Genomic DNA, 72,089 nt, shown 5'->3' with positions numbered 1-72,089 from the left:
AATATTCCAGTGGTGTGTGATTATCCGGAAGTATTTACCGAAGATCTTCCTGGATTACCACCTGATAGACAAGTAGAGTTCAGAATAGACTTGTTACCAGGAACCATGCCAATAGCAAAAGCACCTTATCGATTAGCACCGATGGAGATGAAGGAGCTAATGATGCAACTTCAGGAGTTGTTGGACAAAGGTTTCATTAGACCTAGTTCATAACCCTGGGGAGCTCCGGTGTTATTCGTGAAGAAGAAAGATGGAAGTATGAGAATGTGCATTGATTACAGAGAGCTGAACAAGGCAACAATAAAGAATAGATATCCGTTGCCGAGGATTGATGACCTATTTGATCAATTGCAAGGTTCGAGCTATTTCTCGAAGATCGATCTAAGGTCAGGATATCATCAGCTGAAAGTAAGAGAGCAGGATATAGAGAAGACTGCATTCAGAACTAGATATAGACACTACGAGTTATTGGTTATGTCGTTTGGACTAACCAATGCTCCAGCAGCGTTCATGGATTTGATGAATAGGGTTTGTAATCCTTTCCTTGATAAATCCGTGATAGTGTTCATAGACGACATTCTGATTTACTCGAAAAGCCAGGAGGAGCATGGCAGACACTTGCGAGAAGTGTTAGAAGTCTTGAAAAAGGAGAAGCTGTATGCTAAGTTCTCCAAATGTGATTTTTGGATTCGTGAAGTCCAATTCTTGGGTCACGTGGTCAACCAAGAAGGGATAATGGTTGATCCAGCAAAGATTGAAGCTGTAACGAAGTGGGGAACAACCGAAAAGTCCCACGGAGATTTGAAGCTTCTTAGGATTAGCCGGATATTACCGAAGGTTTATCTAGGGCTTTTCTTCGATCGCTAGTCCATTGACGGCTTTGACCCACAAAGGAGCTACTTATGCTTAGAGTGATAAGCATATAGAAGCATTCGAGAAGTTAAAGAAGAAACTATGCGAGGCACCGATACTTTCTCTACCCGATGGAGTTGAAGACTTCGCTGTCTATAGCGATGCGTCTGGGGTTGGATTGGGTTGTGTTTTAACCCAGAGAGAAAAAGTGATAGCATATGCGTCTCGACAACTGAAAGAGCATGAAAAGAACTACCCGACTCATGATTTGGATTTGGCAGCGGTAGTTTTCGCTCTGAAAATATGGAGGCATTACCTCTATGGCACGAAGTGCAAACTTTCACTGATCATAAGAGTCTCCAATATCTCTTTAATCAGAAAGAGTTAAATATGAGGCAACGACACTGGCTAGAGTTACTCAAGGACTACGACTGTGAGATACTTTACCATCCCGGTAAAGCTAATGTTGTTGCTGATGCCCTCAGTCGGAAAGTCAATCTTGAAAGGAAAAGGCCAAGAGCGTTGAGAATTGAAGTTGTCTCGACTATTTTAGAAAGTATAAAGAAAGCTCAAAGCGAAGCTTCTGAAAAGAATGACTGAAAGGAGGAACGTTTGGGCAAAACGTTGGTGTTCGGTGTGAACAATCATGGACTGAAGGTGTTCCATAATCGGATTTGGATACCGAAGTCAGGGGGAATCAGAGATCTTCTGATGGAAGAAGCTCACAAGACCATGTACTCGATTCATCCGGGTAGCACTAAAATGTATAGGGACCTGAAACCCTGCTACTGGTGGCCGACGATGAAGCTTGATGTTGCAAAGTATGTGGCCGAGTGTGTGACTTGTGCGAGAGTCAAGACACAACATCAGAAACCGTATGGGAGTTTAGAGCCTTTACCTGTGCCTATGGGTAAGTGGGAAGACATTGCTATGGATTTTGTCACTAAACTGCCCAGAACAAAGAATGGTCACGACATGATTTGGGTGGTCGTTGATCGATTCACTAAGAGTGCGCATTTCATAGCGGCCAAGGAGAAATGGTCTATGGAAAAGCTTGTGAATTCTTATGTGAAGGAAATTGTGAGGCTTCACGGTGTTCCGTTAACGATTGTATCGGATCGTGATAGCCGTTTCACCTCAAGGTTTTGGAAAAGTCTACAAGAGGAAATGGGTACCAAGTTATGTTTAAGTACAGCTTACCATCCGCAGACTGATGGTCAGAGCGAACGAACGATACAAACACTTGAAGATATGCTGAGAGCATGTACTCTGGAATTCCTAGGTAATTGGGATGAACATTTACCGTTGGTAGAATTTTCCTATAATAATAGTTTCCACTCGAGCATTAAGATGGCACCTTACCAAGCTTTGTATGGACAGAAGTGTCGTACGCCGTCTTGTTGGCTTGAGGCTGGGGAAAAGCAGTTTATGGGACCAGAGATGGTTCATCAAACTGCTGAAAAGTTGAAAATAATTAGGGAAAGAATGTTAGTGGCTCAAGATCGTCAAAAGAGCTACGCTGACAAAAAGCGAAGACCGATGACTTTTGAAGTTGGGGATTCGGTTTTGCTTAAAGTCTCGCCGTGGAAGGGACTTATAGGATTTGGTAAAAGGGGAAAGTTGAGTCCAAGGTTTATTGGACCGTTTAAAGTTCTTCAGAGGATTGGGAACCAAGCTTACAAGCTCGAACTACCAGAAGAACTTACTGGAATTCATAACACTTTTCATGTGTGTTATTTACGGAAGTTCACGGGGGAAGTTCCCGACATGATTCCACTTTCGGAGTTGAGAATCGATGAGAACAAAAGGTTGATTGAAGAACTAGAGGCAATTGTTGACCGAAAGACTAAGAAGTTGCAATGCAAGATGGTTGAGTTAGTACTTGTCCGATGGAAACACACAAATGGGCCGAATCTCATCTGGGAGACGGAGAGTGACATGATGGGTCGCTATCCGCATTTGTTTGTTGATGTGTGATTCCGGGGACGGAATAATTCTAAGGTGGAGAGAATTGTAACGCCTGTGTTTATGGGCTTGCCATTTTTAGCAATGTGATAGTCTAGGTTAACCTTTGTAACCCGTTTTGAAATAATAAGAATGTATTATTTAAGTATTATGTGTTTTGTGCTTAATTGTTTAATTATGTGGTTTGATTAATTAAGAATAAAAATAAGCGTCAAAATTTAAGTGTATAATAAACTTGATATCTTTAGATAAAGTTGTAGTAGTTGAAACAAGGTTTCCGAAGATATACAGAATGCCGAAATCCGAGTTATAACGAGGAAGTTATGACCTGTCGAAGTTTCGCGACAGAACCGGCACCGCTGAATAACGTAAAAAGTAAAATTTACGTTAGAACGATATTTAGCCTTAGTGATCTAAACGAGAATCGAAGATCTCGTTGTTTGTATCGAAATGATAAAAAGTTAGGCAGGAACGGACGTCAAACGAAGAAGTTATGAATTTATAAGAAAATTTTATGTCGCGGCCTATTAAAAATAAATAATAAAAATAAAGTCAAAATTAGCCGACGGAGTCTAAATGAAAGATGTTGAGCGTAGTCTCACCTTCACGTGGATATAAAGAACGTCGAAACTGGAGTTCGTATGAAGAAGATATGAATTTCCGAAGTTTATTAATTAATTTGTATTTATTTTTAAATCAAAATTCGGAAGCCTTATCCGAAGGCGAGTCATCGATCTGACCCGAGGTACGCGCCGCGTACTCAAGTACACCCCGCGTACTCTGAAGGTGTCGACATCGCAACAAGTGGCTTTGGATACGTAAGCGATGACGTTTCTCGGACCAGTACGCCCCGCGTACGTGCGAGGCTCAGCCCCTATAAAAGGCTTGCGAGGGCAGCCGAAAGTTTTGTTCATTTCTTCTCTTCTCTCTCCCGTTTTAAATCGTTTTGCGTGCCAGAAATACCCCGAAGCCCCAGTATTATTCTCTAGCCCCGAGGCAAGTCCCGAGATCCCGAAGATCCCGAGAAGTGCGGTTTCCGAGCCGAAGCTCTGCCCGCGAGAAGTTCGATTTTTGTAGAGATCTTCCAGATCTGCTGAGGATTACTACTTCTACAAGCCGTAGTGCTGTCCGATCATCTTCTTATCAAGTGAGTGTGTAGTTACTTTCTTCTAATGCATAATTATGAAGTATTTTATACGAAATACGTGTTATGTGTATAATTTTGTTGTTATGTGCGTGAATGTATATTCACTCCTTTCAATCTCATAGATCTGAATTGTTTTCTATGAAATACGTGTTATGTGGGTATGCCTCATCTGTTATGTGGAATATGTATTGAATGAAAATGCTATACAGGTTTTAAACTATGTATAAAAATATATATTTTTATCTACTAATATGTTGGGTAGAACATGGGTAGATAGTTGGTGTGTAATAAACAGATGAGAGGCCTCGATGTTGTTGTTGTTGTTGACCTAGTTATTCAGCGGAGTATGGATAACGACCACTGACTCCTTCTAGACAGTCTCGTGGAACGCTAGCAGGTTCATAACCTGTAGGTGTTGTGAACGATGTGTTCACCGGTGTACTCTATCCCCCTCATGGTTGCCTTAGGATATCTATTGTTGAGGAAACCCCTTGGATGTAATGTCCGTCCCGATGAAAATCCTAGATTAGGTCCCTCTAGATAGATGTTGTTTTAGGGACGTAAAGTGAGGATAACGGGAATGTGTAATCGGGATAGTGATTGGTTGGTGAAATTAAATATAATTTATTTATTGTGGGTTGAAAACCCTATGTGCTCACCAAGCTCCCAAGCCTGACCCACTCAGTTTTATTTGTAGTACAGGAAGTGGCGCAAGGGCGTAAGATGGACGAACCATCAAGTTGTTTTGTTTACAAGTTTGTATATGTATATATTTGATGAATGACTTGTAATGTTTATTGTTTATGCTTAATGGTCTGTATCGGAACATGACACCCCGAGTTTTAATTATATAATGAAAATGCATCTCTTGATGAAATGCTTTGATAAATATTATTTTATCATGTTTTGTTTTGGGAACAAATTCCGCAACTCTTTCAAATAAAAAGGATTTACTCTGAATTTATTTTAAAAGAATAAATGAAAAGCGGTCTTTTCTAGACGTGATTTTGGGGATGTGACAATATCACATAGTTGGTACCATCAAGGACCAATGAGATAGGTATGGTCTAAAATAAGGAGTTGTCATGTTAATGAAAAATAGCAGAAAATTATATGCAAGGCACGAGACAGTCGAAGGTCCTGAGGATGGAGTCGAAGGCTCTGCTGGTTGAGTCTTTAGAGTCGATTAAGAGTTATGAATCCAAAATTTAGGAATTGAGTGTGAATGAAGAGTACCTACTGCTCTGATACCATGTTTGGATTTGTGAATCAAATCCATTGATCAAACATAAATCACAGTGAAGAGCAATTGGAGGCAAAGAAGCTGTCGATTGTGTGTATTCAAAATATATTTAAGCATAAAAAATATAAGAACATATAAACCTAGTACAATAATCTAATTACGGAAATACCCACTAGTGATGGTAATATACAACTATAACCCTTAACAATTAGGGTTAATAATCTGAGAGAATATATATATATATATATATATATATATATATATATATATATATATATATATATATATATATATATATATATATATATATATATAGTGCAAGATATCCAAAATACTAACCCAAACAAAACATTACATAAATCCTAAAAGTAGTTACTCGTCATCATCGTTGTCATCATTTCCTCCGGTATCATTTCATGAGGGAAACGATCGAAACCATTCTTCAAGTGCCACACAAATGTCAGGTCTTTTAGCACTGTTGGAAGCATGTCCAACTACAATGAAAACAAAATAGTCCTATAAGTTAAACCAAAAACTTACGAAAATAGAAGCAAAGTAAAAAATATATTACCAACATATCATTATAGATTTCTACTTTACAGATAAACGTCATGATGATTATCACAAACTACTTTTTTTCATTCTTCCATTATAGCATTGTACTTTAAAAATAAACCCTTAAGAGTTATGAAACGACCCAAAAAAATTTGTTTTAATACTACTAAAAATCAAATCATTGAATATCATATATAATAAAAACCATGGAATGAGTAACTCAAATGTCATAATAACTGTGTCAAAGCAAAACTGTATCAATCATAACAATATCCGAAATAAACTCCCAGGATAAAACTGAAGTTGTGGTGTGTGCGATGTCATCATCCCGAGCTCTTCCCTTTGCTAGCGGAAGTACCTGTAACCAAAACTAAAAATTGTAAGCACGAAGCATAGTGAGCTCCCCCAAACTACCATATACCATACAATAACATAAAAAGCACATACTGGGCCTTGCCTACTGCATCAGACTGAAATCAAGGAAGAATTCGGCGAGTCTAAGTCAATATCCTTAGTTATGAAGATGGACTCGACGAGTTGTTCATACAACTCGGCGAGTCACAGACTAGACATATTCATATGTGGATGATGAACTCGATGAATCCAAGGATGAACTCGGCGAGTCGGTTCAAGATGGTTCGGATAGTATAGTTGAAGGAGGACCCATCGAGTTCTTTCTAGACTCGACGAGTTGAGTCGAGGGATGTATTGGGTTGTAGGGATATGAACTTGATGAGTTGGTAGACCAACTCGGCGAGTCAGGTCAACTGGATGCTGACTTTGACCAAGTTTAACCAGGGTTGACTTTTGGATTATTGTGGTCTAATGTTATTTTGGGTATTGATAGTTTGGGAAGACGAAGGTTCAGCGGTTCAGAAGTTTCCGATTAGCAATCAGAAGTGTTCAGCGAGTTTTCAGCAGTGTGAGGTGAGTCTCCTCACTGTGTGCATGGGTCTACAGCCACAATGCAGGCATATTATGTCCATGTTTATGTTTATGCTTATATATAGAAGAAAGACTTGGGGGTTAGCCCTAGGCACTTATTGATATATGTTTCGGGTCACGACCTGATGTCAAGCGAGGCCCAAGGAATGTTAGGGTGCTAGAGCTCTTTGTGATTCTTGCATGTATCGGTATGATAGGATTCGGACTGAGGGTCCGATGTCGGGGTAAACCTGAAGTACGTTAGAAAATAATATGTTTCCGGGCCGGGGGTCCAATATCGAGGTATTCCTTAGGAAGATTCTTATGTAGTGCGTTAGATTATACTTGTTGTCTTCGTGATACTTGTATGTGCCTTGTAGGGAGATGAGTGTGGATGAGGTCTCGTATCTCATCACTAGCTGAGTATGGATGGGGTTCCATATCTCGATATTAGTAGAACAGGGGCGAGGCCCATGGTAGGAAGGATATGAGTGTGGGTAGGGGCCCGTATCTCAGCACTAGTAGGAGTGTGGACGAGGTTCCACTACTTCAGTAGCAAACCAGGGGCGGGGCCCAAGTTAGACGAGGCCTTAGATCAGGGTATGGTTAGGGAATGTTTATGTATGTTTCAGTATGTTATTTGATCGTATGGATGTGTATGGCAGGAGAGGCCCAGAGACATGCGGGGCTTAAGGGAAACATATTTTTATACCGAGTGGGACTCAATGCCAGGTGGGACCTGGTGTCAGGCGGGGCCTGATGACGGACGGGGTCCGATGGCGGGCGAGGCCCAAATGTAGCGAGCGAGGGCCCAGTATGTGATTACGTGCTCACGGTTGTATATGGCATGTTTGGATTAGTAGATATGTATGGTATGTGGTAGGTTGGGGAACTCACTAAGCTTCGTGCTTACGGATTTCAGTTTTGGTTTCAGGTACTTCCGATAGCGGAAAAAAGAGTTCGGGATGATCGCATGGCACACACCAAGGAGTTTAGCCTGGGATGTTTACTCTGATAAAATGAATAAGTGTTTTGGGAAAAATACTCTAATTTGTCATATAATCCTTTCAGTATGTTTGAAATGATCTAATGTGATGATTTAGTAATATTTTTTAAAGGAATTTTTTGTCATGATTTTTGGGATGTTACAATTCTGGTAAGGTAAAACATGTAAGACCTTACTTTAGAAGCTTTATTTATGAATCAGAGTCGTCTTAATCAAAATCTAACATGTTATAATAAAACACTTCATCTTCATCATCGTCTGCTAATTCCTTGTCCTTTTCAGCTCCAGATTCTTCATATATAGTAAATCCAAGATGAACTCAAATTCTTACATACATATTGATTCATATTATATATTGATAAGTATTGATACATACTTACTAATACACATAATTTGTATACATTTTTAACATATTTGACATTAGGGAGGTGGTATCAAGCAACTAACCTGAAGTAATCAGCGCCAGAAGGCGGCAGGTGGTGGTCTAGAAGTAATTGGCGATAGGTGGTGGTGTAAAAGTAACTGGATGCAGCAACGAAGGAGGAAAATCCGACGAAGAAGCGTTGTGATGTTGGTGGCTCACACCTAAATAAAAAAATGGCAGTGGAGATGGTGATGGTGTGAAGCGGCTGTGGTAGTGGTCTGTCGCAGCAACGGTGGGCGTTATAGGGCGCAACGCTGGTGGCTAGATGAAGTTTGGGGACAATCGTCGGTCGCTAGATCATGGTTGGAGAAAATTGTCGGCAAGAAGGAGGGAAAATAATTGAGGGCATTTTTTTCATCCAAGTGCGGCTGGGGTTAAAGAGAATGAGAAGTAAGTGAGGAATTTTCAATTTTTTCGGAATTCCGTTGGAAGTTTCCTACAAATTTCTGACGGAACATTATTATTAGATATATAAAAACACTTATTAAATTATAATAATTATTATTATTATTATAACTAATATTATTATATTATTTAAAATTATAAATATTACTATTGATTTTATAATTATTCAGACTTTTTATTATTATTTACATTTATTATTATTAGCATGTGTAGGTATATGGATTTGTATGAAAAATATCACCCAACACCACAATCACCGCCCGTCACTGCCAACTACGACCACCATCCACCACTACCACAACCACCCATCACCGCCAAACACCACCACCCACCACAATCACCACCACCGTCCACCACCAGCCCCACCCACCACAACCACCACCCACCATTATGGTCACCACTAGCCACGCCCATCACCACTACCCGCCACCATCACTCGCCTCCACCACTCACTTATTACCATCCAAAACAACCATACACGACCACCACAATCACCTCCCACCCACCACCACCCACAACCACCACCCGCCATCACCACTCACCACCCTTACGACTATCCACCACCCATATACCACCCCTACAACCCTTCACCACCACCACCACTTACCACCTACCACTACCAAACATGACCACACACCACCACCACCCGTCATCACTAAGCCATCAACACCAACACCACCTCTGACCCACCCACCACTCAATATAACCACCAATCGTCACCCTTCTCCACCACTACCACCACCCACAACCAATACAAATCAACTACCACCCATAACTACCATCACCCACCACCACCTACCAACAACCATCACCACCACCGTCACCATTATTGCACCACCACCACCTACCACCCACCCACCATCACAACCACCATTCATCGCCACCCACCACTACTACCATCGAGGTATGTTAGTATGCTAGAGGTCTTTGTGATTCTTGAATGTGTCGATAGTATGTTTCCAGACCAGGGTCCGATTCCGGGGTAAGCCCCAGGAATGTTAGATGTTGCATACTAGAGTATACTTGTTGTCTTTGTGATACATGTATGTTCCTGGAAAGGAATTAGTGTAAGAAGAGCAAGGGTTGAACTTGCTATTTATAGGGTGTTTTGGGCCCATTCACGTCGTGAACATGATAGGTTCACGTTGTGAACTTCCATGAGTCATCTCGTAGCCTTAACTCGTGTTTTCTAGACCCGATTAGCATCCCTGACACGTTTCACGTTGTGAACTTCATGCTCACGTTGTGACTTGAGGTGGCTAGGGTTTTCTACCACGTGTCATGCCCTCAGACAGCTACATCTTCGAAGGGTCATAACTTTGGCATACGAACTCTGTTTTCGACGTTCTTTATATCCACACGTAGGTGGAGACGTACTCTACAACTTTATTTTAGATCAATAGGGCTAAAAAGTAACCTATCATAAACTCACTTTTTATGATTCCCGGTGTCGTCTCGGTTTTGTCACGAAACTTCAACAGGTCATAACTTCTTCGTTATAACTCAGATTTCGGCGTTCTTTATATCTACGGAAACCTTGTGACAGATACTACAACTTAGTTAAGATTATTTATTCTAAATAGTCCTCTATCAAAAAGTCATTTTTGATACTTATCGTCTCTAACTTGACTAGCCCGAATCTGCGGGCGTTACACCCAGAGATAGGTGGGCCCTATGAGAGATAGATTTGTATACCGAGCGGGGCTCAATGCCGGGCGGGGCTTGATGCTGGGTGGGGCCCGATGCTGGAGCAAATATGATGTCGGGCAAGTCCCGATGCAGCGGGTGGGGGCCCAGTATGTGGCTATATGTCTGGTATGTGGTAGTATGGGGAACTCACTAAGCTTCGTGCTTACGGTCTTCTGTTTTGGTTTCAGGTACTTCCGGTAGCAGAGTAAAGAGCTCGACATAACTGCATCACACACATCGTGATGTTTTAGCCTGGGATATTTTACTCTGATATGATATGTTTAGACATGATACTCTGATTAAATATGTTTTGAATGAATGGTTTCATTATAGTTTTAAAATGAAAAATTTTGGACATGATTTTTGGGTCGTTACAAATATAATAATAAAAACTTTTAATTATAGTTAATAAAATAAGAAAATAATAACAATAATAATCTAAATAAAAGTAATAATAATAATAATAATAATAATAATAATAATAATAATAATATTTATATTAATAATAATTATTATATTTTTTTAATAATAATATGAAATAAAATGATAATAATAAGACAAAATTGCAAAAATGGACCCTGTGGTATGTATTTTTTTGGAGTTTTAATCCAAACCACGATCTTTTTTGATTGGTGGTCCTTTTGAGGTAGTTTGCTTGTGATTTTGGTCATTCGGTAAACTAAAAAGACAAAAATAACCTTCTGGTATATATTTTTTTTTTGTTTTTATCTATTTATTTTAAAGTTTTATTAATAAAAAATATGGGACCTCTCTCTCTCTCTCTCTCTCTCTCTCTCTCTCTCTCTCCAAAAAAAACCACCCACCTGAGTATCATCTTTTTCCCATAAGTCCAACATCTTTTCACCATCGACACACCACCTGCAACCTCATATTTTTTATACTTCATCGACAACCAACACCCCCTTCACATCATCATTCCCATCGTCTACCACCACACCTTAAACTAGGCCTGCAAATCAGAGATAAAACTCACACAAGTTCATGTCTTCAACTGGGTTTATGTCATTTTTGTCTCGATCGAGTGTGTGTTTTTTCAGTTTTGTGTGTGTATTTAACTTAGATCTCAAAACTTTGATTATGTACGGAGATCTGCTTCGATTTATGTTGTTCCCCACCCCTTTTTTCTTAAGAACCCTATTTCTCTGATGGTGGTGGTCTGGTGGTGTTGAGAAAACGGGTTTAGAGCTACAACAACTTGGTGGTAATAAAAACTCGAATATGTTCTTGAGTGAAGATAGAGCCCTAATCGTGTGTATTACCGATGATGAACAACATGGACAGAAACCCTTACACAGGTTTGGATTTGTAACCAGATAATAGGAACAGAGGTGAGTTTGGGTTTGAAATTTGATGCATTGTGTTTGAGTTTTGTGGATTCCGATATGGTATTCTTCATTCACCAGGGAAGAAGAAGCAATGACAACCCTCCATCATCGATGAGCACACAGAATCAAGAATTTGCAACATGTTTTGATCGATTCTTCTTTTTAGCGTCATTAACAGATTAATCCTCGATGGAATCGCATCTTATTGATGAATAATTGATTTGTTCCATATGGCTACATCTCCGACTCTATGCACCGCCATACCCACCACCGATTTGCGTGTAATTCTTCATCATCGTTATTTGGTTCTCGGTGCCCCTGGTCAAATGGTGGAGATCAAAGTTTTAGATTAGGCAGAAGAAGAAAAAGAAGAAGAAATGGTAGAGAGGAGTGAAACTTAGTTGTTACCGGTGGAGGCTCCATCAAAGGTGGATGCTTGGTCTCGATGGAGATGGTGATTCCGATCTAGTAGGGGGGTGAACTTACAGAAAAATTCGAACACACACACACAAAGAGGGAGAGAGAGAGAGAGAGAGAGAGAGAGAGAGACTCATTTTTGTATTTATTTATTAATTATAAAATAGTTAAAAAAAAAGAAAGAAAAATGAAAAATAAATATATTAAGGGTATTTTAGTCTTTTCAATTTGGGAATGGACCTTTTCCACATACAAACTAGCTCAAAAGGACTACCAATCCAAAAAAAATGTGGTTTAGACTAAAACCCAAAAAAATACATACCACAGGGACCATTTTTGCAGTTTTGTTTAATAATAATAATAATAAATAATAGTAGTAATAATAATATTTATAAAAAATGGAGGAAAGCAAAAAAAAAAAAAAGAAGGGGAAAAGGCAAAAAAAAAAAAAAAAAGAAAAAAAAAAGAGAGAGAGAGAAAGAGAGGAGGGAAACATTTTTAGTTTTTCCGCTTTTAATTTCCTACGAACTCCTACAAAATTCTATTTTTAAATAGGATTTCTCCTGGTTTCTAATTTTGTAGGTATTTTGTTAGATTTCTATTTTGTTGCATTTTTGTTGGAAATTTGATGGAAATTACCTACAAAATATATTCGTAGGTAATTCTTGGTAGCTAAAACCAAATTTTCTAGTAGTGATGTATTACATAGTTAATTAAAAATAAATAAATATAAAGGTGTAAATATTTAAAAACTTTGGATTTATAAAAAAATAATAAATTATTAAAATTGATGTTTTTATCTTTTAAATTTCAATAAATAAATAAATAAATAAACTAATGACCTTAAATTTTGAAACTTTGAAATAAAAAGGTAAGTTCATTAATGAAATTGATATTTATTTATCACTATATTTATTGTAATTATTACACTAAAGTATTATGCAGAATTTATTAAAATAAAATTTTAATAAAATGACATGTGAAAAAAAATAATTCAAAATAACCATAAAATAACATTTGACTAATTAAATTAGAGTATGACATGCGGAAAAAAAACATTTATTTATAAGATTAGATTTCGACCCTGTTTAATGGAAAAATATTACAGTTAGTTGAACAGTAGTCATTTTTGTCAGTTTTGTATTTTCCATACCATTTTTATCTTGCATTTGTAGTATTAGTACATCACTTCTAACTTGTTGTTCATTTGATCATGTATTAGTTTATTCTTCTATTATTGACCCCTCTTAAGGAGGAGGGAGTCATTTTCTCCCAATCCAGTAACCCACTCTCACATCAGTTTTGCTTTTTATTTTCTTCATTTTTCCCGACCCATAACGTACGAAAACCCTATTTTTTTCAATCCACTCAACCCATTCAATTAACAAAAATACAAAACAATTAAGATAAAATCTTAATTAACAATAGGTTACCGCCGGTACCACTTCTTTTTCAACGGGTTATTTAATTGGTTTCACTAACTCACTCCATCGTCTCTCTACTTTCTCTCTCTCGTTTTCTCTTATACCATATGTTTTAAAACTTGTATCTTAGTTGTTTGGTATTTTTTTTTAATTGAATGGGTTGAGAAAGATTGAATTTCCGTGTGTTGTGCGGTGAGAAAGATAAAGAATAATGAAAAATAAAAATTGATATTGGGTTTGGTGGATTGGAAGGAATGACTCTTATAGCCTTATGTATATGTATATCCATATATACATTAGTAATGGTGTGATCAGCGCAACCTGACTTACGTAAGTTCCTGAACATAACACACCATGCTCAAAGGTCCACTTCACACGAGCAAAGCCTCGCCCTCAAGATGGTTCAATCGACTTTACACACTCGTTTATACAGTTGCCATTTTCGCACTACTTTATCACCATTCTTGTAACCTCATCTACTCACCTTCTTTAACCACCTTTTTCTTACTCGTCGCTGATCTTGTGCTAGCTTTCTTCTGGGCAACCTGGCAATCTTTCTTCTTTAATCCAGTACACCGTCAGGTTTTCCCTGAGAACCTGGCACAAGTAGCGAAGGAGAGTGATTACCCTGGACTAGACGTTTTTGTTTGCACGGCTGATCCTTTCAAGGAGCCACCAGTCGGGGTGATTAACACTGTGTTGTCTGTGTTGGCATATGATTACCCGACAGATAAGCTATCGGTATATCTGTCAGATGATGGAGGGTCGCAGCTGACATTATTTGCGTTCATGGAGGCTGCTAAATTTGCTAAACACTGGCTACCATATTGCAAAAAGTATAATATATTAGACAGATCACCGGAAGTTCATTTCAGAAAGGATCCATCTCTGTTCCTTGAGACAAATGAAATCAAGGTAAACTTCGTATCTTCCTAGCTATTGCTATCTCAAAATTATGAACAATGAAAAAGAACACATTTTTCACATGGAAAAACTATTCATTATATTGGGGTTATTGCTCTAGAAATCTACAGTAATTAAATAGTAAGCTTAAGTAGGTATGCGTCACGTTATTGCTCTAGTAATTTCGACTTTTTATGCGTTTTATTGTTATTATTTTTTTTTTTTTGGATCAAGACTATCAGTTTCTATTAGGTTTAGAAAATGGTTGGATGATGTTGAATGAGTTTAAAGATTTTAATTAAGGGTTTGATTTTTTTCTTTTTCTTTTGTATAAAATCTAAAAAATTGATTTAGTAATCAAAGAGCTTTCTACCGTTTTGTTTCTATTTATCGTAAAATTACTACTAAGTATCAAAATTTTAAGAAAATTAATAGTACACACCGCTGAATCTACAATAAATTCATTGAGCACAAGTGAATGGAGATAGTCAACTGTCAAAGTTGGCATGCATTGTGTTTGTCATATCAACAATATCATGACATATAAACAAAAGATTGCCACATATATACAAAGTTTTAGGTGAAGGGCATCTATCCCCAACTAATTTGTTCTTTTAGTAAAAATAAAAAATTTAATCATTTTCAATAAAATAAAATAAAATTATATCAAAAATATTGTTGGAAATAATATTATTTGAAATTGGTAATAATGTTATGCATTTATACAATAGAGTTGAAACTTTTGTTTTTCGTAAAATTTTATATGGTTATGGTTTAACTTGTTTCAATTTTGAGTTTATTTATTTATATTAGTATCTTTTGAATGTAATAATTGTTTCAAATATATTTAAAATTTTAATATTTTTTAACAAGTTATAACAGAGTAAAATATTTGTTTTAATAATATCACAACTAATTTCAATTATTTATATATGAATTGTTTGTTGAATTGGTTATATTTATTTAGTAAATATAAATATTAAAGTTATTATGACATAAAGATTTAGACAAATTTTTTTTATTAAAAAAAACATAAATAAATAAATAAATAACCTAGCAATAAAAAAATTATTTATGAAAACCTAAAAACATTATAAAAAATTTATAACTAAATTTTTTTATTAAAAAATTGAGTAAAGTTTCATAATAATCATTATTGTTACAATTTAATTTACTTCATTATTGTTGTAAAAAAAAAAATAGGGTTGCTTCACCCCAGGCGCCGCGCTTGCATTTTCTCCTTTAATTTGATAAATATCAATTGTCGTAATTTTGAATTCATTTTTTTCCACATATTATTTTTTTGGATTTTCTTGTTTTATTAATTTCCATACAATATTTTTAATGTAATAATTGCAATCAATATAATATTAAATGGATATCAATTTCATCAATGAGCATATCTTTTAATTACAAAAATTTTAAATTAAAGTTTGTTAATTTCTTTTGATTATTTATTTTAATTATTTGTTTAAATTTAAAGGATAAAAAACATTTTAATTTTAATAATTTATTATTTTTCTTATTTTGTTATAAATTCAAAGTTATCAATTATTTAGACCTTCATATTTAACTTTATTTTTTAAAATAACTCATGTAATACATATGTTTCACAACTAATGTAAAATAAAGAAAGGGTATAATTGTCTTTCCTCATAAAATTGTTGTGTATAGCAAAATCTTGTTGTGTACGGATTAGCTTCTTTTGTAAAAAAAATATCATGTAGAGTGTTGCGTATTGTTGATAAAGAAAATATTGGAAACGGTTACTGTTAACAAAATACAAGTACTTTTTCTAACAAGCTCTATTTAGATTATGTGATTTTGAAATTGAAAGGGTGTTTGGAATTGCTTTAAAAGCAACTTTTTGGTTTTTTATTTTTCCAAAAAGTTAAAAAAATTGAAAAGTTGTTTGGAAAGAGAAAAAGATCTTTTGAAAACAACTTTTGATAAAAGGAAAAGAAAGCGTGATTCAAAAAGCCAATTTCTGACTTTTGAAAAGCTAACTTTTACCTTTTTTTTACATTCAAACACATTTTAAACTTATATTTTTGAGAAAAGATCTTTTATAAAAAGTTCTTTTTAGAAAAGAACTTTTAGCCTGGAAAAGATCTCCCAAACACCCCTCAATATTAGTAGTGTTATTGTTTAAACATTAATTAACGTAACAAAATTATATCATTCCTTTGCTTGAGAGCAGGCGATGTATGAAAACATGAAATCCACTATTAAAGATGTGATGGACAAAGGAACCATTGATGTTGAGCAATTCAATGACGATCGTACTATCAAAGCTCTCACTAAATGGACTAGTAGATTTACGCGTCACCAACATCCTACAGTCATCGAGGTTTAAATTTATAGCGTATCAAATTTTAATTTAATTACGTTAAATTGCTTCTTTAATCCGTGCATTTTTTAAAGCAAGTTTTAATTATTTATCAAAAATAACAAAGTTTGTATGATAATATTAATTAATCACAAACAGGTTTTACTAAAACGTAACCACGACAAAGATGTGTCGGGTCATTACATGCCGAATCTATTCTATCTAGCACGAGAGAAGAATAAAGCCGCCCCCCAAAATTTTAAGGCAGGTGCCATTAACGCTTTGGTACGTTACACAAATCACATTTACTTTAGATTTTAATCATGTATAGTATTAATTTTCATCAATTATAATTAATTAATTAATTGCTTCACCATTACAATCCCCTTATTTTGTAGCTTCGAGTATCTGCAACATTGACAAATGCACCTATATTCCTTATCCTGGATTGTGACATGTACTCCAACGATCCAAAAACACCACTTCGTATGTTATGTTACTAGTTGTGAGACCCGTATATTATACGGGTTGATTAAAACAAAATGTTAAATACAAACGATTAAATGAGAAATTTATTTGAATTTGAAATTTTAAATAAATAAAAATTATAAGAAAAAAAACATGCAAAAAATAAATAAATTAAAATTATTGTTTAGTTATCAGACTTGTATACTAAACAGGTTAATTATAACAAAATGTTAAACACAAAGGTTTAAACTGTAAATTTGTTTAAAATTGAAATTGATATTTAAAATTTAAAATTTGAAATTAATATCATTATGGTAGGTTTAATTTATGAAAACTAATTAATAATATATTAGAAATGGAAAATTAAATAAATGACGTGGAAAATAAATATATCTCTAAATTATGATAAAATGACATGTGGCAAATTGAATGAGAGGAGGACATGTGGCAAAATCATTCTTATTTATTAGGGTAGATTTCTTGGACCCAACCATCGGTTCAAATTTTGGATTCGTTCAATTTCCTCAACTCTTCGACAACATCAACAAATACGACACTTACACTACTGAACACGTGCTTGAGAACCGAATATGTACCTCAGGAATGGATGGTTTGGAAGGCATGTCATTCATGGGTACTAACGCCTTCTTCAAAAGAGAGGCTCTCACTGGGAAACCTACTAAAGCAAAATGGAAATGGAATGAACAAAATCAATCAGAATATGATTTAACATTGGCACATCGCGTTGCAAGTTGTAGTTTTGAGGAGAACACAAAATGGGGTTCAGAGGTATATATATATATATATTTTGATTATTGTCTACATATAGCAATGATAAGACATTTGCAATTTTTGTTTATGTATTTTTGCGTTTATTACGTTAATTGCAGATTGGATTTAGATATGGCACGTTGGTTGAGGATGCCTACACGAGTTTTAGATTGCAATGTTTAGGATGGAAGTCGGTGGCATGTAGACCAGATAGACCTGCATTTTTAGGAAATATGCCTATTTCCCTTAATGACTTTCTAATGCAAACAAAAAGGTGGTATATGGGTTTACTACAAGTAGCTATTTCTAAATTTAGTCCTATCACATTCGGAATAAGGAATATGAACCCTCTTCAGGCCTTGTGTCATGCATACTTTCAATTCCGTGCCTTTTGGTGTATTCCCATAATCATATATGCCTTTTTGCCTCAATTAGCACTTGTAAACTCCACCGCTATATTCCCAAAGGTGTGTACATATGACTGAAAAGGTTTTTTGAATACACATAGACAAACATTCTTGATTAAGTTATATATGATAAGAAAATGCATACTTTGGTGTGTAGGTATCAGACCCTTGGTTTTCTCTTTATGTATTCCTTTTCCTTGGAGCATATGGGAAAAATCTTGTTGATTATGTGGTGGCGGGATCAACGTTAAAAAAGTGGTGGAGTTACCAAAGAATGTGGTTGATATTGGGATGCTCGACTTACCTATTTTCATTTTTTGATTGGTTGGTTACGTCTCTTGGCATGTCAACATTGGAGTTTAATGTGACAAGCAAAGTGTCAGACAATGAACAAGAAATACGTTACCATAAAGGAATTTTCAGTTTTGGCGTAGAATCACCGATGTTTGTATCAATAAATGTGGCTGTGATTGTCAACTTTTTCGCCTTTTTTATGGGAATTGGGCATGTTTTGATCAATAATGGGAGGGTTGAAGAATTGTTTGGCCAGTTATTCATTACAGGGTTTGGTGTGGTAATTGGTTGGCCAATATTTGAAGGCATGGTATTGAGGAGTGATAAAGGAAAGATGCCTATCAAGACCACCTTGATATCAGTTTGTGTTGCTTTGTCTATTCACTTGTTGTTTTCTTCGGCATTTTAACAATCACCGGATATGGCAATGTTATTTTCACCATATATATTTGCTTTTTCAATTTTAATTGGCATTCTAGAAGATGATGTAAATTTCAGATAGATTGGAATGCATTATGAATGGCTTTCTTCTTCATAGTTGCCACTTGCCACTGATACTTCCCCTCACCACTAATAAGTTTTTTTTTGTTTTTTAAACCACACCTTCTAGAAGCAGAAATACAGCCACAAAATATTAAAAACTGCTACGAAATATTAATTGTATAAAAACATATTCCAACAATATTAAAACTTAATAACATGACATCGATCCAAAATTGCTCCAAATGTTAAGTACAAAATATGTTATAATCTAAGTTCAAAAGAGTTAGATATACATGTCTTAACTTTTAACAAAAAACCCCTAAAACCAGTTATGGATACCGGTTCCATTTCTTAAAACCGATTTACCCAGACCTAAAGGATCTGAAACCCTAATTACCCAAAATCTGGATAAAAAGTCATTCTTTAAACCTGAAACCAAACCAATCCACTACTACTTAGACCGGAGGGTGTGGGAGGGACTCTTCCCTCACTTTTGGTGGGCTATACCCCTCTTTCTCTCACTTTCCTTTCCCTCACCAAAACGGTGGGAAGCTCTTCCCTCACTTTTTTTTAATATATTTCATACATATATTATACTCATTTTGTAGGGAATTAAAAACCATGAATTTTGATATATATTTTTTATCCCACCTCTTTTCCCGCACTCCTTTCCCTCACCCACAGAGTAGTGTTCAAGAGGGGAGGGAAGCTTCCCTCACCCTTTCCCTCACCCCACTCTGTCTGGCCTTATTCTGATTCTAACGTTTTAGTTTTTCAGTTTTAAATCTCATCCATATGATGATATACATTATTTACTACTTGTTACTATATGTACCTATCTATGCATGCTTCAAGAAAACTGTCTTTGGTCATAAATTTGCTTTGAGAAGGATGCGCTAACAAAAGTTAAAAAGATAACACAACATTCAAGGGTTCATATTTAATCAAATTTCAATATCAATTGTAGAAGCATGGAGCCATATAAAAAATTAAAAAAATTAAAAAAAAAATATTCATCTTTTATACCAAACTCTCCAAAAATAATGCAACTATAAGACCAACCCTTCCACATTCTATAAACCGATAACTAAAGTCAGAGTCACCACAAAATGGGGCTAAAATCCCATAACAACATATACCAAGAAAACTTTTACACCATCTTTAAAACTCCAATCAACTTCATGTCCACTGTATAATCATAAAAATTGGAGCTTTTCTTTGATAATTACTCAAAAATATGCCTACTCTTTTTCACCCACTATTTAACACCATTCCAACTAATTTCATGCCCACATTCACCACAAATAGTGGTGCACCCTTGTTTCACACCTTGGCTCCTTAAGGTTAACATATGGGCTAAGTTTGTACATTTTCTTAGCACAAACCGGTCCCTTGAACACACCCGGGTGCACCGAGGTGGCTTCTTGGTTCTAGGTTCCGGTTTCGGTTCGGGTTTGGGTTCGGGTTCAACCTCGTTGTTGGTTGGTTTGAAAACGGGTGTGGGCCCTTCAACCGGGTTTCTTTGCACTTCTTCCCATTCTAGGGTTCTTCTGTATACTTCCCATGCCATGTCTTGTTCTTCTTTTGATAGTTTTTCATCTTCGTTTTCTTGGAGGAGACTTTCATGTTCGTGATAATTCGCAATCCATCTGAATAAACTTGGTATGTTAGGATAAACTTAAGTTTTTCTTTTTATAAAGAGGGAAAGATAGTGAATTATATATTACTTGGGGTGATGTTTACTGAGTAATGCTTCCATGAACTTGTCGGAAGAAACAGTTGCATGAAGAAGAGGATTGAATTGTGTAGCAGCATTGCCATCGAGTTGATCGACTTTATTATTTGATGTATTTAGGCTTTCATCATCACCAAAGGCAAACAAATGCAACATCTCTTCTTTAGATATTGTTCTATGTACTTGTTGTCTATCAACCACTCTTGCTGAAAGACTCTCCTTTGTAACTTATTTATTTGTTCAATTCATTATAAATTATAATTATATTCACTACAAACACGTTGCATGTGTATTCAACTCATGTCATTTTCACTATGAGTCATGTCGATAATGGACAAAAGACATAAATGCCCTTGTTGTCATTTGGCATCATGCATTGGACTAAGACCGAAACTCATGTTCAGTTGAACAAAATTTGCATTATTTTGTCCCGTCCAAAAAGGTGGGACAGAGACTTGCTCTCGATCTCTCTCGTCTGTGGAAAAAGACGAAAACACCCTTCTCATCCTCATCGTGTAAAATAGCACTAGAAAGCTTGTCCATTCCTGTCCTACTCAACAAATGCAGCCTTAGGTTGCATTTGTTGCACATGGTAGCAGTGGACTGGACAAACTTTTGGGTGCTATTTTACACAATGAGGATGAGAAGGGCATTATAGTATTTTTCCACAGACGAGATAGATCGAGAGCAAGTCTCTGTCCCACCTTTTTGGACATGACAAAATAATGCAAATTTTGTTCAACTGAATATGAGTCTCAGTCTCAGTCCAATGCACGATGCCAAATAACAACAAGGACATTTACATCTTTTGTCCATTATTCACAAATGTGATTATTACCTGACATTTATAAATTTTTTCTTCCATTGTCCCATGTGCCATTAGACGGTATGCAAACACGGGCTTTGTTTGTCCATATATGCTATTACAAAAGGGAGTTGAATTTATTTTATATAAAACTGATTAATTAATTAAAGTTGTTCTACTTTGAATTGTTAAAAATTTAGAATTATGATATACCTCCAAGCTCGATAAATAGCATGAAGATCATATGTTGGGTTCCAAGATCCATCAACAATAATAACACGATTAGCAGCATACAGATTAATACCAAGAGATCCAGCTCTGGTTGATATTAAAGTGCATTTGACCCTTTTATTTGAAGGATCATTAAACTTCTCAACTAGTTTTTGTCTCTCTGATCCTTCAGTTCTTCTATCTAGCCTGTTTTTATAAAAATAATTCAATTTTTAAAACCCAAAATAAGATGTACTGTATACAAGGAAAAAACATTAAGCATTAGGTTTAGAGTTTAGGGAATGAATAAGCTATACTAAACCTAATGTAGGAGATAGTTTAGATTTAGAAGGGTATATAAGTTTTTTTAGTATGTAATAACGCACATGTACCAATCTTTTCCTTGTTTCCAACATTTTCGGCTTTTCCATTTGCGGGGTAATTTGGAAAGATGTCTTTCAATCATATCAAGAGTGGCTAAACTTTGAATAAAAACCAGTGCCTAATCTCCAGCATCAGAACACAAGGTTAAAATATCAAGCAGTAAAACAATTTTACCACTGTTTTCAGCATCATAACCATTCTCCTGTAGAAGATCACCCCACGAATTCTGCAAATATTTTTTTTAAATGACATGAATCACATGATCAACTAAAAAGTACAAAAACAAAAACTTGAAACATTATTTACATACCTCCTTAAAAAAGCCACGAACTTTCTTTCTAGTTGATTGGTCTTTTATGTTCCTTATTTTATCTGAAAGAAAAGTGTATGAATATATAATTTGCAAAAAAAAGGAAAAAGAAAATGAAACTTTACCTCCATTGGCCATTGTATAATCCAAATTCTCATCACTAGAACTGTCTTCAAGAAAATTTTCAATAACATTTTCACGTTTCCCACTGTTTCTATCTTTCATTAGTTGCAATATTCCAAGATGATTCCATATCTAGCAAGTGGAAACCATATTACAATAACTTAATAGATTAAGTCATGTTGCGTTTAAGTCTATTAAGTTAAAAAGAATACCTGAGCCAATGCTTGATAACTGGCAAAAAAACTCTTCCTAGTTTTTTATTGAGAAGCCTTCTCTTCAGTGAGTCCATGAACATCAAGGAATTTTTTGTAAAGTACCCTTTGCATAGGAGAAAGCTTCACATCAATTAGAAAAATAGTTTTTGGAGGTAAATCCTTCTTCACAACATTCATATCCATTCTTTGGACATATCCCTTTAGTTGTTCATACAAAATGTGAGATCTTTGGTTCATAATTTTTGTCACACCCGAAAACCATGAATGGCGGAAACATTCTAGGGCGGAGGACGTCATATACAGTATCACAAAAATGAATAGTAGTAAACAAGCGACAACATCATCCATTGCATTAATATTATAATTTCATACATGTGTGTTCTATCAAAGTTATAGACACCAAAAATATACATATCAAAATAAAAGTGAGTCTTGAACGAACTCCATCTTCTCAAAAGCCTGGCACCTGTACCTGTCTAGTGGTGACCTGAGAATACAAGTTATTTTGAAAACGAGTATCAGCTTAATGCTGGTGAGATCATTAGTATATTAATGTCTGAGTTTGTATGAAAATGTTTGAAAGTTGTTTCTGTAAAATGTTTTGTACAATGTTTTGTATAATGTTTGAACTCTCCTAGAAAACCCTATGTTTTCTACTAACCGTAGCCTTCTACCAAGGCATATAGTGTTCGTGTATATGTCTCTTGTTAGAGTGTGTGTTTCCCAAATTCTGACTATCATTAACCAAAAATATAGTTACTATATTACCGTGCATCGTGTGAATATTCACGAAGTGAATGTAATAGGAAAATATTATCGTACCGTAGTATTTGTAATAAGTGACTACCGTGGTACTAACTCCCTTAATACAAAAAGGTGTTTTCAAATAACATGTGATCGACCTGTATCCTGCTACCGAATCTAGTAAAAAACGATGTAAGACGCCGTAAGAAATGACATTTGGCACCTGTAGACTTGCAAGTCCCACTTTAGCGAGCAGCAAGGTGTAGGATAGTCAATCCAGTATAGATCTATACGCAAACTCATACGCTCTCCAATTAAGGAGATTCGGGATACAAGAACGGTCATGGCAGGAAGTGTTGGATTAATGTCTAAGTCCATAACTATATTTGGTATGTACTTGACCCGACCCGGCATGGTCCATTTGGGTTGCACTTCACCGACACAATTTATATGGATAATCTTTTGAGAATAGTATGTTTATGATTAATATTAATATATTATAAGTTCTAATATATTATTATGGAATCATATTATTTAATTAGTATTGATCAAGAATTAATTTATAATTAATTAAGTGATCAAAAGGAACTAATTAAATATGGACTCTTATATATATGGAATGGGCCAAGTTCATTTAGGTTGGGCTAAGCTTTCATGGATAGTCCATGGAGTGTTTAACCCATGGATCCTAGGAAATGAAAGGTCATGGGTATTAGGGTTTAACCCTAATCCTCCACACTATATAAAGATGTCCTTGGTTGGTGAAATTGGCACTAATGTGGTACACCAAGAAGGGCTAGCCAATTTCACTAGAGAGAACCAAGTATCCATATTCTCTAAAGTCTTCCAAGGTGTTTTGGTGATTTGTGATTCCACTTGAGGCTTCCACACTATTGGGGCTAAGCTCTTAAAGCTTGAAGACATCAAGCTACATCAAAAGGTATGTATTCTATCTTGTTACACTCATTGATTTGTATGCTAGATTAGGATAATACCTTGGAAGTTCTTATTTGCATGTATAATAGAGAAAACATAGATCCAAGGTATTTAGGGTTGCATGTACACTTAGGAGTGTTAGAATGCTCAAAACCCAACAGTGGTATCAGAGCCTAGGCTTGTTTTCTTCTTATACTTGCAAAACTTCTTAAAAAATCGAAATTGTTGCTGTCTGATCATCAGACTCGGCGAGTCCATGCCTAAAAAGTGATCAAATCGATCCAACTCGCCGAGTTGGTTCATGCACTCGACGAGTTGGACCCCCAGACAGCATATTTTCGAGGTTTTTGGCTAGAAATGGACTAGGAACATTACCCTAAGTTGTTTTGAACTTATAAACTTGTTTTTCGAAGAGGTAATGTTCATGCTAATCCAATTTTAAAGATAATTGTCAATAGATTCATGTTTTGTATCAGTTTAAGGTTAACCTTAGACTAATTACATGAAAAAGTTTGATTTGAAGTATCTTGTTCTTATGAGTTGCTTAGATTAATAGAAAAGTTAATTGAAATAGTTGTTTTCAATCCATTTTAATCTAAGAGTTGAGTATAAAATGTGTTTGTGTAACTTGTCCTCAAGTTACATGAAGAGTCACATTAAAGACTCATAAAACTCATAAAAGTTGGTAATGGTTACAAAATGAAGAGTCTTGTGTCATTGAATATTTTTTTTATGACTCCATAACTTGTCTTCAAGTTATGGAAGTTCAAGAGTCACTTCATTAAAGAGTAAAAGTGTAACCTTAATTAATTTCATAAGTTATAAAAATAAAGAAAAGTTAATTCTTTTATTAGTTTAAAGTCTTCCATAAGTTATGGAACTTGAAGAGTTTTTGGATTAAAAACTACTTTAAACACATAAGTTATGGAATTAATTAGTTTTTGAATAATTTCAAAAACTTGCCCTCAAGTTTTGGAATTTGAAAAGTGTTCTCTTATGAATACTTTAAATTCCAAGTCAGCCCTTAGAATTTTAAAAGTTAAAATTCAACCCTTACACTTTATAATATTATAAGTTAATAATATATATATATATATATATATATATATATATATATATATATATATATATATATATGTATAAGAGTAAAGTCAGTCTTACCGCTAGTACGCCTCATTCACGAAGCCGGTCTATAAGGTGGGTATAAGGTTGTTGCCTATAAAATGGCAACTTAATGGGTGTCCACTCTCACCCAGCGCTTGCTTGACTGGTGGAGGGTCGTTAGCCGAACGGGTTTGACTGGACTATAATTCTCCCTTCATTAAAAGTATTAATGATAAATACTAAGTAACTAAACTCTTAATAATTCCCAATCTTAGTTACTTAGGAAAAATGTGAATAAGGTGCTAATCCATGAAATTACACTTTGCACTTTGTTTAAGTCGGTTAGTGGAGCGTGTGTGGTTAACCGGCACACTAACTCGTATTTAACAAGGTAGGCAAAGGGTAACTTAATGTTTATCATAGTATCGATGGAGCGTGTGATTAACCGGCACATCGATTGAGGGGTAAACACTTAACGGTACCCAGTAATTTGCGTGGTTACTTCACACCTTCTTTTGTGATCCTTGGCATCCCAGTCACAAAACCTGAAGGGCACACTCGAGATTGAAACATGCCATTGAACAGTTCAATGAATCTCAAAGATCTAGGAGTTTCAAAGCCAATTAAAACCTAATTATACATTTCGTTTATCTTGGTGGGAATTGGTGAATCGTCATTCACCTACCTTCAAATATTTTATAGCTTGGATTACGGCATACCTCTTCTAAGTTATAAAATAGTTTGTTGGGTCCTAGCCTTAATATTTCATATTGGGTGTCATATTAAGGACTTTAAAATCAACTATCTTGAATATCTCCCATAACATGTCTGGTTTAGACATTTATGATCTTCCCAAATCTCTTGAAACAAGCTTTCCTAAATGAAGATGATGTCCCTTCGAAATCATACTTCTTTCACCTCCTCCGATTATTCTCCCTAACCCACAAGTTCAAAGTCACTCAAGCCCTATTGGCAAGGCAAGGTCTAAGTGTGATCACATATTGGAGATGTAGTCACATATTGACAAGCCGAGAGAGTTGGGTGTCAAAGTCTTGAGAAAGTTGGTGGTTCAACTACTTTCTAAGTCACATAGTGAGTTCTTTTGGAACACCTATGAAACAGACTATGACAAGACCCTTAATGATCTTATCTATTTGCTAAGATCAACTTCCTAAAACTTTATGGACATTAAAAATGGTGACACTGTAAATACAGAAAAAGCATTCTCTTCCCAAGGAAAGGGATTGACCATAGTCAACTAGGTTGACCAAATGGTAAAGAGAAAAGGCTAAGTCTGTGATAGTCCCATGTTTCATTACCAAAGGATCCATATGTTTATACTGCCAAAGGAAGGGTCATTAGTTGCGAAGCTGCCAAATTTACCTAAGGATGTTAAAGTCAATAAGGTTGACTCTACTTCAGGTAAAGTCCACTAATCTAACTCTGTTAAGTTTCTATTCTGAGATTCCTGATACATGATGTGACTGGGTCACATGGTAATGTTTTAAGAATCAAAGAAAAGTAAAGGAACTTAAAGAAAGAATATGCTGAATCTGATCGCATAGATGGATTTCTATCGCGTGGTTTGAAAAATCGGATTCTTGAGCTACTTCTTAGGAGTTATGAGATATTGCTTAGGAATAGATAACAACAAGTTTTCATATGGATTGTAAGGATAAGTTTTCCGCATCGTTTTAAAATAAAAGAATTTTTTTTATTTTAAAATATCCTTACAATGGCATTTGAGGAAAAATTGTTGCTTATATGATTCCATTAATAGCAAGAGTGGAAATATGAAATTGATTCTTTCATTTGTGGTAATGTCTAAATTTACCAAATAAAGGAAAGATTCTCATCACCCAAGTCTCAATTGGACCGGAACTTGGAATCATGCAAGGTGTATAGCATGATGAATGAGAAATTTCAAGTATTGGAAAATTAAGACTAATTACTTGTTCACATGGATGTGTGAGTAATGTGAAGCACTAAGGGATTGAGTACACATTCTTGTGCACTGGTCAAGTCCACCACAAAAGATCGATAAGACTATTCGTCATATTTTACTAAAGCTTAGTAAATATGGTTATACTTACAAGCTTAAGTGTAACTCTGAGACATTGGAAAAGGTTCCAATGTAAGGCAGAGCGGATATGAAGAATCAAATTAGGCAGAAGGATAAAAGTTTCTCAAATCTGAAAAGATGGGAGAGTACTTTAGTATCAGTTTTGTGATCATCTTAATGATTAAGAAACCATATCAAAATTAGTTCTCTAAGGAAGTCTTAGTGCATTCTTATGACTAAGAAGAAGGGATCTTGAATTGTTAAAATGGTTAAATCAAGAAGATGAATTATACTTTGTTCCAATACAAGTCTTAGAGTCATACTCCAAGATTGTAATTTGAGTGACATGTCTTTAAGAAGGTTTAAAACATGTGTCAAATGTAAAAGTAAAAGTGTCCTACTCTTGTTCATTTGAAGTTGGTAAGTTGTGATGTTTTGGATAAAACAAAGACCAACTTAGGCCAACTATGTGAAGCATTTGTCTTGATAAAGAATCCGCACTATCCCTTGAATATTTGACAAGAGAGTCTTATATTTCAAGAGGACAGTAGGAGTCTTAAAGGTCTTGAAAGTCTCAAGAACTAATCAAGAATAAAACCTGAAGTTCTTCTATAGCACACGACTTAAGGTTTATAGCCTATCGTGTTGACATATTCTGTGCCCATTCCAATCAAAGTTGGCTTTCCATATGATTTCTTAGAGTTCTCAATTGGTTGCACAACAACTTGGAAGCAATGGCAGGCCCTTGAGCTGCCAGGTGGCAAGAAGTTAAGATTGAGTTCAGTCCATATGAGTTTGGATTTGTCATTATCCTTGTCTTGTGACTATGGTTTTGACAATTCACATGGATAAGAACACATACACCATTAAATCTAAGTGTCATAAGGTTTCTCTCCGATTCATGAAAATGATGGTGAGGAAACACTTTCACTAAGTATATTTTAGTTAGATAGCAATTATGATATTTGCATTCTCAAAGTCGTTAGTGGAGCGTGTGTGGTTTACCGGCACACTAACCTGGACTTGTGAGAAGTGGCAACAAGGTCTAACCATTATGATTACGACATCCATCTTCATAATTGTTTAGACACACAAGTGTGCTATCTAAGGGAAGGTGTATGATTTTGATAAAGTTTTATCAAAACAATCTAGTATCAGAAATCTGAATTTTGGTAAGAAAGTCAATAAAGTATTGATTTCTAGAAGTCCAGCTAATTTCTGAGTACATGTCAAAGCTAGTGGGAGCATAAGTGTTATGCTAATAATCATCATGTTTGTGGGAGCATGATAATTATGATAAAGATTGCAAGTTAGCAATGTTAATTATAGAAAACAAAAGGTTTCAATTGGGAAAAAGTTGTTTTGCTATAATTAAGGGAGAGGAAATTATACTTCATCTCAAATCTATAAGCTTAGATCATGAGGTTTTAATCATTTAGTCAAGGATATATATGAATTTCATGTTGGAATGGCTCAACATAAGGAAATTCTGTATATGGGTCCATTATTTGCATTCTAAAATCCGATTATGATTACGGCATCCCTTTTCATAATCTGAATTATGAGAACTTGGCAAATAGAAATGGAAATGTTATAGCAAAAGACTGGTTTAGGATCGATTACAAAAGGTTTCAATTGGGAAAAAGTTGTTTTGCTATAATTAAGGGAGAGGAAATTATACTTCATCTCAAATCTATAAGCTTAGATCGTGAGGTTTTAATCATTTAGTCAAGGATATATATGAATTTCATGTTGGAACGGCTCAACATAAGGAAATTCTGTATATGGGTCCATTATTTGCGTTCTAAAATTCGATTATGATTACGGCATCCCTTTTCATAATCTGAATTATGAGAACTTGGGAAATAGAAATGGAAATGTTATAGCAAAAGACTGGTTTAGTCTTTATGTGAGACATCATGAATCGTGTTCCATATGCTTCGGAAATAGGATCGATTACATGTGCTATATTCATCATTTCTAAAAAATTTCCAAATGCCTGGGGCATTAAGAAGGGAAAAAGTTTAGAACTAGATATGACTAAAAGGATTAAAACATTGTCGAGGACAATCTAAGGTTTACCAAAGATTGGTTGCTAAAGGACAGTTGGAAGTATAGTGATAATTCTGGAAGGACCATATTGACATAATCTATAAGGAGGCAACTCGTGTTCAGAAGTGATAGTCAAAATGGAATCTGGAAATGTTTCAAAGTCAGAAATTTCAATCTGTGTAAGATTAAGGAAACTTAATGCAAGATGGATGTTTCCAAGGAGTTGATCTTCTTTGGAATGCTCTGTAATGTTTTTTGTCAAGTCTTTATGACTTTGTGCATAATAATTACAAGAGGATTAATGCATATAAAGTTTAGAATCTAGCAGATTTCAGTAAATGGCATGAATTTGGAATTCTTGCATTTGCAGTAAGGATTTGGGAGTGTGAAAAGAGAATCATTGAAGTTATGTTCAATTGATCTAGTTCACAAAGTAAAGATCGTAGACAAACATAGTATGCATACTTGGTGTGTGGCATGACTAGTGTTTAGAAAAAAAAAACATAGTGTACATGCTTGGAGCATGGGACAACTATTGTTTTAAATTCAAGAATAAAGTTGATAGCTGAAACAGTATACAATGAATAATGTGTAATCATATGGTGATAAATAAAAGGTCTTTTATTTATGTTCATAGGTTTTGATACCATATTGGATTCAATTATTCTTGTGTTTCACTTTGCATGTTTTGACTTCCCGAATAAACTAGGTTATTCATCTGGAATGACTATGTTATTTAAACCATCCACAGTCAGTCATATGTTGGAAGTAGATATGAATTAAGACTGTCATGGGTTGGCTTGTAAAGGTCTAAGGTGTTGGACAAAGGGCTACAACACTCATGAGTGCTCATAAGTTCTGAGTATTGGATTCAACCCGTGCTCATTGGAATCACTTCATGGATTTTATCACGAGTGATCATGAGACGATAATATCTTATATTCTTCAAACCTAGAGATATGAGTTGTTACTATGAGTTAGTTGTACATTGATTGCACGAAAACGCATTTGGTAACTCGGTGCTATAAAACGTGCCTTTGTGTATGATTCAACAAGTAGTAGAGCAAGCCATATGAGTCAAAGTTTATCCATTCCTTTTACCTTCAGGATGAAAGCGATATCTGTGGGCCCCTCGATGATTTGATGATGACAAATGGAAGTGCTCGGCCGGGACAGGACTAATTTGATTTGTTCAATTAGTCAGTCGTCATAAATAGGAAATCGGGAAACAACAAATGGATAGAGAGAATGATTATAATGCATGTCTCAGTCCATATGATATCTAGAATGGAGGAATATATGATCCCTTATCTAATGGACAAGTTCGTTAACAAGATCAGAGTTCGATAGCGGCTTTAAGAGCTACGATTGGCAGTTAGGTTTGAAGTCATACGCAATAATAGTTTTAGACTTATCCAAGTGGGAGACTGTTGGATTAATGTCTAAGTCCTTAACTATATTTGGTATGTACTTAACTCGACCCGGCATGGTCTATTTGGGTTGCACTTCACCGACACAATTTATATGGATAATCTTTTGAGAATAGTATGTTTATGATTAATATTAATATATTATAAGTTCTAATATATTATTATGGAATCATATTATTTAATTAGTATTGATCAAGAATTAATTTATAATTAATTAAGTGATCAAAAGGAACTAATTAAATATGGACTCTTATATATATGGAATGGGCCAAGTTCATTTAGGTTGGGCTAAGCTTTCATGGATAGTCCATGGAGTGTTTAACCCATGGATCCTAGGAAATGAAAGGTCATGGGTATTAGGGTTTAACCCTAATCCTCCACACTATATAAAGATGTCCTTGGTTGGTGAAATTGGCACTAATGTGGTACACCAAGAAGGGCTAGCCAATTTCACTAGAGAGAACCAAGTATCCATATTCTCTAAAGTCTTCCAAGGTGTTTTGGTGATTTATGATTCCACTTGAGGCTTCCACACTATTGGGGCTAAGCTCTTAAAGCTTGAAGACATCAAGCTACATCAAAAGGTATGTATTCTATCTTGTTACACTCATTGATTTGTATGCTAGATTAGGATAATACCTTGGAAGTTCTTATTTGCATATATAATAGAGAAAACATAGATCCAAGGTATTTAGGGTTGCATGTTCACTTAGGAGTGTTAGAATGCTCAAAACCTAACAGGAAGTGCCATGACCCGCTCAATGGTTCACATAACTGCATAAACATATATGAAATAAATGTGCTAACTGAAAGTGTAATCTTTCTCTGTCTAGCCTGTGTGTACTAAAATGTTCTGTGTGTGCTAGCTGTAATGTATGTTCTCTCTATCTAGCATGTATAGTAATGTACTGTGTGTACTACTCGAAGTGACTCATGAATGAACTGACTCATTGTATGTTTCTTTGTTCTAGTTATAGTATTAGTATTCTCCTGTGCTACCCCTATGGTAACTTACTAATGATGTAACTGGTACATATGAATCTGGAAGTATACCCTTGCTACCCAAGGGCACTGAATGAACTGGAAGGACCTTTATGACTATATATGTAAAAATGATATATAATTAATATTTAAACTGTAACGACCAAAAATTTCAACAAAATTTAACTTTTCAAAAACAACCCATTTTAATCATGTTATTACAAAAAGGTTTTCAATACATTTATTATCAGAGTATTCCCATATGCATATCATAAAACATAAATACGAGGAGCGGTACAATCACGCCTTTGCCTTGCCACGGTCTCCTGAAGAACCTGAAAAACACTAAACCACAACTGTAAGCCCGAAAGCTTAGTGAGATACCCCTAAAATACCAACCACATATACCACACACATAACATGTTATATCATATCGAATCACAGAACAGCCATGCATATTGGGTCTACCGTGTGATTGGTCCGCCGCACCGGCCAATAGTCCACCTGGTCCACCCTCTGTGTCTAGCCATATACATCAAGTCTGTAGTGTGGTTGGTCCGCCCGCACGGGGGTTTCAATCCACCTGGTCCACTCTCTGAGTCTACAGTATGACTGGTTCGCTGGCACCAGGCCTTCAGTCGGCCTGGTCCACTCTCCGAGCCTAGGCACGTCTGGTCCGTCCTCGTGGGGACTACAGCCTATCCAGACCGCTCGCTGGGCCTTCCGAATAATCGGTCCGCCATGGGTATGTTGGCTTACAGTACGAACCAGGTCCCGCCTCAACCCAACCCCAGTCAAACAACCATGTACACATAAACATACAATCACATAACAATTCATATTCAGTCAAACCGATCTAGCAGATCACGTAACACAACATACTCTAAGCAGGATACCAACCTAACCGGTCACTAGCATAGCATCATCCTATATACCAGGATACTGACCTTAACCAGGTCTCTAACGAATACCATCCTAACTAGCAGGATGCAAACATAGTAAAACAACAACATAACAACAATATCCAGATTACAATCTGATAAAGGGCCGTCCTTAGTGCCTTAGAGCCTATTGATATAGTGAGGATAACTCACCTCGCAACTGCTGACTGGAAAGATAAGATCGAGATGCTCTAACCACTGACACGATCTCCACCACTGGCTAGCACCAACACTGAACTCAATCAAAAGCCAACAATTACCAAAATGCCCTTAGAAATCAACTGGTCAACTCTTGGTCAAAGTCAAAGTCCAAGTCAACCTTCTGGCTGACTCTACTCGCCGAGTTAGCCTGCTGACTCACTGAGTCCCCCAATACTGAAAAGGACCCCCTTCCAACTCACTGATTCATCCCTTAACTCACCGATTCTTAGCTTAACCAGGAAAAGCTAAGACCTCAAGAACAGACTCGTCAAGAACAGACTCGCTGAGTCCAAGGCTATCTTCAACCAACTCGCCGAGTTGTTCTTCAAACTCGTCGAGTTCCTGCCCGCCTTCAAGCAACTCGCCGAGTACACCCTTGTGACTCGCCGAGTACTACTAGTTCTTAACCCATACAGAAGCCTTTCAGGCCATGCAATTCATCCAAAATGTAGATCTACCCTTCTACAACCCTTCTATCACGTAAAGTGGCAAACTTTACATGAATCCAGAGAGATCTAGGCATTTACACTCTAGGTCTAGGGTTTGGGACAAGATGGCTTCACCAATCACTCAATAACAGGGACTTTAATGCACTCTAGACCTTCTCCATTCCAGATCTGAGGTAGCAACCTCAGATTTAACCTTCAAACTCTAAATACCACAAGCCAAACTTTCCATACAACCCAAAATGATGAATCTACATGAATAGCAGCCCAAAAATGAGATAATACCTAAAAGAGAAGCCCCCAACAACAAGGAATCCGAATCTAAGCAATGCCCCTTACTCCAAGCCTCCTAACTCTCCAAGATCTTCCTCCAAATATCTTCTCCAAGGCTCAAATGCACTCAAATCCTTCATAATCACGTTTCTAGAGTTTTTTGTACTTCAAGGGAAGGTAAGGAGGCTGGGGAGAGGGTATAATGTCCTTTATATAGGGCTCATTCCCCGAAATTAAGGTTTTCTTCGCACAGTGCCTACTCGCTGAGTCCAGCTTTGGACTCGCCGAGTTGACCGCTTAACACGCTGTTGAAAACGTTTTTATATGTGACCATCACTGAAACAAAATGAACTATTTTTGTGTTATCTAACAAATATTATCAGTTATTTCAGGTTACATGAAGTCGTGACCAAACGGAAAATACGAAAATAGGCGAATGACAGAAAACGTATAGACAAGAAAATCTAGATGTGCGACTGAACACTTTCAACTATATATATATATATATATATATATATATATATATATATATATATATATATATATATATATATATATATATATATATATATATATATATATATATATGGAAGAGTCAACAAACAAAGAAAAGTCAAGGAAATTAAAATAGCCAACCCATTCCTACGTTTTTTGCTACTAGCCTCTACCACAACTTGAAATACCATCCATTACTTTAAACCAAAAACTCAAGTGCACTAGTCCTAGATATTTGTTTCATATGTATATATGTATACGTTAGTATGTAGTATGTGTTCATTTGTTGTTTGTAATACTTCCTAATATATATATATATATATATATATATATATATATATATATATATATATATATATATATATGTATATATATATATGTATGTATTATATTTGTATGTGGAAAAGTCAAGAAAGGGAAGAAGAAACTCACGTATCCTACTCCTAGTACCACTTGCGCTTCCTACACCTACTAGCACTTGGATATCACAACTACATCTTCTAACCAACTCAAAGTTAAAGTACCTTAGATATTTTTCTTTTGCTTCACCATATATACGTGTGCATGTATATGGTTTGAAAGTGTGTGTCCTTTTTTTGTAATACCTCCAGCTACATCTCCATACACAAAAAAAAACTCTCCCAACCAAGAATACCACCTCCCTCTTCAAAAACAACTTTTGCAACTTCAATCTTCAAGAACAACTTTTGCAACTTCAACCTTCAAGAACAACTAAAACAACCTCCAAATACCTTCCAAAAACCCTCCTTAAACCTCCTCCAAAAACCCTTTGAAATAACCACAACCATCACCACCTTGCTGTTTTTCGACATCAGAATCTTCAAGTCAAAAACGAAGAAAACTGGGCTCGTTACAAGCAAAAAAGGACTAGGGAGATTTTCACCATCAATTCTTCAGGACCTTAACTACATCTACAAATTTTCGTGGACGATTTTGACCACGGGAAACCCCAGAGAGACGCGAGAGAGAAATGGATATCCAGAGAGATTTTATGAAAACTGAAGGTTTTTAATCTGTGTATGCAAGGATCTGCGCGAACACGACCCGTGTTGTTTTTGCCTAAATCAACACGACCCGTGTTCAGTATTTTGACCTTTAAAACCTTCTAAAAACCTCCTACACGACCCGTGTCACTTGTGCCTTATTCTACACGACCCGTGTTCAGAAGCTTCATCAAGAAAACCCTCCAAAACCACCCTCCTACACGACCCGTGTCACTTGTGCCTTATCTTACACGACCCGTGTGCATGTTTTTACCCAAAAATACTTCAAATACAAATACATAAACCCATGTATTTTGTACCCTTTTGTAAACACTTGTTTTACATAAAATCGAGCTTTAAATGAACTTTTGTTACTTATCCAATGCCGGATTGATCTTTGAACTAATATAGACCAGTCGCTCCAAGAGTCCCAATATCGACCAGTCCATTCAAAGAACATATATTGACCAGTCGCTCCAAGAGTCCCAATATCGACCAGTCCATTCAAAGAACAAATATCGACCAGTCGCTTCATGAGTCCGGTTCAGTCAATTTATTGACGAACCTACTTGATATATATTTATATATTTATATACTTTATTATAGCTTTACGTCATTTAAATATAGTCATTTATATTATTTATAGCTTTATGTCATTTAAATACAGTCATTTATATTATTTATAGTTTAACGTCATTTAAATACAGTCATTTATATTATTATAGCTTTCAGTCATTTACAGCTTTCATATTTATACTTATTCCGCAATTCTTATTCTTTATATATATATCTATCTTATATCTTAAACTAATATATCTGTCACACAGTAACTGGTAACCGAGCCTTTTGTTGTGGTGATCAGATTGTTATATTTCCAACAAATCGGTATCTGAGCTGATATATAAAAGGAATAATATCCAACAATTGGTATCAGAGCTTGTGTGATTTACCTTGAAATTTTTGTCGAAAAACTTTTGGTTATAGCGTTTATAAACCTTCCATAAGCTTTTCTTTAAAAATTTCATTTTAATATCACTTGTTCAAAATCCTTTCAAAAAAAAATGTCTTTGGCAAATTACTCCAACATGAACTCTGTCTCCATTGCAAATAGCTTAGGATCTGGTTCACGGGCACCCATACTTATTCCTGAAGAGTATAATTCGTGGGTTGGCCGTATGAATCTTCATCTTAATGCTATAAATGAAGATGTCTGGAAGTGTGTAGAAGGAACATATGTTACTCCAGAAAATATGGCTACTCTTGCTACAAATCATGCCACTCAAGTTGAAATTACAAAAAAGTTGGAACTCCAAGCCAAAAAGGAACTTGTTTCTGGAATACCTCACAGTATTCTAAGTCAAATGGATGACATTATACTGTTAACCGCAAATCAAATTTGGGAGAATTTGAAAAATCGTTTTTGTGGAAATAAAAGAATCATCGGAAACAAAAGAACATCTGTTTTGAATGAATTCGATAATTTCAAAATGCTTTCATCAGAAACCATCCATGATGCTCATGATAGGTTCAATTTGATTATGGTTAAAATGAACAATTTGGGTATCAAAAAGACACAACACGAGATAAATCTCAAGTTTTTAAACAATCTTTTCGAAAGCTGGAAAATGGTTAAACTCATTATTCAGGGAAATCCAGCTATTCATACTGAATCTTTGTACAACTTGTATGGAGAACTTCAATCGTATGAATCCTCGATTGACCCACCAACCATTGCAGCTTTTGGAGGACCACTTGCACTTGTGTCCACAACTTCTCAAAACCAAACACCTTTCAATGATCAAAACTTTAATCATTTTAATCAGACTACATCTTTTCAAAACCAAGCCTTCCAGTCTGATTCAAATGATGAAGCAGATTATCAACAACTGTGTGCGTTGGTTGCAAACACAAATCTCCAGAGATTTATCCCAAATCATGGTCAATCAAATTTTAGACCAAAATTTCAACCAAGACCATCTTTTGGACTAAATAACTCAAGTTTTCAACCAAGGCCATCTTTTGGTCAAAACAACTCAGGTTTTCAACCTAGACCTTACTTTGGACAAAATTCTCAAAGACCTTCTTTCCAAAATAACTCAAACCAAGGTTTTCAAAACCAGGGATTTCAAAACGATCCCAACTCAGGTCATAATCACAATCCAAACAACAGTTTTCAAAATCAAAACAGAGGTTTCCAAAATCAAGGTTACAACAATCAAAACAATGGTTTTCAAAACAACCAAAATTTTGGATTCCAACAAAACCATTCTCAACCTTCCCAACAAGCCCAAACTCAAACACCTGAAAGACTTCCGATTAAAAGTCAAAAGGATGATAGTGATGAAGAAGTGATCATTTGTCACAACTGCAAAGGAACAAATCACTATGCCAGAGAATGTCGAGCCAAAAACAAAACCAAAATCAAAGACTCAGCATACTATGCTCAAAGAGCCGATGAATTGAAGAAACTGGAAAACCAAGAAAAGCAAAGAGCATTGATGGCAATCCATGAACCAAGTGTGGAATACTGGCCAACTTCTGATGACGAAGCTGAACACGAACCAACACAATCAAACTTCTGCTTCGTAGCTAGTGTTGAAATACCTTCAAGAGCTCCAAACGTCATAGAACAGGTATGGTCTATGATCTCTGAACTTGGTTTTTCAAAAACAATTTTTGAGTCTCACATAACCAAAATTGAGACTAGTCTGGAAGTTGATCTCAAAACATATCATGACACAATGGTCAATTATGATATTTGCAAATCTGAGTTACAAACCTTGCAACTCAAATTTGGAGAATCAACAAGAACAAAAAGCAAATTGGAAAGAGACGTTGAAAGAAAATCAGAAGATTATAATCACGTCTTGGAACAATTAAATCAGTCCCTAATTCAGAAAAGGGATTTGGAACTAAAAAATCAGTCAGTCATTTCTTCTGAAATAAAAGATGTTTTAGAAATGGAAATCCTTCAGTTGAAACAAAACTTTCAAGAATCAACTGACAAATACAACGTTTTAAATGAAAAGCTGACTGATTCTTTAAAACAAATCAATTCTCTTGAAACCGAGAATAAAAGACTGATATGGAATATGGATTCTATCAAAGTTGCCAGAAAACTAAGTGATGATATTTTCACCAAGGCAAACACCTTGGGAACTGGCAAAATTGATACGAATTATAGACCAGGAATTGGAAGAGAATCCTTTGAAATTGAACAAGCAAAATAGGAAAACATGACGAATTGTGAAAACTCTGAATCTACTCTACCAAATCTTTTCACATCTGTTAATGAGGAAGATTCAGATGAAGAAACAGTTATCAACTGTAGTCCAGATGATACTGCTTTCAGTGTTTCCAAAAAGTCTTTCAAAAGAGTTGTAAATTCTGAAACACACTCTGCAAGTTCTTTAACTCACCAAATCAAAAATACCGATGGAACCACAAAACTCAAAAACTTTTTGAATGGAGAAAATTCCTCTTATGAGGATGGTAGTACTTCTATACCAACTGCTTTTCCTACAATGACTTCATCAATTGTTGGAAAAACTAGTCTGGGACAAAAATACTCCAAGAAACAACAAACAAGCAAAAAATCCATTCAAGTCACCAAAACCCCACTAATCAAACCAAACCTTTTTGAAAAACAACCAAAGAAACCAAACGTCATACCTCATAAACAGGTATCCAAACAAAAACCAAAATCTTTTCAAAAACCTTTTGAAAACCGCTTTCAAGATATTACTTTTAATCATTCAAGGAACTTTCAAAAACCATCACATCCGAAAGTTTCAAACCATCATCCTCAAAAAGCTTTTCAAAACCGCCCATCACATCCCAGATATGAAGAAAACTTTTCAAACAAACCTTCACATCTAGGATATCTTTCACCAAATCACAGATCTTATCAACCCACACGTTTTCAAAAACAAATCGCATTTTGGGTAAAATTGATAGATCAAATCAAACCTCAACCATTCCATCGTTATAAACCAAACCATTACAATAATGTGAAGTCAAATGATAAAAGAAATTCATTAAGAAAAGCACCCAAAATAACAACTGACAAACCAGGACCCATTCAGATTTGGGTACCTAAAGTTTCTGTCTGATTGTAGGTACTTAATGCTGGAGAACCCAATGATGATACATGGTATATTGATAGTGGCTGCTCCAAGCATATGACAGGAAACCGGAACTACTTACGTGACTTCAAACCTATACAAACCAATCAAGATGTTACCTTCGGCAACAACATGAAAGCAAAAATCAAAGGTTATGGAAACATAACAAATGGTAATTTTACCATAAAGAAAGTTGCCTTCGTCGATGACCTGAAACACAACCTCATCAGTGTTTCTCAACTGTGTGATAACAATCTTGAAGTTCTTTTCACCAAACAACGAAGCTTGATCATGGACGCCAAAACCAAAGATGTTATAGTTGATTCTGACCGTGCCGGAAATATGTATCCACTTGACATGGATCTTATCTATGGTAAACCCGATATATGTCTGCTATCTAAAGCCCCAGCAGATATTAGTTGGTTATGGCACCGCCGCCTTTCCCATCTAAACTTTGGGTACATCAACAAATTAATCGGCGATGATCTTGTTCGAGGGCTACCACTTCTGAAGCTTGATAACGAAACTCTTTGTGCCGCATGTGAAAAAGGAAAACTTTCCAAATCCACTCACAAAAGCATCTCAGAATCTAGTGTGTCCGAACCACTAGAGTTGTTGCACATAGACCTTTGTGGCCCTGCCAAAACCCAAACCATTCAAGGGAAGAAGTACATTCTTGTTGTCGTTGATGGTTTCTCGCGCTTTACTTGGGTCTTTTTCTTAAGACTAAAATCAGAAGCACCTGAAGAGATGATCAACTTCATCAAACAAATCGAGCTGAAGTTGAAACGACCTGTTCGAAGAATCCGAAGTGATAATGGTTTAGAGTTCAAAAACAATACTCTAGATTCATTTCTCAAAGACAAAGGAATTGAACACAACTTCTCAGCCCCATACACTCCACAACAGAACGGTGTTGTCGAAAGAAGGAACCGAACTCTATGTGAAGCTGCAAGATCAATGCTTATCTTCGCTGATCTGCCACAATACTTCTGGGCAGAAGCAATATCCACAGCTTGCTATACTCAAAATCGTTCCTTAATCCATAAACATCTTCATAAAACACCATATGAAGTCATTAACAACCGAAAACCAAACATCAAATTTTTCCATATTTTCGGTTGTCGATGCTTCGTAAAGAATAATAAAGATCACCTTTCAAAATTTGAATCAAGGTCGGACGAAGGAATTTTCCTTGGTTACTCTTTTTCTTCAGCTGCTTATCGAGTACTGAATAAACGTACTAGAGTAATTGAAGAAAGTACCGATGTTCATTTCGATGAATTTTATGTTAGGAAATTGGATCTTGAACATTTTGGTTCAAAAATGATTGAAAATATTTTTCAAAATCCAATTCAACAAACACCTTCTCCTGACATAGACATTGAAATCGATCTTGATTTGCTTTTTGAACAACCAAAAACCGCTTACAATTCTGAACTTCTAACTACTTTAATTGACCCTACAGGAACACCCAGTGAAGTAATTCCACAAACAAACCAAAATGATGCAAATCAATCCGAGGGGGAACCACCAACACATACTTCCTCTTTGGAACAAACACCAAATCCTCCTTTAAACACCCCATCCCCAAATAGCCAAAACAATCCCGATGCATCATTTATGGGGGAACCTTCAAACCTATTCCAAGATGAAACGCCCGGAGAAGAACAATGGGATACTGAAACTCCAATTATTATAGCGGATGAGAATCGCTTAATAAAGTGGACCAGAAATCATCCAACAGACCAAATCATCGGAGATCCCAACATAGGCATTCAGACTAGAGGCGCATCCACAAATGAATGTTTATTTGGAGCCTTCTTATCCACGACCGAACCCAAAACCATACATTCTGCTATAAAAGATCCAGATTGGGTAAAAGCTATGCAAGAAGAGCTAGCAGAATTTGAAAGAAACGACGTATGGAATCTTGTTCCTACTCCACCCGATGTTACTGTTATAGGTTCAAGATGGGTATACAGAAACAAGATTGACGATCAAGGAATCATTTGTCGAAACAAGGCACGTCTTGTAGTCAAAGGATATTCACAACAAGAGGGAATCGACTACGATGAAACATATGCTCCAGTTGCCCGAATTGAAGCAATTCGCATCTTTCTTGCCTATGCTGCACATAAGAATTTCAAAGTATTCCAAATGGATGTTAAATGTGCATTCCTACATGGAGAGATAGATCGTGAAGTATACATCCAACAACCACCAGGTTTCGAAGATCCCAAATTTCTAGATCACAGCTTTAAATTGCAGAAAGCTGTCTACGGCTTGAAACAAGCACCTCGAGCTTGGTATGCCACGTTGTCAACCTTTCTCGAAGAATCAGGTTTTAAAAGAGGTTCAATTGATCAAACACTCTTTCGTAAAATCTTTAATAAACATCTGTTAATCGTACAAATATATGTTGATGACATTATTTTCGGTTCTACTGATGAATCTTTAAGTGTTAAGTTTGCAGATCTAATGAAGAGCAAATTTGAAATGAGCATGATTGGGGAGATGACTACTTTTCTCGGACTTCAAATCAAACAGTCAACTGATGGCATTTTCATCAACCAAGAGAATTATGTCAAAAACCTACTCACTCGTTTTTCAATGGAAAAATCCAATACCGCAAAAACCCCAATGGCTTTTGGATACAAAATTGATGCAGACTTAAATGGCAAACCCGTTGACCAGAAAAGATATCGTGGAATGATCGGATCACTCTTGTACCTCATTGCCAGCAGACCTGACATCATGTTTTCTACATGTGTTTGTGCTAGATACCAAGCAAATCCTATGGAATCCCATGTAGTTGCTGTGAAACGCATCTTCAAATACCTTAAAGGCACTCCCAAACTTGGCCTTTGGTATCCAGCTAAATCCGATTTTCAGCTGAACGCTTTCACCGACTCAGACTACGGAGGATGCAAGCTAGATAGGAAGAGTACATCTGGTAGCTGTCAATTCCTAGGAGGTAGACTAGTGAGTTGGACTTCAAAGAAACAGACTTGTGTATCCACATCAACAGCAGAAGCTGAATATGTCGCTGCCGCCAGCTGTTGTTCACAAGTCATATGGATGCAAACTCAACTGCGTGACTATGGCTTCAAAATCTCACAAATTCCCATATTTTGTGACTCAACCAGTGCAATTGCCATTTCTCACAATCCCGTTCACCATTCCATGACAAAGCACATCGACATTCGATATCACTTTATCAAAGACAACATTCAAAAGGGTCATATCGAACTACACTTCATCAACTCCGAAGATCAAATTGCCGATGTCTTCACTAAGGCTCTCGATGAAACGAAGTTTCAATACTTCCTAGGCCGTCTAGGAATGTTAAATCCAGATAACATCCATCCTTAAACTTTTACTTTTTGTTTGTACAAAAGTGTGTTTACTTTCACTCAAAAAGAAAATTCAAAAACATTTGAAAACTACTTTCTTTTCAAAAAAACCAAAAACATTGAAATAACCAATATTTCCAAAAACATTCAGAAAAACAAATCTTCAAAAATATAATAAAAGACTTGTTGTAATAAGCTTTTATAGAACCTTGTGATTAATCGTCTTTTGACTTAATTTTCAGATGCTTATGCTCGATGAAGATTTTAAGTCATATTGATTCTCAATTGGAGTGAAGGTTCAAATCTCCTACTTTTCATAATGTACATAACTTTATTTCCTTCAATTTTATTTCATTATTGATGATTTTAAAAAGGGACATAAGGTTAGGAGGTTCAGATGAAAACAAAAACCCATGTGAGAATTTGTGCCTCATCAATCTGAATCATTGTGGAATTCATTTCTTGTGAGCTTAGGTGTGTCACTATTGCTTATAAGGTATATCCGATTATACCTTGTCACGGTCTCATTTTTGCTTAGATATCAAAATGACCAGGGACGATACATTCATTTCATACATACTAGACAAACTGTCTTTTATGCCACTAATCCCTACCTAGATATAAGCCAACCAAAAATGATGTCTTGAGATCCCGTGATCCATCAACAAGAAAAGATGAAACAAGATAAAGAAGAATCAACAAGAAAGCCAAATCATTCACCGAAGAAATACCAAACAAAACAAAAAAAAATAAAAAAAAAAAATAAAAAAAAATAAAAAAAAATAAAAAAAAAAAAACTCTAAATTTGGTATTTTCAAACAAAGTTCAACCACATGGTTATTTCAAAGCAAACATCAAAAGATCTCGTGATCTGTTTTTAACCATTTTTCACAAAAAGGGATATCTTAATCCCGCAAGATAGATACTCTCAAAAATCCCAATTTTCTCAAATGTAGCAAATTCTCGATGCTAAAACAAAATATCCTTTTACAACAAATAGATATTGATCAACAAAAAGGATACCATCAAAGAAAAAGCTGCAACAACAATGGATTTCCCGGGATACTGTAGCCTTCATCACTGAAGATTCTTAGTTGCAAACTGCACTATGAAAATTGCTAAACCCCTCTACATGTATTTCCCGACGGAGAGAGAGTGAACTTAAATGGTATGAATGAAGAAACCCGCTGAGTAATGCCGAAACCAGTCTTATGTGATTGATTATCTAATAATGAGACTAAGTGACCTTTCGGGAAAAGCATAGTCGAACACCTCCAATATGAGTGTGAGTCGTCAGAGAGAGATATCACTCATTTTTAGTGATCATTAACTTGTTCTGCTGCCAGAACAATCAAACACCCAAGTGAAGTGTGAGTTATACCTATGAGCGTTCATCTGAATCGACCTGTTAGACCACTTGTCGTTATTAATAATGCTATAAAATCTTAGGAAATTTCTTTAGATACATATATGGCTACCCTTTGATAACCGAACCCGAGAGTTTAATTCGGAAACAAATTTCTGAAAATCTTTTACATAAGATATGTTAAACAAAGTCACAAACTTTCAAAACAATCACTATGTTTTATATATCTTATCTATTGACAAATCTTTTATCTCGAATTTTCAAAAGTTCAAAATTGTCAACATGATTATATCATATATGTCTTTATTTCAGCAATGATCACATAGGGGGAAATTGTTGAAAACGTTTTTATATGTGACCATCACTGAAACAAAATGAACTATTTTTGTGTTATCTAACAAATATTATCAGTTATTTCAGGTTACATGAAGTCGTGACCAAACGGAAAATACGAAAATAGGCGAATGACAGAAAACGTATAGACAAGAAAATCTAGATGTGCGACTGAACACTTTCAACTATATATATATATATATATATATATATATATATATATATATATATATATATATATATATATATGGAAGAGTCAACAAACAAAGAAAAGTCAAGGAAATTAAAATAGCCAACCCATTCCTACGTTTTTTGCTACTAGCCTCTACCACAACTTGAAATACCATCCATTACTTTAAACCAAAAACTCAAGTGCACTAGTCCTAGATATTTGTTTCATATGTATATATGTATACGTTAGTATGTAGTATGTGTTCATTTGTTGTTTGTAATACTTCCTAATATATATATATATATATATATATATATATATATATATATATATATATATGTATATATATATATGTATGTATTATATTTGTATGTGGAAAAGTCAAGAAAGGGAAGAAGAAACTCACGTATCCTACTCCTAGTACCACTTGCGCTTCCTACACCTACTAGCACTTGGATATCACAACTACATCTTCTAACCAACTCAAAGTTAAAGTACCTTAGATATTTTTCTTTTGCTTCACCATATATACGTGTGCATGTATATGGTTTGAAAGTGTGTGTCCTTTTTTTGTAATACCTCCAGCTACATCTCCATACACAAAAAAAAACTCTCCCAACCAAGAATACCACCTCCCTCTTCAAAAACAACTTTTGCAACTTCAATCTTCAAGAACAACTTTTGCAACTTCAACCTTCAAGAACAACTAAAACAACCTCCAAATACCTTCCAAAAACCCTCCTTAAACCTCCTCCAAAAACCCTTTGAAATAACCACAACCATCACCACCTTGCTGTTTTTCGACATCAGAATCTTCAAGTCAAAAACGAAGAAAACTGGGCTCGTTACAAGCAAAAAAGGACTAGGGAGATTTTCACCATCAATTCTTCAGGACCTTAACTACATCTACAAATTTTCGTGGACGATTTTGACCACGGGAAACCCCAGAGAGACGCGAGAGAGAAATGGATATCCAGAGAGATTTTCTGAAAACTGAAGGTTTTTAATCTGTGTATGCAAGGATCTGCGCGAACACGACCCGTGTTGTTTTTGCCTAAATCAACACGACCCGTGTTCAGTATTTTGACCTTTAAAACCTTCTAAAAACCTCCTACACGACCCGTGTCACTTGTGCCTTATTCTACACGACCCGTGTTCAGAAGCTTCATCAAGAAAACCCTCCAAAACCACCCTCCTACACGACCCGTGTCACTTGTGCCTTATCTTACACGACCCGTGTGCATGTTTTTACCCAAAAATACTTCAAATACAAATACATAAACCCATGTATTTTGTACCCTTTTGTAAACACTTGTTTTACATAAAATCGAGCTTTAAATGAACTTTTGTTACTTATCCAATGCCGGATTGATCTTTGAACTAATATAGACCAGTCGCTCCAAGAGTCCCAATATCGACCAGTCCATTCAAAGAACATATATTGACCAGTCGCTCCAAGAGTCCCAATATCGACCAGTCCATTCAAAGAACAAATATCGACCAGTCGCTTCATGAGTCCGGTTCAGTCAATTTATTGACGAACCTACTTGATATATATTTATATATTTATATACTTTATTATAGCTTTACGTCATTTAAATATAGTCATTTATATTATTTATAGCTTTATGTCATTTAAATACAGTCATTTATATTATTTATAGTTTAACGTCATTTAAATACAGTCATTTATATTATTATAGCTTTCAGTCATTTACAGCTTTCATATTTATACTTATTCCGCAATTCTTATTCTTTATATATATATCTATCTTATATCTTAAACTAATATATCTGTCACACAGTAACTGGTAACCGAGCCTTTTGTTGTGGTGATCAGATTGTTATATTTCCAACAAATCGGTATCTGAGCTGATATATAAAAGGAATAATATCCAACACACGCGACCTGAGTCGCGACCCTACTCGCCGAGTCCACCCATGGACTCGCCGAGTTGCCCTTTAAATTTACACTTTGAACCCCCAACTTGCACTCCTGGACTCGGGATGTTACATAAACAACCTTCGGACGGATACCCGATATCCCACCAGACCACATCTCAAGCGCGAAAAGGAAATAGGGCGGGCAGGCTTTCCTAAGCCTTTTTAAACATTTCTTATATAAGTATACATACGTAGACATGCAATTGATAATAAGTATTAAAGAGTTTAGGTAAAAGTATTTGATAAGTAAAAGAGTTTGTAAAACAGTTTGAAACAATACGGTTTGATAAACAGTTTGAACAGTAAGAAATCACTGGTTTTGTAGTTATTAATCACATGTGATTGAGCTAATAACTATAAGTATTTAACTTGTATCCCCCCCATAAATCATTTAAAAAAATTTAAATCATTGGTTAAGGGGTACGAACTCACTTGTAGTGAGTGGTACGGATGAACTGAAGGTGTAGGATCGCTAGATGACAAGTGAAGTCTTGAACACATTTTATAATCCTAGTTAACATATAATACCAGATATATGTATCCAATTAGTCTTAAACTATTAATTGATAATGTTAAGACATCCTAGAACATTATAAACACTTTATATAAGTGTTATAAGCCCTAAGGATTGCATCTAAGTTGTTGTGGGACAAGGCTAGTGAGTTTAGGGTTCCAAGGAACTTCATACTTGAGTTTACTCTCCATATTACCCCACACAAGGAGTTTACGGTCGGAAACCCTTGTGTTTACGGCCGTGAACTCCTAGCCTTAGTGTCATTTTGTGTTTTGTAGTCCTAAATGATTTCTAGAAGCAATTTGACTTGATGGTTTAGTCCTTGGAAGGGTTTAGGGCATCAAAACACTCCTTTTAGGATATTTTGGCCAAAGGCCATTTCCTTTTGAGTTTACTGCCATAAACTCATATGGAATTGGATATTTTTGTGCTTACAAGTCCCAAACTCATGTAGGATAAGTTCTATACATTTATCTAAGGCTAATGAAGGCCTTAGGCACACATTGGTGCCCTTCTTTCATGTTTACGGCCTAGGAGCCTTTTCCCTTAGATATTACGGCCGTAATCTCTCTTTGGGAGGGGTTTATGATGTTTTAAGATCCCTCATATAACTAGGATTAAGTCTAGGTAATTGTCCAAAGCTTTAGGAGTGTTAAAAACACCCTTTCGTCCTTGTTTGTGGAGTTCACGGTCCAAGACTTTCTTGGGCCGTGAACACCTAAAGTTGGGTGTTTCTTTGATGTTTTCTTGTCTTAACTACACTTACATACAAGCTTGAGGTCGTTATTTATCATATGGAAGGGACTAGGCATCATAAAAGCCTTATATAAGAGTTTAATCCACAAGATGTTCTTGGGCGGTAAACTCCCGAATCTTGCAGTTTTAATATGTAATCGATGTTATTAAACATGTTATAAGCCATATAATACAACTAGAGAGAGGTACTCATGATTTGGGATGAAAACCCGAAGATCTGTGAGAGAGAAAATGGCTTTTCTCGAGTTGAAAATGTAACAAATGAAATAATTTAGCTAAGAATCATATTTATAGTCCTGGGATTTTTTGGCAGAAAATATTTTTATTCCCGCAATGAGCTGTAATATAATAGAGTTTTGAAATAACAGTGTTGCACAAAACCCTAGTGCATCCACTCTCCTGATATCTCCTTAAGTGTAAATCCCAAAATACTCAAACTTATACAGAAAAGTCTGAAAATTTACTGTGACTGTTATAACTTCTATTGACCTGATACAGTTTGTATAGAATGGAAATTTCGGGTTGTCACATCATCCCCCCGTTAGAAGGAATTTCATCCCGAAATTAGAATTTAAGCAAATAAGAAGTTACAAATAACTAAATGAAAAGATGAGGATATTTTAGCTTCATCTGATCCTCCCGTTCCGAAGTGAATTCAGGTCCTTGTTTGGCGTTCTAGCGAACCTTCACTATTGGGATACGACTTTGTTTCGTTTGCTTGACCTCTCAGTCCATGATTTCTACTGGTTCCTCCACGAAGTTGAGGCCCTCGTTGATCTCGATCTCGTCGAGTGGAATAACAAGAGTCTCTTCGAACAAAAACTTTTTAAAGTTCGAGATGTGGAAGGTAGGATGTACGTTACTGAGTTTGCGTGGCAAGTTAAGTTTGTATGCTATTGGGCCGATTCTTGCGAGAATCTAAAAAGGTCCAATGTACCTTGGATTTAGCTTTCCACGCTTTCCGAAGTGTATTAAGCCCTTCCAGGGGGAGACCTTCAATAGAACGCGGTCACCCACCTGGAATTCCAATGGTTTCCTACGTTTATCAGCATAGCTTTTCTGTCGGTCTCTAGAGGCTTTCAATCATTCATGGATCTGAACGATCTTCTCCGTCGTTTCCCGTATGTTTTTTGGACCTGTGAGAGCGCTTTCAGGAACTCTTCCTTTAGCTAACTAGGTATCACCCACCTCAGCCCAGCACAGAGGGGATCTTCACTTTCGGCCATAAAGGGCTTCGAATGGAACAACCTTTATGCTCGTGTGATAAATATTGTTATAGGAAAATTCGACAAGGGGTAAATGAGTATCCCATGCTTTCCTGAATTCGATCACACAGGCTCGCAACATATCTTCCAAGGTCTGGATAGTTCTCTCACTTTGCCCGTCAGTTTGCGGATGGTAGGCTGTACTCATGTCCAACCTAGTTCCTAGGGAACTTTGTAATGACGGCCATAACCTCAAAGTGAATCTACTATCTCTATCTGAGATAATGGATAAAGGAACACTGTGCAGTCTTAGAATCTCCTTAATGTAAGTCCTTGTAAGTTTCTCCATCTTGTCTGTTTCTTTGATCGGTAGGAAGTGTGCAGACTTGGTCAGTCTATCGACGATGACCCATATGGAATCAAGTCCACTCGTCGTCTTGGGAAACTTGGTTATGAAATCCATAGTTATCCGCTCCTACTTCCATTTTGGTATCTCCGGTTTTTGTAAAAGACCGGAGGGTTTCTGGTATTTGACCTTGAACTTTGCGCAAGTAAGGCATTTACTCACGAAGGTAGCTATCTCTGCTTTCATGTTAGGCCACCAATATAACTTTTTGAGGTCCAGATACATCATATCTGATCCCGAGTGTACGGAATAACGTGTGTTGTGTGCCTCATTCATGACTAAGTTTCTGAAACCACCTAGGTTCGGGGTCCAAATCCGGTCCATGAAATAGTAAGCTCCATCACCCTTAACCTCCAAGTTCTTATTCATCCCTCTTAGGGATTCACCCGCTACATTTTCAGGCTTCAAAGCGTCAAGCTGAGCTGCCTTAATTTGGGTGGACAAGTGTGAATGGATAGTCATGGTCAATGATTTGACCCTACGACCACAATATTCCTTCCGACTTAGGGCATCAGCTACTACGTTGGCTTTACCCGGATGATAACGAATTTCGCATTCATAATCACTGAGTAGATCGACCCACCATCGTTGTCTCATGTTGAGCTCTTTCTGGTCGAAGATGTGTTGTAAACTTTTGTGGTCTTTAAAGATAGTGCTCTTCATTCCATACAAGTAATGCCTCCAGATCTTCAGAGCAAACACAACTGCTCCTAGTTCAAGATCGTGGGTTTTGTAGTTGACTTCATGTGTCTTTAGCTGTCTCGAGGCATAGGCGATGACCTTTCCCCGTTGCATCAAAACACACTCGAGCCCTTGATTCGATGCATTGCAATAGACTACGAAGTCTTCTATTCCTTCGGGAAGGGATAGTATTGGTGCGGTGCAGAAGGCTCGTTTGAGCGTTTGGAACGCTCTTTCCTGCTTCTTTTCCCAGTCAAAGGTCGCGCCCTTCTGGGTTAGTGTTGTAAGAGGTTTCGCTATGCGGGAGATGTTCTGAATGAACCTGCGATAATAGCCAGCGAGGCCTAGAAATTGACGAATTTCCGTAGGCGTCTTCGGTGCTTACCAGCTCTCAACGGGCTTGATTTTGGAAGGGTCCACGTGTATTCCCTCTTCGCTAACCACGTGCCCTAAATATTCGACTCGTCGAATCCAAAATTTGCATTTCGAGAACTTCGCATAGAGCTTCTCCAACCGTAAATTTTCGAGGACTTGTCGCAGATGTTGACTATGCTCTTCCTTACTACGAGAGTAAATAAGTATGTCATCAATGAAAATGATGATGAACTGATCCAAGTAAGGACGACGCACCCGATTCATTAAGTCCATGAATACTGCAGGCGCGTTTGTTAATCCGAATGGCATTACTACGAATTTGTAGTGCCCATAACGAATTCAGAAGGCTATATTCGGAACATCGTCCCCTAGTACTCGTAATTGGTGATATCCGCATCTTAAGTTAATTTTTCAAAAGAAGCTTGCCCCTTGCAGTTGGTCAAACAAATCGTCGATCCGAGGTAATGGATAACGATTTTTGACCATCAGTTTGTTGAGCTCCCTGTAGTCGATGCACATGCGAAACGATCCGTCTTTCTTCTTGATGAACAAGACTAGAGCTCCCCAGGGTGAGAAGCTTGGTCTTATAAAGCCCTTGATGAGCAGTTCGTTAAGTTGACCAGACAGTTCTTCCATCTCTGCAGGTGCTAGACGATAGGGAGATTTGGCTACTGGGGTAGCCCCTGGAACTAAGTCGATTCGGAACTCAACTTGACGTTGCAGAGGTAATCTTGGGAGTTCTTCTTGAAAGATTTCTGGAAAGTCACGTACTACTGGAATGTTCTGAATGTCTTTCGTTTCTTAGCTCACATCGACCACGTGAGCAAGGAATGTTGTACATTCCTTTCGTAAGAATTTCTGAGCTTGGATACTCGAGATGATACGAAGGTTCGTGTTAGGTTTGTCGCCATAAACTACTAAGGTTTCGCCAGACAACAAGGCGAACCGCCTTTTCGTAACATATGATATCGGCACAATGAAGACTCAGCCAATCCATGCCAATAATGATGTCGAAACTTTTAATTGAGACCGACATAAGATCGATAGAAAATGAATGGTTATCTAAAGTTAGGGTACACCCTATGAATATACTGGTAGTGCTCTTTGTCTTTCCATTAGCCATTTCCACAGTGAACAGTTCATTAAGTGCTCGTGATTTTTGCTTAAGTAAGTGAGAAAATTTTTTGGTTCACGAAACTCCTCTCCGTTCCACTATCAAATAGAATGCATGCATAATAGTTATCGAGGAGGAACGTACCAGTGACGATTGTGGGGTCGGCAACCAATTCCTCATGGCCTATGGCCAGAACTCTTGCCGCTCCACCGGCAAACCCTTCCTTTGGGAAGTTTCTCTTGAAGTGGCCTACCTCGCCACATCCGTAGCAAGTTTGGCCCATTCCAGCACCGGGGGCTTGGTTGACTGGTTTCGCTGGAGCTTTACAGAAACGGGCTGTGTGCCCCTTCCCGTTGCAGTTCAGACACTGCATCACCCGGCAGGCGCCATCGTGGTGGAAGTTGCACTTGTTGCACTTAGGCAAAGTTCCAGCATACTACTTTATCGAAGCAGTAGCGGCAGGTGTTATTGCAACATGTACTGCCACGACCTGCCTCTTCTTGGCAGCCTTAGCCTTCGTCTTTTCATCCCAAAACTTCCGCTTGGAACCAATGGTTCTTGTAGGTTCTGAGATGGCCAGGGTAGTTGTTGCAGTCGGGGTACGTGTGACATCCCCATTTTCACGGCCAGAAAAGACCGATTTGTTTATGCTTTGTTTCTAAAATAAGAGTAATCGTTTAAAGAAAAGTGTTGCGGAATTTGTCCCCAAAACAAGATATGATAAGAATTTATCAAAGCATTTCTTAAAGAAGAGTATTTTTATTATATAACAAAATCTCGGGATGTCATGTTCCGATACAGACACTAATTGTTGCGGAATTTGTCCTGAAAACAAGATATGATAAGAATTTATCAAAGCATTTCTTAAAGAAGAGTATTTTTATTATATAACAAAATCTCGGGATGTCATGTTCCGATACAGACACATAAGCATAAACAGAACTTACATTTATTTACACTAAATGATTTACGTCTCCTTTAATCTCTCAATAAAATATGTCTTCGTATTGATACCTGTGATACAAAGAAAACTGAGTGGGTCAGGCTTGGGAGCCTGGTGAGCATATAGGGTTTTCAACCCACAACAAAACATTTATTATATTCAATTATCAACAATCGACCCAAATACCCATCCCCATTATCTTCTTTATTTATTAAGGTTTTATCCTAAGAATCGATTATACTTTCTTCATTCATTGCTAAGGATTTGCCTAAGGAACTGGCACACAGTCCATTTGCTACCACGATTTATACAACAGGCACTACGTCGCATAGTCACCAGGGTTCATACAATTGGCACTATGTCTCATAGTCACCAAGGTTTACACAATAGGCACTACGTCTCATAGTCACCTGGGTTTACACTAAAGGCACGACGTCACATCGTCACCAAGGTTTATCAAATAGGCACGAAGTCGCATCGTCACCAAGGTTTATCAAATAGGCACGAAGTCGCATCGTCACCAACTATTCCATCTACCCATGTTCTACCCAACATTTTTGTAGATATAAATACAAACACAATTTAAATCATTTAAAACCCGTATAAAAACATCAATTCCAAATCCATCTCAAATAGATAATTAATATATAACACATAGCACGTATTTCATAGCTAATACTTTATATTTATGTATTAGAAGAAAGTACTATGCACTCACGCATATAAACAACACATAACACTTATTTTATAAAATACTTCATATTTATGTGTAAGATGAAAGTGACTATACACTCACTTGATCAGAAGATGATCGGGCAGCACTACGGCTTGCAGAAGTAGTGTTTCTCCGTAGATTTGGAAGATCTTCACAAAAACCGGGCTCCTCGCGGGCAGCGCTTCGGCTCGGGAATAACGCTCTTCGGGATCCTCGGGGCTTCGGATCTTGCTTCGGGGCTCGGAAATATTACCGGGGATTCGGGATATAAACAGCACGCAAAACGAGGCAAAACTTAGAGATAAGAAAGAGTTTGAACAAGAGAAAATGGCTGATTTCGAGTTCTATTTATAGGCTGAGGGTCTGGGATTACGCGGGGCGTAATCTCAAATTACGCGGGGCGTACTCAGTACACGGGGCGTACTCGGGTTACGCAGGGCATACTTTGACGTCACTGCGTGCGTCGACTGGTGGCACTCGAGTATCAGTCAGACAAGTTGCATCCGACTGAGTACGTTGGGCGTACTCAAATTACGCGGGGCGTAATTGACTTGTCGAACTTCTAAATTGCGTAACGTTTGCATACGAGCTCCGTTTTCGACGTTCCTTATATCCACGCGAAGGTCAGACCATACTCTACAACTTTCATTTAGACTCCGTCGGCTAATTTTGACTTTTATTATTATTATTTATTTTTAGAAGGCCGGGACAAAAAAAGTTCGTTATAAATTCATAACTTCTTCGTCTGACATCCGTTCTCGCCTAACTTTTCATTGCTTCGCTACTAACAACGAGATCTTTGATTCTCATTTAGATTGTTTCGGCTAAAAACCGATCGATCTCAAATCGAGTATTCGGGCTGCATACCGCTAAGTCGAAACTTCGAAAAATCATAACTTCCTCATACGAAGTCAGATTTTGGTGTTCTTTTTATGCACGCTCTCGGTTTAACGTATTCTACAACTTTCATTTAGATTGATAAGGCTAAATATCGTTCTAACGTAACTTCACTTTTTACGTCGCGCCGTGTCGTGCCGGTTCTGTCGCGAAACTTCGACAGGTTATAACTTCTTCATTGTAACTCGGATTTCGGCGTTCTTTATATGTACGGAATCCTTGTAACATACACTACAACTTAGTTAAGATTATTCATTCTAAATAATCTTTTATCAAAAAGTCATTTTTGACGCTTATCGTCTCTAAATTGACTAGCCCTGATCTACGGGCGTTACAATTATCTCCCCCTTAGGATGATTACTTCCCGAAATCATCAACAAAATAGGACTTGCATAATGATTCTACACGTTATCTCTTCATCCTAGTTAATAACCGTAACCTCTATGTTTCCTTGATAGAGTATTTAACTCTATGGCTTTCTTGACCGCAGACGATGCCCAATCTTGCATCTGCTTGTCGTACTAAGCTGTACTTTCAATCATAACTTCCTAGTTACAAAATAAGTCCTTATTATGGACTCCTTCTTCTTCTCACGATAAATACTTTCCTTTATCTATTGTAACAAACCGATGGGTTGTGCTCTACTGACCTCTCATTGTACGATGCAACGCTTAGACTCGGTCTTTAATAAAGTTAAATTCCATAATGGAATATACCTTCCTTCATATTCTAATGTGATATAATCACATTTCAGCATGTAGCATTTCTACCTGAAAACTTCTTTTAACAACGAGAGCGACACTATCAATCGCATTAACTTCAAGCTTCTGACTTAAGTCAGATGTTACATCTAACTTGGTCCTCTAGACCACGTAACATACTCCTCGTAGTCGAACTCAAATTTAAATATGACCACTAGGGTCGGAACAAGAACCATCTTACTAGTCATTACCGAAACAATGGTAATGACATACCCGAATAAAATGGAATCTATCACCAGCTTCTTGGTAACCTTGTGACCTTTCCTGATCCAAGTGCGAGTCCTGTGCTTCCGGTAGTATATGCATCTACTACCTTTCACACCTACTCATAATCGTCCCAAGTATTGTCTCTCAGTAGAACCAAGTCACTATACAAAAATCACACAATTATTTAACACATCATGTATTAAAACCATAAATATCACATAAATATCAAAACCAGGTTTTACATTATAACTTGAAATGATTACACAAAAGTTCAAGTTCACCCTATACTATGCCTTTAATTGGCTACATCATAAGTTGATCATTGGATATAAATTCCTCATCCTTGATTCGCTTCGTCGAGGATCATGTGGAATGCCCTTGGCTGTGGCAGTGCGTTTTTCTTTGGGCAGTCTCTAGAAATATGCCCTTCCTCGTTACATCCGTAGCACACCTTTTTGTTGGATGCGCACTTGTTGGCGTAATGCCCCATCTTCCCACATTTGTAGCAAGTCATATCCTCGCTACACTTCCCGAAGTGTTTCTTTTTACACTTCTCGCACCACTTAGCTTCATCTCTTCCTCCAGATTTCGAGAATTTGGTTTCTTTGTTGATTATTGAAGACCCTACATGTTTCCTCTTCTCTCCAACTTTAGCTTTCTCCAGACCCTTTTCTTTTATTTGGGTTTCAACATTTTTGGCTGCCCAGATGGCGGCTTTCAAAGTGGTTGCTTGCTTGACTATCGGACCAAAGTCCACTGGTAACCCATTGGCAAACTTGTTAACCTTGGAAAGTTCAGTTGGAAGTAGGTATGGAATAAGCTTCATCTTTTCCGTAAAGCTTGTGGCGTATTCAGTGATGCTCAATTTTCCCTTCTTCAGATTCTGGAGCTCATTGTTCATTTCCAGGAGATCCTGCTCAGAGCAGTATTGCATTTTCAATTGTACCATGAACTCTTCCCAAGACATCTTGCTAGCTTCCCCCTTGGGCATCGAACCGGCCAGTAACTTCCACCAACTCAATACTCCAGATTTTAATAGAGGAATTGCAAGAGCGGTCTTCTGTCTGTTGCTACACTCGCAACTTTCAAACATTGTCTCAATCTCGGAAATCCAGTCCATGACTTGCACCGGCGTCGGGCTCCCAGATAGACACGGTGGTTTGGACGCCATGAAATCCTTGTACTTACACCCACGCCCATCATTTCTCCATACTGGTTATTGCGTCTAACCATTGGTGGGTTGTCTTGACCAATAATCCCACTAAAGTTTTCTCCTTCAGACTGCCCTCCATTCTCCTCGGGCTCTTCTACTTGAATTGACGGTTCTTCACGATTCTGCCTAAGCAGGCGTCTTGTTTCTTCCATCTGACGATCCAACATCGTTTGAATCATCATTTGTACACCAGCCATTGTTATCGGCTCAGGTGCAACAGCTACAACAGGTACTTGTTGAATTACAGGCGGTTGATTCCTGTTCTCATCAGCATTTCCAACTCCGCTTCTTGTTCTCACCATTTTGATCTATACACCGAATAAGGTGAAATTTAGATCTTTATTCATGATATATATTTAAATCATCCTTATTACTCTGAACGATTACATGCTAGTTCTAATATCGTAGCCATACGCCTAGAATCCTAAACACATAAGGTTTCCAGATCCGGTCGGCAACAGACCATAGATCCGAACAAATAATAGCACCAATATAGCTATCACACAAAACATTTAGCACATAAAAGCATTTTAGGCATCATTCCTAAAATAAACTAGTGCTTGTGTCAATTTAGGTGTACTACCTAACATATTTTAGACACACTCCTCACAATCATTACTTAGCATTTTAAGTTTAAGTCTAGAAATTTCCTACAAAATCCTAGTTCGCTTAAACTAATGCTCTGATACCAACTGTGACATCCCCATTTTCACGGCCAGAAAAGACCGATTTGTTTATGCTTTGTTTTTAAAATCAGAGTAATCGTTTAAAGAAAATTGTTGCGGAATTTGTCCCCAAAACAAGATATGATAAGAATTTATCAAAGCATTTCTTAAAGAAGAGTATTTTTATTATATAACAAAATCTCGGGATGTCATGTTCCGATACAGACACATAAGCATAAACAGAACTTACATTTATTTACACTAAATGATTTGCGTCTCCTTTAATCTCTCAGTAAAATATGTCTTTGTATTGATACCTGTGATACAAAGAAAAATGAGTGGGTCAGACTTGGGAGCCTGGTGAGCATATAGGGTTTTCAACCCACAATAAAACATTTATTATATTCAATTATCAACAATCGACCCAAATACCCATCCCCATTATCTTATTTATTTATTAAGGTTTTATCCTAAGAATCGATTATACTTTCTTCATTCCTTCCTAAGGATTTGCCTAAGGAACTGGCACACAGTCCATTTGCTACCATGGTTTATACAATAGGCACTACGTCGCATAGTCACCAGGGTTCATACAATTGGCACTACAACTCATAGTCACCACGGTTTACACAATAGGCACTATGTCTCATAGTCACCTGGGTTTACACAAAAGGCACGAAGTCATATCGTCACCAAGGTTTATCAAATAGGCACGAATTCGCATCGTCACCAAGGTTTATCAAATAGGCACGAAGTCGCATCGTCACCAACTATTCCATCTACCCATGTTCTACCCAACATTTTTGTAGATATAAATACAAACACAATTTAAATCATTTAAAACCCGTATAAAAACATCAATTCCAAATCCATCTCAAATAGATAATTAATATATAACACATAGCACGTATTTCATAGCTAATACTTTATATTTATGTATTAGAAGAAAGTACTATGCACTCACGCATATAAACAACACATAACACTTATTTTATAAAATACTTCATATTTATGTGTAAGATGAAAGTGACTATACACTCACTTGATCAGAAGATGATCGGGCAGCACTACGGCTTGCAGAAGTAGTGTTTCTCCGTAGATTTGGAAGATCTTCACAAAAACCGGGCTCCTCACGGGCAGCACTTCGGCTCGGGAATAACGCTCTTCGGGATCCTTGGGGCTTCGGATCTTGCTTCGGGGCTCGGAAATATTACCGGGGATTCGGGATATAAACAGCACGCAAAACGAGGCAAAACTTAGAGAGAAGAAAGAGTTTGAACAAGAGAAAATGGCTGATTTCGAGTTCTATTTATAGGCTGAGGGTCTGGGATTCCGCGGGGCGTAATCTCAAATTACGCGGGGCGTACTCGGGTTACGCGGGGCGTACTTTGACGTCACTGCGTGCGTCGACTGGTGGCACTCGAGTATCGGTCAGACAAGTTGCATCCGACTGAGTACGCTGGGCGTACTCAAATTACGCGGGGCGTAATTGACTTGTCGAACTTCTAAATTGCGTTACTTTCGCATACGAGCTCCATTTTCGATGTTATTTTTATCCACGTGAAGGTCAGACCATACTCTACAACTTTCATTTAGACTCCGTCGGCTAATTTTGAGTTTTATTTTTATTATTTATTTTTAGAAGGCCGAGACAGAAAAACTTCATTATAAATTCATAACTTCTTCGTCTGACGTCTATTCTCGCCTAACTTTTCATTGTTTCGCTACTAACAATGAGATCTTCGATTCTCATTTAGATTGTTTCGGCTAAAAACCGATCGATCTGAAATCGAGTCTTCGGGCTGCATACCGCTAAGTCGAAACTTCGAAAAATCATAACTTCCTCATACGAAGTACGATTTTGGCGTTCTTTTTATGCTCTCGGTTTAACGTATTCTCCAACTTTCATTTAGATTGCTAAGGCTAAATATCGTTCTAACGTAACTTCACTTTTTACGTCGCGCCGTGTCGTGCCGGTTCTATCGCGAAACTTCGACAGGTTATAACTTCTTCATTGTAACTCGGATTTCAGCGTTCTTTATATGTACGGAATCCTTGTAACATACACTACAACTTAGTTAAGATTATTCATTCTAAATAATCTTTTATCAAAAAGTCATTTTTGATGCTTATCGTCTCTAAATTGACTAGCCCTGATCTACGGGCGTTACAGTACGAACCCCATGGTCTATGAGCCGCTGTACCAATCACTTGGGACTATCAAATGTAGTGGGGTGTGATGCCAAGATATTTCCCTGGTATCGGGGCACCAGTCCCCATATGTATCTCTCAATCTTGTTTCCCTCTGAAGGAATCATGTTGGGACAGAGGGCCACTAGTTCACAGAATCTGGCGGTGTAGGCGACTACGTTAGAGCCCTTCATGGTTAGGCTCCACAGTTCTTCCTCCAGCTTTTGGATCTCGCCCCTTGGGCAATATTCCTCAATCATGAGGTCTTTCAAGGTTTCCCAGCCCATCGCATTAGCCACTATGATAGTTAGTGACTTAACATGGCCGTTCCACCATGTTAGGGCTTTTGTTTCAAAGGTGCAAGAAGCATACTTCACCTTGCACTCCTCGGGACAAGAGCAGATTTCGAAAACCGATTCGGTTTTGTTGAACCATTGCGAGAGGGAAATGACTCTGCTAGTCCCTTTGAAGGATAACGGCTTGTAGATCGTGAAGTCCTTATAGGAGCACTCTCTCGAGCGCACAGGAGCTTCAACCTGAACCGATTGAATAGGGGTTCCTCCTCCAGTGGAACCAGATGAATGATATTGGGCCATGGTGGAAGCCACAGCCGCAGCTATGGCAGCATCTAGAGTTGTCGTGTCGAACTGAGGAGTAGGTGGTTATGGAGGTGGAGGAGGTGGTGTTTCGTTATTTGGGTTTCTCCTTGGATTTCTGCGAGGCTGCATCTTTGATCTATAAGTTTATGAAGATGAAATCATTGATAAGAATTTAATGGAAGAATTGATGAGAATGCCTCATGGACTAACTCCCCATAGCCCAACAATATGATTGATTGAGGATCTAAACTAATAGATGATTATATTTGGATAATAACTCCCATATGATTAGGTACCTATCAATATTACTGGTATTACTGATGTAAAGAGTTCGGGAAAAACGGCATACAGTAATAGGCCTTACATCAACCAAAATGGGAAAATTTTGACAGAATTACAACCTAACCAAGACGTAATAGGCCTATGATTTACAAGATATGAAAATAGGCTAAAATTTTACATAACTAGGTTATATCCAAAAAGAGAAGTTGATAAGGATATACTGGCGACAAGAACTACTAGAGGGAGTCCTTGATCCTGGAAGAAGGTGTTCTAGGTCCCTCATACGCCTATCAGTCCTTGCTTGCTGAGCTCGAAGTTCTCTGACTTCAGCTCGTGTTTCAGTGAGTTCCCTCTGAAGAGCTGCATTATGGACCAAAGTCCTTTTATGAGCAGACTCTAGTTGGCGAATGTGGACAGTGTTAACACTAGTGTTGGCATCAATCTCCAAGATTCGATTGACAGATGATTGACCCAGTATTATGTTCCGAAAAATCCTACGAACCATGATGGGTAAGACTCTATCAGCAAAACCTCCATTAGTAAGGTTGTAGAAACTTCTGTCCCCATTGTAGGGAATGGGTTGACCCTATTCATGGATCCATGTATTCAATTTTGTTGCCCACAGAGGTGTGGGTCCTTGGAATACGGGTCGGGGGTTGTTATTCGGGGCTTGACCTACTTGAGGTAGGTTATTGACCTCGGGCTCAGAGTCAGATCCATCCGAGAAGCCTTCTGCTTGATGATCATCGAAAGGGATTTGATGTTCATCATCAGACTCTGCCTCAAGCCATCCAGCATTTCCATTGGGTGGAAAGTACGGGTCTCCGGAAATGTGGAATCCAGCCATTAAATCTATGCGAGAAGGGAGGTATAAGAATCTAGCACATAAGTAACTACTAGTAATGTAAAATACTCCTATAGTATTTTAAGTTTAATGTTATGTTCTAGTGTTCTCATTGTAGGGTTGTTGGTAAGATTTTAGACTTGTTGCAACCACACAACTACACTTAGGCACATGCTAGTCAACTCTTGGATAATATAGTTGATCAGGCTATATCTTCCTTGTTTTGACTATATGTCTCTAAGTCCACCTGCGTTGTTCAACAATCGTAATTCTTTTGTACTGTCCTAGTGACACTGATTTTAGTATGAATGCAGACTTGTATACTTAATTAAATATTTTATTATTTATAAGTATAAACTCTTAATCAGAGTATTTTAATCCTAATGTATTTATAGTTAGTATATCTTTTATGGGTTGATATACTCAATTCACTATAAACAATGCTCTGGTACCAATCTATCACACCCCAAAACCATGAATGGCGGAAACATTCTGGGGCGGAGGACGTCATGTACAATATCATAATAATGAATAGTAGTAAACAAGCAACAACATCATCCATTGCATTAATATTATAATTTCATACATGTGTGTTTTATCAAAGTTATAGACACCAAAAATATACATATCAAAATAAAAGATGAGTCTTGAACGAACTCCATCTTCTCAAAAGCCTGGCATCTGTACCTATCTAGTGGTGACCTGGGAATACAAGTTATTTTGAAAGCGAGTATCAGCTTAATGCTGGTGAGATCATAAGTATATTAATGTCTGAGTTTGTATGAAAACGTTTGAAAGTTGTTTCTGTAAAATGTTTTGTACAATGTTTTGTATAATGTTTGAACTCTCCTAGAAAACCCTATGTTTTCTACTAACTGTAGCCTTCTACCAAGGCATATCGTGTTCGTGTATATGTCTCTTGTTAGAGTGTGTGTTTCCCAAATTCTGACTATCATTAACCCAAAATATAGTTACTACATTACCGTGCATCGTGTGAATATTCATGAAGTGAATGTAATGGGAAAATATTATCGTACCGTAGTATTTGTAATAAGTGACTACCGTGGTACTAACTACCTTAATACAAAAAGGTGTTTTCAAATAACATGTGATCGACTTGTATCCTGCTACCGACTCTAGTAAAATGACGATGTAAGACGCCGTAAGAAATGACATTTGGCACTCGTAGACTTGCAAGTCCCACTGTAGCGAGCAGCAAGGTGTAGGATAGTCAATCCAGTATAGATCTATACGCAAACTCATACGCTCTCCAATTAAGGAGATTTCGGATACAAGAACGGTCATGGCAGGAAGTGCCATGACCCGCTCAATGGTTCACATAACTGCATAAACGTATATGAAATAAATGTGCTAACTGAAAGTCTAATCTTTCTCTGTCTAGCCTGTGTGTACTAAAATGTTTTGCGTGTGCTAGCTGTAATGTATGTTCTCTCTATATAGCATGTATAGTAATGTACTGTGTGTACTACTCGAAGTGACTCATGAATGAACTGACTCATTGTATGTTTTTTTGTTCTAGTTATAGTATTAGTATTCTCCTGTGCTACCCCTATGGTAACTTACTAATGATGTAACTGGTACATATTAATCTGGAAGTATACCCTTGCTACCCAAGGGTACTGAATGAACTGGAAGGACCTTTATGACTATATATGTACACATGATATATAATTAATATTTAAACGACCTTCAGACGGATACCCAATATCCCACCAGACCACATCTCAAGCGCGAAAAGGAAATAGGGCGGGAAAGCCTTCCTAAGCCTTTTAAACATTTCTTATATAAGTATACATACGTAGACATGCAATTGATAATAAGTATTAAAGAGTTTAAGTAAAATTATTTGATAAGTAAAAGAGTTTGTAAAATAGTTTGAAACAATATGGTTTGATAAACAATTTAAACGGTAAGAAATCACTGGTTTTGTAGTTATTAATCACATGTTATTGATGTAATAACTATAAGTATTTAACTTGTATTCTCCCCCCCCCCCCCCCCCCATAAATCATTTAAAACATTTAAATCATTGGTTAAGGGGTGTGAACTCACTTGTAGTGAGTGGTACGGATGAACTGAAGGTGTAGGATCGCTAGGTGACAATTGAAGTCTTGAACACACTTTATAACCCTAGTTAACATATAATACCATATATATGTATCCAATTAGTCTTAAACTATTAATTGATAATGTTAAGACACCCTAGAACATTATAAACACTTTATATAAGTGTTATAAGCCCTAAGGATTGCATCTAAGTTGTTGTGGGACAAGGCTAGTGAGTTTAGGGTTCCAAGGGACTTCATACTTGAGTTTACTCTCCATATAACCCAACACAAGGAGTTTACGGTCGTAAACCCTTGTGTTTATGGCCGTGGACTCCTAGCCTTATTTTTGTTTTGTGTTTTGTAGTCCTAAATGATTTCTAGAATCAATTTGACTTGATGGGTTAATCCTTGGAAGGGTTTAGGGCATCAAAACACTCGTTTTAGGAGTTTTCGGCCCAAAGACCATTTCCTTTTGAGTTTACTGTCGTAAACTCATATGGAAGTTGATATTTTTGTGGTTTCAAGTCCCAAACTCATGTAGGATAAGTTCTATACATTTATCTAAGGCTAATGAAGGCCTTAGGCACACATTGGTGCCCTTCTTTCATGTTTACGGCCCAGGAGCCTTTTCCCTTAGAGATTACTTTCGTAATCTCTCTTTGGGAAGGGTTTATGATGTTTTAAGGTCCCTCAAATAACTAGGATTAAGTCTATGTAATTGTCCAAAGCTTTAGGAGTGTTAAAAACACCCTTTGGTCCTTGTTTGTGGAGTTCACGGTCCAAGAGCTTCTTGGGCCGTGAACACCTAAACGTGGGTGTTTCTTTGATGTTTTCTTGTCTTAACTACACTTACATACAAGCCTAAGGTCGTTATTTATCATATGGAAGGGACTAGGCATCATAAAAGCCTTATATAAGAGTTTACTCCACAAGATGTTCTTGGGCGGTAAACTCTCGATTCTTGCAGTTTTGATATGTAATCGATGTTATTAAACATGTTATAAGCCATATAATACAACTAGAGAGAGGTACTCATGATTTGGGATGAAAACCCGAAGATCTGTGAGAGAGAAAATGGCTTTTCTCTAGTTGAAAATGTAACAAATGAAATAATTTGGCTAAGAATCATATTTATAGTCCTGGGATTTTTTGGCAGAAAATATTTTTATTCCCGCAATGAGCTGTAATATAATAGAGTTTTGAAATAACAGTGTTGCACAAAACCCTAGTGCATCCACTCTCCTGATATCTCCTTAAGTGTAAATCCCGAAATACTCAAACTTATAAAGAAAAGTATGAAAATTTACTGTGACTGTTATAACTTTTATTGACCTGATAAAGTTCGTACATAATGGAAATTTCGGGTTGTCACAATTTTTAGATCATCTGTTGTTGAATTTGTGTGTTGCCCATTCTCAATAAGGTTTTGGAAGCTACAAAAACACTAATTGACCAAAGTCAACATATATATATATATATATATATATATATATATATATATATATATATATATTTATATATAAAATAATAAAGTTAGCAAGGCTAACCAATTTCTAAATTCTTGGCTGTTGCCAAGAAATCCTTCCCTCACAAAATCAACCATCTGTATTGAATACAATGTATAGTGATCATAAGATCTTTGAAGCTCTTTGTGAACATTGATCAAAGATTTATTTTGTAATACTAAAAAATCAATGGAATTAGAAGAACTTACACAATAATAATCCATGAGGTTATTTTGAAGAGGTGACCCTGTTAATGCTATTCGCGTCTGGCATTTCACTTGCTTTAAGGCCTGAGTTGTATCAGCTCTTGTGTTCTTAATCATGTGGGCCTCATCACACACAAGTATGTCAGGTCTGTCCTGATATATATATATATATATATATATATATATATATATATATATATATATATATATATTTGTCATTATTATTAAATAACAAGCTATAAAATAAATAAATATAAAATATTTTGAAGTCCAAAATGATTACCTTGAAAATTTGCTTTAAGGAATCCACTAATGAGCAATAAAAGTAGTTATGGTTTTATCAGTTTTTATTTTTGAATTGAATAACTTTAATTAGGAGTTAGTTGATAGTTATTCTCTAGTTAATTTTCAGTTATGAATAACAGCTATATAAGCTGATGTAGTACAATGATTTTGATATTTTAATTTCCAATTCCAGTCATTGCATAGCATATCTCCCTTGTTCACTTTTGTCCTGTTTAAAACCTATTGTATTCTTTTCTATTTGTTTAAAACTAACAAATTTGTATCAGAGCTTATTTCTTGAGGGATCTGTGAGGACAAATGGCAGAAAGTAGTGTTTCACAATTCACTATTCCTGTGTTCAATGGTGATAATTACCAGCTATGGGCTGCAAGAATGACATCTTATCTTGAAGCCATGGATCTTTGGGAAGCTGTAAAAGAGGACTATGTTGTTCCTCAACTTCCAAAAAATCCTACCATGGCTCAAATGAAATTTCACAAAGAGAATACATCAAGGAAGTCAAAGGCGAAAGCAACTCTGTTTGCTGCAGTCTCTACAACCATTTTCAGAAGAATTATGTGCCTCAAAACTAGAAAAGAAGTGTGGGATTATCTGAAGGAGGAATATGAAGGAGATGAAAGAATTTGAGGCATGCAGGCTCTCAACTTGATCAGAGAATTTGAGATGCAGAGAATGAAAGAATTGGAGACTATCAAGGAGTATTCGGAAAGATTATTGGATATTGGAAACAAGGTACGATTGCTTGGCTCTAAGTTTTCAGATTCAAGAATCGTTGAAAAAATTCTCGTTACTGTACCTGAGAGATATGAAGCTTCAATAACCACTTTGGAGAATACAAGGGACCTGTCAAAAATTACTTTGGCAGAATTGTTAAACTCATTACAGGCACAAGAGCAACGTAGGCTTATGAGACATGAGCATGTTGCTCAAGGTGATCTATCGGCCAAACATCGAGATGAACGAAAGAAAAATAAGAAGAGTGACAAAAAAGCCTCATCAACTTTTGTTGTTGAAGATTTTGTCGACAATCAGAATCAAACCAAAGTTCAGACTCCAAAAAATAATTATCCACCTCGTAAGCATTGTGGTAAAATAGGTCATCCTCCATTCAGATGTTGGAAAAGACCAGATGCAAAGTGCAACAAATGTAATCAGGTCGGTCACGAAGCTGTTATATGTAGAAGTAATACTCAAAAGCATGAAGAAGTCCATAAAGCTACTGAAGATGAAGAAGACCATATGTTTGTTTCATCTTGTTATTCAATAACAGTTTCTCCTGAAAGTTGGCTAACTAACAGCAGGCGTACAAACCACATGTGTAATGACATCAGCCTCTTTAAAGAGGTATTGCCTTCGAAGTCCAAGAGAGTGAAAGTAGGAAATGGTGAATACCCAGTCAAAGGAATTGGAACAGTTGCAATTATAACTACTTCAGGTACAAAAACAATCGCAGATGTTATGTATGTACCAGAAATTGATCAGAATTTAATAAGTGTTCCCCAGCTGCTAGAAAAAGGATTTAGGACATACTTTGAAGATTTTTGTTGTCATGTGTATCATCCAAATGGAAAAGAATTGATGAAGGTCAAAATGAAAGGAAGAAGCATTGCTTATGATCCAAAAGAAGAAGAGCAAATGGCCTTTTACAATAAAGTTAGCAACACTGACATATGGCACAAGAAGCTTGGGCACTATCATCTTCAAAGAATGCTACAAATGCAAAAGGATGAAATGGTGAGAGGTCTTCCAAATTTAGATGATCAACTTTCAAATTGTTCAGCATGTCAATACGAAAAACAAAGGAGGATTCCATTCCATAAATCATCTTGGCGGGCATCAAAAAAAACTTCAACTCATACATACTGATGTTGCAGGACCTCAAAGAACACCGTCATTGCAAGGTAATGTTTACTACATTATTTTCATTGATGATTTTACAAGAATTTGTTGGATTTACTTCATGAAGTTCAAGTCAGAAGTGACTGATGTTTTCTGGAAATTCAAAAAAATGGTTGAAAACCAAAGTGATTGCAAAATTTAAGTGTTGAGGTCTGATAATGGAAAGGAGTATACATCAGAAAAATTCAATATGTTCTGCGAGGAAGCCAGCATTGAACATCAGCTCACGGTTCCATATTCTCCACAGCAAAATGGAGTTAGCAAAAGAAGGAACAAATCCATATTGGACATGGCCAGACTACCCAAGTCGACAGACGGTTTGGACATGATCTGGGTAATAGTTGATAGACTAACGAAATCTGCCCATTTCCTACCAATAAAAGAATCATACAAGATGGAGCGCCTGACAAGAATCTACGTCAAGGAAATCGTGAGACTCCATGGAGTACCAGTATCTATCATCTCAGATAGAGATAGTAGATTTACTTCACGCTTTTGGCAATCGCTTCAGAAAGCTATGGGAACACAACTCGACATGACCACTACCTACCACCTACAAACAGATGGTCAAAGCGAGCGAACCATTCAAACACTAGAAGATATGCTCTGAGCGTGTGTAATAGACTTTGGAAGATCATGGGATACCTACTTGCCTTTGATCGACTTCTCGTACAACAACAGTTATCACTCGAGTATCAAAGTTGCCCCTTTCGAAGCATTATACGGGCGTAAATGTAGATCACCGTTGTGCTGGGCTAAGGTAGGAGACGCCCAGCTAGCGAGAGGGAAAACTCCAAACAACGCCTTAACGGGACCGGAAATCATACGCGAGACAACCGAGAAGATAATTCAGATCAGAGCACGACTGCAATCGTCCCGAGGCAGACAAAAGAGCTACGTCGATAAACGACAAAAGCCCTCGGGGTTTCAAGTCAGAGATAGGGTGTTACTAAAAGTCTATCCTTGAAAAGGAGTGATTCGTTTTGGGAAGGGGGGCAAACTGAACCCTCGATATATTGGACCTTTCAAGATTCTTGCCCAAATCGGTCCAGTGGCCTATAGACTGCAACTATCTGCCGAGCTCAGCAGTGTACACCCTGTCTTCCATGTCTCCAACTTGAAGAAGTGCTTATCCGACGAGACTCTCGTCATTCCATTAGAGGAAATCCAAATCAATGAGAACCTTCTATTCATCGAAGAGCTGGTGCAAATCATGGACCGAGAGGTGAAGCGTACCAAGCAGAGCCGCATTCCAATTGTGAAAGTTCGATGGAACGCGAGACGCAGACCAGAATTCACATGGGAACACAAAGATCAAATGAAGCAGAAATACCCTCATCTATTCTCGCATTCTTAAATCTAGCTTTCGAAAGAATTTCGGGACGAAATTTCCTCTAACGTGGGGATAATGTCACAACTAGAAATTTTTGTGCCTTGTAACTACAACACTTATAACAACTACGAATCAATAACATGAAAGCATGCATGATGCTTGTAACATCCGGAATTCCAGGTGTATTATTTAAATATTTATTTTTGGATTATGTGAAGGAACTCGGCGATTTGATGCGTAGAGTCACCGTGTAGGGTCGTGGTTGATCATCCGGGTTCGCATTGGACTCGGCGAGTCCATGAGTGGAATCGGCGAGTCCACGCTATTTAATGAAACCCTAATCGTCCGGGGTTGGAGCATATTTAAGGGCACTCTTAGCCTTCCATTGCGGCTACCAGTCCCTTGAGAGAACCCTTAGTGATCTATATCGTTTGAGAGGAAGGAGAAGCCATAATTGATATTTCTATCCTTGGTTTGGCAAAAAGAAGGTGATCAAGAGCAAGAGGAGGATGAAAGAGGTGTGATTCAAGTGGTTTCAGAGTCCAGAGACTTCAACTTGAGGTATTCATTCGGACCTTCTTCAGTTTTGGTATTGAACTGTCACACCCCAAAACCGGAACGGCGGAAACGTTCTGGGGTGGAGGACGTCATGTCTAGTATCACGAGATATGTATATGGTAAGCAAGTAATGAACAACCATTTCATTTAGAAAGAAATTGTTTACAATGTATGTGTTCACAAAACATAGAAGTCATAAACAAATAACAAAACAAGACTTGAAGATATAATGCTCCGTCTTCTGAAGTCCCAGCACGAGCACCTGTCTAATACTATCCTGAGAATACAAGTTATTTGAAAGAGTTGATCAGCAATTAAGCTGGTGAGTTCATAAGATTCTAGTGATGTGAGTAAGTTGTAAAATGTGGAAAAAAGTATATGTAAAAGTAATGTAAGTTGTAAGATCTGTTTTGAAATGATCGTCAGTTCCTCAAGAAAATCCTATATTTCCTACTTTAATGGAAGTTAAGTAAAATGACACTACAAGCCTTTCTATGCGTAATGAGTGGGTACAAGTTATGTATACCTGGAGTAAACAAACAATCGATTGTGTGCATCTGACCTCAACCCACAACCCAACGGGGTACAGTAAGTAAGGCGGATAGCACACATTCCATTGGTTGTTAGATCGTTGTCATATATAACCATGGTGTATTCACTTGTTACTCATGGAGTTATTTGTAATGGTTCCTTTAAATTTAATGGAGAGTTCCTTTTAAGAAAACCTATATTTCTTATAATAAAATATTGATTATAGTGATTACTTTTATAATAGCTTTGTTTATACTCCTATATATAATTTGATATAGGGTAGATAGTAGATTGGGTAACCTCGGTGTAAACCCACATCCAACGGGAACAGGACGTACAACGAAGAGCACACATCCTACTAGCTGTCAGATACTAGTTTTATATATAAACATGGTGTATAAACTAAGGTGTTATAGATTAAACTCACTTAAAGTCTTTAAAACTGTACTGGCTTAATAAAATGGATTAAGCCCTTAACTGGGAAATTGCTAGTTTTGTATACCAAAAGTACTGACTTTGAAACGAAAGTTTTGTACTAGGAAAACTGTGCATTGACCCTGTGTCCTATAACCTGATCTATACCTGGTACCCTTATGATGACTTAACGTATACTAAGCATAAATGTATATAGGTTCGGGTAGATAATAGATTGTGGGAACTCAGTTCAAGACCCCAATCCAACGAGAACAGGCAATGAGACGGAGAACACACATCCTGTTAGCTATCGGAGTCTATTAGCATAAATGTATCCTATAGTGTATACATTAAGGAATCATAAGATTAGCATTATGGTCCTAACCTATAAAAGTAGCCTTCTACCAAGACTCAATTGTTAAGAAAGCAGTCTTCTACCAAGACTCTACTGTTCCTTTGTAAACTGAAAAGTACATTCTCCCTAGTTTATAACCTATCCCGATTAAAGAATAGATTAACCTTCTAGTGTTACTGACACTTTAAGAAAGTAATGGGAGAAATGAGTACCCTGATGTCGTTTATAATGACATACGGGGGTACTAACAACCTAAAAACATATATGTGTTTTATTACGGTCATAATGTGAAAGCTAGAACCCCTACTAACCTGCTCTCATGTATGGAGATTGAGGGAACCAAATGCGACCCGAGCAAATCCGTGCAAGCTGTGTAGTTCACATTAAAGTTAGATCATGTCTGCGTGTTATCATGCTATAGCAAATTTACTTGTTCGTTATGTTCTATACCTATAATAGTTTACTAATGTTCTAACTGGACTGATACTGAAAAGACTCATTTATCTACAAAGTTATGCTTATACTTTAAAAATGGAGTTTTGTATAACTATAAAGTAACATAACCTTTAGAAGAGTTTTGAAATGTTTTAACAACTTATAAATAACATAAGTAACAATTTGAAAGAATGATTAACAACAAATAATTACACAATTATCATTGTGTTCAACTTGTATTCCCCCCCCCCCCCCTAAAACAATTAAAATAGTTAAAAGATTCATTACGGGGTATGAACTCACCTGATGTGGGTGATTCAAACGGGTATGCGCGTACGGATGAGAACTTCCACGAATGAAGTTCCGAGACACAATAAGTCCTAAATGATATTTAAGGACACATAATGACATGAATATAGTGTTTATAAACAACTATATGAAAGGAAACACCTTCCGGGACTAGGAAACACCTTCCGGGACTTGGAAACACCTTAACCAAGTGTTGGAATCACATGTGATTCAACCTAGGAGGGTATAAAGGCACTTAAATGAGTTTACTACCATGCGTTCACAGCCCAAGGGAGTTTACGGTCGTAAACTCATGGTTACTCATGGGTTAGTGCAAGTTTGAAGTCTAGGGGGTGATTTAGGGACATTAGCTTTAACCTAGGATGAGAAAGACCTCATCTTATGGCACTTTTGGGGTGTTTACGGCCCAAATGAGTTTACAAACGTAAACTCATGGCCAAATATGTTTATGAGGGTCCTAAAGGTCATAAAGAAGCATTATAAAATCATGCCGAAGCCCTTGGAAGTGTTTGTGGCATCAAAACACCTCTACTTTGAGTTTACGGCCCATGGACCATTTGGTCATGTGTTTGCGGCCGTAAACACTTATGGGAGATGATATTTTAGTTGTTTTGGGTCCTAAACACATCTAGGTAAAGTTCTATGCTTGTCTCTTGGGCTATGGAAGGCATTTAGGGCATTTTGGCACACTAACATGGAGTTCACGGCCCAAGAACTTCCTTGGCCGTGAACTCACTTTTGGTCCTTGATTTTAATTGTTTTTTATTCCTAAACATGTCAAGGTTTGTCCCATGTTTGGGTTCCAAGGTCTAGGGGTCATTGGGCACACTTTGGCCCTTGAAATGGAGTTTACTCCCCAAGGTGTTCTTGGGCGGTAAACTCACAGATCTTGGTGTTTTCGTATGATTTCTAGTGTATTAAGCATATATAAAGCTTTAAAACAACACTAGATAGAAGTACTCACATTCCGGAACAAAAGTCTGAAGATCCGTGAGAGAGAATTT

General features: G+C 36.9%; 3 pseudogenes across 1 annotated transcript; 1 reads left to right on the top strand and 2 right to left on the bottom strand.

The window, feature by feature from the left end:
- The first annotated feature begins 13,698 nt into the window (after window positions 1-13,698).
- LOC145030793 (cellulose synthase-like protein G3) lies at window positions 13,699-19,106 on the top strand (annotated as a pseudogene). The gene is made up of 7 exons (XR_013676711.1): window positions 13,699-14,312; window positions 16,501-16,650; window positions 16,789-16,914; window positions 17,028-17,131; window positions 17,568-17,886; window positions 17,988-18,335; window positions 18,433-19,106. The product of XR_013676711.1 is annotated as a cellulose synthase-like protein G3 (transcript).
- Window positions 19,107-20,310: 1,204 nt separating this feature from the next.
- On the bottom strand, window positions 20,311-21,330 carry LOC145029609 (protein CHROMATIN REMODELING 20 pseudogene; annotated as a pseudogene).
- A 450-nt stretch (window positions 21,331-21,780) lies between these two features.
- Window positions 21,781-65,793, bottom strand: LOC145028701 (protein CHROMATIN REMODELING 20-like; annotated as a pseudogene).
- Between the last annotated feature and the right edge of the window lie 6,296 nt (window positions 65,794-72,089).

This window comes from Lactuca saligna, chromosome 2, assembly GCF_052625555.1.
Source record: "Lactuca saligna cultivar CGN05327 chromosome 2, ASM5262555v1, whole genome shotgun sequence".
Lineage (NCBI taxonomy): Eukaryota > Viridiplantae > Streptophyta > Magnoliopsida > Asterales > Asteraceae > Lactuca > Lactuca saligna.
Note: the sequence above shows the minus strand (reverse complement) of the source record. Positions and strands in the feature narration are given on the sequence as shown.